The sequence below is a fragment of the Miscanthus floridulus genome, chromosome 3, assembly GCF_019320115.1.
Source record: "Miscanthus floridulus cultivar M001 chromosome 3, ASM1932011v1, whole genome shotgun sequence".
Lineage (NCBI taxonomy): Eukaryota > Viridiplantae > Streptophyta > Magnoliopsida > Poales > Poaceae > Miscanthus > Miscanthus floridulus.
The window spans coordinates 106958240-107030139 of record NC_089582.1 but is presented as its reverse complement, the minus strand read 5'-3'; the positions used below and the strand labels follow the sequence as shown (position 1 = coordinate 107030139).

Sequence of the window (71900 nt, the reverse complement as noted above, 5' to 3'; positions counted from 1 at the left end):
ATATTGTATTTTATAAATTTGTCAAACTTGAAATGGTTTGATTTAGGACAAACCTAAAACATCACTTATTTTGAGACGGAGGGAATAAAATCGTTGTTCTAGTCAAAACCGATGCATCTCCCAATCATCTGATACGGTTTGATATCTCACAATCTAAATTTGAGCGAGGGATCTCTACATATTTCACATTCCTAGTTTTTTTTTTAAAAAAAAAACAAATCACATTACACATTTATATATACACACACCCTACGAACGTATTTTGTAGACACACACTACTCTTATGAGCTTTCTTTGAAATACAAGATTGACAAAAGTGTCACAAACGTTTTATTTGCTTTGATGGCTACGTGAAATAAATTGAGAAAAATACGAGCACCGTATCAAGTCAAGGATTTAGACCAGAGTGGATCGGTTCTACTATATAAAAAAAACTAAACCATCTAAACTAAGCTCAATTCATATTTCTAGTTTTTCCTAACTTAATGCAATCTGAATGTTAATTTTTTACCACAATTACAACTAAAAGATGCAGCGGATGGCAAAGAAGAGAATTGTGCTAGCCTGTCGTTTCAATCCCATTAGGCTACGACTTAGGATCAATTTTTTTTCATAACGGATGAATCAGGGTCACTGCCCTTCCGTCTTCGCTTCCTGCGGTTGATGGCACGTACTTCGCCTTACCGTTCCTCTTGTAGCCACCGTCAGATCAGCCTAAACCACTGAACCTCTTCTAAGCTTGACATTGGAGAACACAAAAACCCTAAACACCATGCCATTAAACTTCCGTGCTCGGAAAACAATTCAGTGAAGACAATCGTTGTGCGCACCTGTCGTTGATTCACGACACGTGTCCATACGTGTCATCCAAACACATGAGAAATGTGTAGTTTTTTCTTTATAATTACTCAAAAATTTATGTAGAAGTGACATACATTGAATGATTCATAGGCAAATGTGTTGTAAATCTGGAGCAAATGACTATAGCTACCTCATGAGACCGACCTTATTTTTTTTTTTCCCCTTGGTCATTCATGCTAACTATCGCCTAAATCCGTCTTCTCATGTTTAGGCTCCTACAGCGTAGGAGAGATGCGTAAACATTAGTGCTTGAGGTTTTACGGTAAAAACACTATTAAAAGGTAAGTACTAGTGACTATTGGTCGTGACAAGGCATGGGGACGAGGGCGAGGGGGCTAGATAAGAGCAAGTATAATAACAGGCTGTAAGTCAACTAAATGCTGATGTGGAGGAGAGAGAGGAGAAGCGGGCTGTAAGCTTACAGTCGGCTTAGGCACAAGAACCAAGAAAGTCTGTGAGAGAGACAGGTGGGCCATGTATTAACTGTAAAGAGCTAACTACTATATGAATAGGCTGAGAAAAGGCTGCAAGGAACCTTACAGTCAACAAGTCGACTGTATTATTAGCCTTGCTCTAAGAGAGAATCAGGCTCGGAGTGTTAAATTAGATGGTTTTATGTGTGACGCTCATCATAACAAAAAGGAAGAAAATCACGACACTAAGGCTTGTTTGTTTTCCTTTCCTAAATTTTAGGTCCTATCACATCGGATGTTTGAACATATATATGAAATATTAAATATAGGCTAAAAATAACTAATTACACAAATTACGACCAATTTATGAGATGATTTTTAAACCTAATTAGTGCATGATTTGACAATGTGATGCTACAGTAACATGTGCTAATGACGTATTAATTAGGCTTAATAAATTAGTATCATAGGTTACTGAGGACTTGTGTAAATTTATTTTATTATTACTATCCGAATACTCTCATGTGACACTTCATATAACACCCGATGTAATACCATAAACTTTAGTCTCTTGATTTAAGCACCTGACAAGACCTTGCTTACGAAAACATCGTCAGCGATAAGGGAAGAAAGGAGCTGTCGTCCATAGAGTTCATCCGTTTCTCTCCTTCGTATGCGCGTGCTTCGATCTTGAAAACTGGTGTACTGCGCCCATACGGCCAGCGTTTGGATGGACTCCCTGCTGGCTGTCAATTACTCCTCCGTACCAAAATATGTGTCGTTTTTATTTTTAAAGAAATAACTTTAATAAAATATAGATTAAAATTATTAATATTTATAATGAAAAGATTTTTAAATCTAATTTTTTAATAAATTTATTTAAATATATAAATATTATACTATATATTTTTTATAAATCGAGTCAAAGCCCGACAATCAAAAGTCACGGCTAATTTGAGACAGAGGAGTACGTTGTACTACCGTGCCTGTCATGTCAGTACGCCACCGTCAAGAAGCAGGGAAACGGGGGAAAGAGAGAACCCCCAAATTTGGGTGCCTGGCTCCGACGCCCCGTAGTCGGTCATGCGTCCTCCCGGAGTCCCGCCCGGTCCAAAAGTTGGCTCGCCTTTTGCCTTTGCCCTGCCGGCCGCGCAAGCCTGCGCTCTGCAGGGCTGCAGCTGCAGACCCAATAAAACCGCGCCCCGCCTGCCTGCAGAAGTGCAGAGGCAGCGCCAAGGTTCAGGGAGGCGCACCGCGCACGGCAGGAACCAGGGGGTCGAAGGCAGACGGGCAGACGGCCGAAGGCCGCGTGGGTATCTTCCTGCTGTACCTGGCTGCGCGTAGCCTGCGCCGCCCCGCCACCCACCATAGACCACGCATATGAACACGGTAGTAGGCAGTCGCGAGCTTTTTTATATTTCTCCTTTTCTGAGCTCTAGCACTAGCTGCTGCGCACTAGCACTGTACTACCAGCAGGCTAGAGGCTAGAAGCAGCTCAGCTAGGCCGTTAGCTGGGCACCGTTGTAGTTTTGTGTTGTGCCCCATGAGAAGCACTGTTGATGCCGCTGTGCTTGACATTGGGCTACCGGCTACCCAAAAGACGGTTTGTTTGGCAGCTTACGCGGCTCTGCCTGCTCCTAGTATAGCAGCACTGTTCATATCAGCCGTTTTTATTCTTCTCACGAAAATAAACGTGGAACCGTGAGTAGCCACGATTTATGGCTCCTCCACGCAATAGCGTGGAGCCAGAGCCCAAAAGAGCTTGGGCAAATGGAGCCTCACATCACGATTTCATGATCTTAAAAATTTTTAATGTGTATGTAAAATGTTCCGGGAAAAAATCTCAGGTTATAATGGTAAGATAAAATTAGTTTCTACTTAATTCACCGATCCGTGCTTTTGCATAGGTTAGACTTTGGTTGAAGATTTAAGTCCCGTTTGGATCCTAAGAGATTTTAAGAATCTAGATAAAAAAAATCTCAACATCTTAGAATCTCATCCAAACATGCTAAATTCTAGTAGACTCTGACATAGAGACACAAAATCTAATAAATAAAACACATCATATTCTTAAAATCCCTTTAGAACCAAATATGACTTATTAGTTTTACTTTATGTTGTTTTTGAGTACACATGCCATACGATGAGTATTCTCCTCAAGGCGCTCAGCATTGCTCAAGGGCGAAATGGTTATAACTTTCCTGATATGTCTCATAAGTATTAATGTATAGTCTTTAATTAGTAATAATAAAATCACTATTTTAATGATTATACTTAGGACTCGTTTGGGTGGACTCTTTGGGGGCTTTGGCGTTGTGCTACAGTACAGCTACAAATCGTGACATCTCATGGCTTCACGTTCATTTTGTCAGGACAGACAAAAATGGTTCCTAGAGCCACACAGTCGCTAGAGCTAGGGAGGCGATGGTTTGAGCAACCGTGTGGCTCGCGCCATGATAGTAGAGAATCGGTTCGGGTTTCGCTAAAAAAATAAGCTAAAATGCTGTTTCGGCTGATTTGTTGTCAGAGAAAAATACTGTTTTAGCTAAAAAAATAAATTGAAAAAGACAAATGATAAGAGAAGAGAACAGGACCTACATGGCAAGGGTATGAGAAGACCGTGGTTGTTACTGTAAAATATGATTAATTTTAGTCTCCGTCCCTAGAATTGGTAAAGATACAGAGACTTTTATCTATGTGTCATTATAAAAGTTAGTAATTACATACAAGCCATTAAAAAATTGAGTTCTCACATGTGCCACTGCTATGAACTCTTTTGTCCTTCACGTCACTTCCGTCAGATTTAGCTCTAACGGTGTCAAACTATGGGTGTAAAAAGTAAAAAATACCCAAGGTCTGAATATGCAGTTAATTTTTTTGAGCATCTTAATGAGCTCAAATGAAAAAACTCAAAACTAGAAAGTTATAGACCTCAACAATATCTACAATTTTGTATAAAAATTATCTTAATTTAATTCGGTACAAAAAAGATATGATTTGATATGATTAATATGCCTTAGAAAAATCATATTTTTTGTTCAGAATCAATTGAAGATAATTTTTATATAAATATTGTAGATCACAACGAGATTTACAACTTTCAAGTTTTAAGTTTTTTAATTTGATATGGTTAAGATGCTCAAAAAAATTAATTGCATATTTAGATCTGAGGATATTTTGACTTTTCACACCTGTAGTTTGACATCGTTAGAGCCAATTGCCAAATCTGACGGAAGTGGCGCGGAAGACAAAAGAGTTTAGAGCAATGACACATATGAGAACTCAATTTTTTTTAATGGCTTATGGTTAATTACCAACTTTTATAATGACACACACAGGTAAAAGCCTCAAAAATATAAGCGATCATGATATGTAATTCTTGAGGGTACGCTATAGCTATCTTCCATAGCAACGCGAAGTACTGGGTACCTTAAAATTATAAGTTATTTTGGTTTTTTATACACAGTTTTTGTTATGTAATTAGATATAATGTTTAAATATATAGAAAAAAATACGAATCTAAAAAAAGTCAGGTAGTATTTGGGAGCGCAGTCCTCCAGTGCTCCTATGCAAACTCATGCAGGTTTAGGTCGGTCCTAGCTCCGCCGGTGAAAACTGAAAACTGAAAAGGCTGCGCTAGCTTTATCTTGATTGGCCTGAACAGAAAAGAATCACCACGGCAGAAAAGAATCACCACGGACAAGTGACGAGGAAGCTTGGGCGCCTTTTAAGTGGGTGTTTGGTATTTCTCTTAAATTTTAGTTGTTGGTAAAAGATTCTAATAGCTAGAGGGGATGAATAGTCTATTAAAAATTTCTATAATAACACTTAATAAATCGGTTAGATAATTATGAGGCGAAGCAAGTATTGTGCTAGCCTACTAAAAAGCAAGTCATCTACCACAATTCTAGTTTCTATAGTTACTTTCTACACAATGGGTATGTCACTACAATAAGTTAGTGTGCTCTTAAAGACTAACTAAAGAGTCACACTAACCAAACTAACAAGCTCTCACAACTAGCTACACTAAACAGCTTGACAACTAGTTTTCGATAATGTAAAGAGAGTGAACAAGATGGTTATACCGCCGAGTCGAGGAGTGAACCAATCAATCATAAGAATGAATACCAATGAAGACCAATCATATCGGAATCAAATGATGTCACGATGATTTTTTACTGAGTTTCACTTGTTTGCCAGCAAGCTAGTCCTCGTTATAGCGATTCACTCACTTGGAGGTTCACGCGCTAATTGGCATCACACGCCAAACCCACAATAGGATGCCGTACAACCAACACAAGATGAGGATCACACAAGCCACGAGTAATTCACTATAATATCTTTTGGCTCTCCATCGGGGAAAGGTCAAGAACCCCTCACATTCACCACGATCGAAGCTGGAGACAATCACCAACCTCCGCTCGACGATCCTCGCTGCTCTAAGCCGTCTAGGTGGCGGCAACCACCAAGAGTAACAAGCGAATCCCGTAGCGAAACACGAACACCAAGTGCCTCTAGATACAAACACTCAAACAATACACTTGGATTCTCTCCCAATCTCACAAAGATGATGAATCAATGATAGAGATGAGTGGAAGGGCTTTGGCTAAGCTCATAAGGTTGCTATGTCAATGCAAATAGTCAAGAGAGAGAGCTTGAGTCGACCACGGGGCTTAAATAAAGAGCCCCCACGAATAGAGCCGTTAGGCTCCTCACTGCAATGAACACGGGGCGACAGGACGCTCCGGTCAGATTGACCGGACGCTGGACCCCAACGTTCGGTCATGCGATGCACGCCACATGTCCCCTCTCTTCAAATACTAAGCGCCCGATCCTAACGGTCAAGAGATGACCGGACGCGCTGTTGTGAAGTGATCGAACGCTGGACCTCAGCGTCCGGTCGTTTCCAATAAGCATCCAGAAATGAGAAATCTCGACCGGACGCGTCCGGTCATGCTCGACCGGACTCACCTAGTGTCTGGTCACTCGGTGTCTCCTCTGTGCACTGCCACGTCAGTGGGACCGGACGTAGCCCTCCAGCGCCCGGTCACTAAGTGACATAGCGTCCGGTCAGAGACCGACGCCAGCGTCTTCGCTGCTTGAACTGACCGGACGCACTGGTCCTACCGAGACCAGCGTCCGGTTACTTACAGTGACCTCCGCTTTTCAGTAAAGGGCGTCGGTGGCACCATCGGACTGTCCGCACTCTATGGGCGGACACTCCACCGATGAAGTTCCTAATCCTTGCTCAAATATGCCAACCACCAAGTGTATCACCTTGTGCACATATGTTAGCATATTTTCATAAACATTTTCAAGGGTGTTAGCACTCCACTATATCCTAAATGCATATGTAATGAGTTTGAGCATCTAGTGGCACTTTGATAACCGCATTTCGATACGAGTTTGAACCCTCTTAATAGTACGGCTATCGAACCTAAATGTGATCACACTCACTAAGTGTCGAGGGCCTAATATCGGGGTACCCAATGAGGTGGAACTAATAAACATCGAACGTTGGCGCTTTCTGTCAGACAAGAGCGCTACTACGCTTCTTGCCCAAATGATGGAAGATTGGCTCTCCCTCGCCCGACCCATGAGGGATGGCTCCGCCTCGTCTGACCCTCGAGGGCGGGCTCCGCCTCGTCCGACATCTAGGGCGGGCTCCGCCTTGCCCGACGTCCGAGGGTGGGCTCCACCTCGCCCGACGGCCGAGGGCAGACTCTGCCTCACCCAACAAGTATGCCCTGTGCCTTCATAAGGATGCACACAGGGTACAACATGACATTCGAGTCAACCGCCATACCGAGGACCATGTCCTGCACGCCTGTAGGAAGGTACCATCGGGATACGATGGGATGGGCGCTTTAGACCATTCCGGCATTGCAGAGTCTGAATAGTGTTGTAGACGCCGCCTTTGGCCCTCAGACACAAAACCCGACACATGCATACGACAACCACTACGGTCCAGGAAGAGACTCGCACCCTCTATAGTAACGGATGTACTATCACCACACCATGGTCCAAAAGGAACGACGCCCGCTCGATGACCCCTTGGGCCCACCACTCCGATTGGAGCACTCTTTCGACCTCTGGCTGTTTCCAAACGCCCTTTCCGATCGGAGGCCTTGCCCAAAGCGCTATTTCCGACTCTGACCCCATGTCTCTTCGACCGGGGCTTGTAGGAACCAGAAGACGTGCGGAGAAGGGCAAGGCAAGGCTCACAAGTTAAAACCACTGCACCAAAGACCATACCCTATGCGGAGCAGTACTCTGCAGCCACCCTGATATTCTATAGTGACATCGACAGTATTGTAGGTGCCTACCATTATCTGGTACCCGTCGGTGTGGACAATAAGGCTCGGTAGACATGGACAACAAGGCTCAGTAGCTTACGCACCCTTTCCCTCTCACTTGTAGAGCCGTCCCCTTCATCTATAAAAGGGGGTGTGCTTCCTCCAACAAGGGGGACCGACTCTTGATGGATAAGTTGAACACGCACGACACGATATACACAGCTGAGCAGTGACCAAGCTCTCGGCAACCTTTTCGATCATTCCATCAAAGACTTGGGACTCGTCCCTCTCTCAACTGTTTTGTACCCCCTACTATGAACCATTTTTGGTACTAATAACACGAGCAGCAGCAAACTATACCCCCTACTACGAACCATTTTCGACGAACGAGGACTCCCCCTTTATCGACTTTTGAAGAAAGCCGACCGCTTTGAGTGGACAGCCGAGGCCTAGGAGGTGCTTGACATGGTCAAGCTACTTCTAACAAAACCCCTGGTCCTAGTCCCTCCAAGCGACGGAGAATCCCTCTTGCTATACATAGCAGCCACCACGCAAGTGGTTAGCGCTGCCCTGGTAGTAGAATGGGAAGAAGAGGGGCACGCCCTCAAGGTCCAGCACCTAGTGTACTTCATCAACGAGGTACTATCCGACTCTAAAATACGCTACTCCCAAATCTAGAAGCTCCTATACGCCGTCTTCATCACCAAAAGAAAGCTACACCATTACTTTGAGTCACACCCTGTGACAGTAGTGACGTTGTTCCCCCTGGGCGAGGTCATCCATAGCCAGGACGCCATAGGAAGAACTACAAAGTGGGCACTCGAGCTGATGGATCCAGGCATCGGGTATGCCCTCTGAACGACGATCAAGTCCCAGGTGCTGGCTGACTTCATCGCAGAGTGGACCAAGGTCCAGATGCCACCAGCGGTCGTTGATCAAGAGTGCTAGACGATGTATTTCGATCGGTCACTGATGAAGAAGGGCGCCGACACGAGGCTGGTCTTCGTATCACCCCTCGGGGTCCGCATGAGGTACATGGTTCAGCTCCATTTTCCCTCATCAAATAATGTGGCCGAATATGAGACACTCGTTAACGGCCTACGCATTGCCATCGAGCTGGGCATCCGACGCCTTGACATTCGGGGTGACTCTCAGCTGGTTGTTAACCAAGTCATGAAGGAGTTCACTGCCATGACGCCAAGATGGTTACATACTGCCAAGAAGTCCGATGGCTAGAGGACAAGTTCGACGGCCTCAAACTTAAGCATGTCCCGAGGCGCCTCAATAAGGCGGCCGATGCACTCATGAAGGCGACGTCCGGTCGAGAGCCAGTGCCAACAGGCGTCTTCGCCAGTGACTAACACAAACCCTCGGTGCGCTACGAAGGGTTGAATCGGGCCGAGGATGGCCCGTCTCATCCAGCACCGAGGGCTAACCCACCGACTGCTCCGTCCGACCCTGAGGTCATGGAGCTTGAAGAGGGTCCAGCTCCAGAGCCCAACCCCCGGACGACTAGAGAACGCCCTACCTCGACTATCTCCTCCGCAACACACTGCCAACAGATAGGACGGAAGCTCGACGGCTCGCATGTCACACCAAGTCCTTCGTCCTTGTAGAGGGCGAACTCTACAGACAGAGCCACACTGGGATCCTGTTGCTTTGCATCCCCGGTGAATAGGGAAGACTTTTGCTGAGCGACATCCACGGTGGGGTCAGCGGTCACCATGTCGCACCAAGGAACTTGGTTGGAAACGTATTCCGATAGGTCTTACACTAGCCCACTGCAGTAACTGACGCCAAGCAAATCATACGCACCTGCGAAGGGTGTCTGTACTATGCTCGGTAAACTCACCTCCAAGCCCAGGCACTCCAGATGATCCCCATCACATGGCCCTTCATGGTCTAGGGTCTCAACCTGGTTGGGCCACTCAAAAAGGTGCCTCGGGGCTTCACCCACCTACTTGTCACCATAGACAAGTTTACGAAATGGATCAAAGCTCGACCGATCTCCACGATCAAATCCGAGCAAGCTGTACTGTTCTTCCTCAACATCATCCATCGCTTTGGAGTACTGAACTCCATCATCACAGACAATGGCACACAGTTCACTGGTAGGAAATTCATTCGATTCTATGATGAACAACACATCTGGATCGATTGGGCGGCCATCGCGCACCCCCAGACGAATGGGCAGGTCGAGCGCGCAAACGGCATGCTCCTGTAGGGCCTTAAGCCTAGGATCTTCAACCGGTTAAACAAGTTTGGCGCGCGCTAGGTCACCGAGCTCTCGGCGGTGCTCTGGAGCCTAAGGACAACTCCCAGCCGGGCCACGAGCTACACACCTTTCTTCATGGTCTATGGTTCCAAGGTCGTTCTCCCAACGGACCTTGACTATGGAGCGCCAAGAATCAGAGCATACGACGAACATGGGGCTGAGGCATCCCACCAAGATGCCATGGACTAGCTAGACGAAGCCCGCGACATCACCCTCCTCCGTTCGGCCAAGTACCAGCAGGCGTTGCGACGGTACCATGGCCGATGGGTGCGGGACCAAGCCTTCAATTTTGGGGACCTTGTCCTACGCCTCGTGCAGAGCAACAAGGACCGCCACAAACTCTCCCCACCCTAGGAGGGGCCATACATCATCGCGGAAGTGCTCCGCCTAGGCGCCTACAAGTTGAAAACCATCAACGGCGAGGTATTCTCCAACGCCTGGAATATCGAGCAGCTACGTCGTTTTTACCCTTAAATAAACACATACTTCTTCTTATCAGTTCTTGTCTTTACAAATCCCCGATCTTTAGTGATTTTCGACCCCCGCAAATTGCGAGGGGGCGGACCTCACTCGAGGGCTGATACAAATGATACAAGTACGTTTATCTTGCAAACACTTCCTGTGTTACCTTTGCAAACATTCTCTAAGTCTTCCACTCTTCCCGTAACAAGTCCTAAGGGCTAGGATTTTGGGAGCAAATTCTGAGTACAACTGGTAGGACTACGGGAAACCCACGCCCTAGTGGCTACAACCTCCTTGCTCACCAGCGTAATCAGAATTAGTTCACCCGTACTCCTAGTTTTTTTACAAATTGAGCCATGGGAAGGGTCGGAGAGCACCAAAACCTCTTCTACAAAAAGAGGAAGCTGAAAAACTGTTTGCCGTAACAAAAGATGAAAATTTGTTCATTCTTTGCACAAATTCGCCACTTACAAGTCTCTTCCTAGCTTTGCTATGAGTACTACTGCGGTCGCCGCGCCACTCTCTCTATCGGCAACGTCTGGCCATGTACACAGGCCAGTTCGTCTACTGCGGCCGCCGCGCCATGCTCTCCATCGGCGACGTCCTACCACTTTGCGGGATCCTCGAAGGCGCCGTCATCTGCAATGTTGAGCACCACACTGGCGACTGCGGCGCCCCTCTGCCGGGGCGCCTAGGGACTATGCCATCATCATCAGCCGCAACCTCGACAGCGGCGCCTCCTCCGAAGTGACCAGGGACTACGCCATCATCATCAGCCGCAACCCCGATAGCGGTGCCTCCGCCAGGGCATCCAGGGACTACGCCATCGTCATTAGCCGCAACCCTAACAATGGCATTAGGGTAGGAGGCGCCTCCTGCCGAAGGAAGGACGCAACGAATGACGGCAAAGTCGACGACGCTCGGCACCCTCCAGTGCTCCTCCTCCTTCGGCAGCGGTGGTCCCTCCACAGCAAGGGCGGCTCGCACCATCTCATCTACGTTGGATGATCTCTAGCTCGACATCACGCTCCAGATTCATGAGCGGATCCGTGAGTTTTTCTCTCCCTGGCATTACCCTCTCTTACTTAGGAACCGATTCATTCAGTGGAAAGGAGGGAGGGGAGGGAGAAGAGGTGGCAACTTAGAGGCTAGCGAGGAGGTGGAACGAGAATTCCTCTTTCCCCCCTATTTAAAGAAGGGGCTCAGCGGCTAAGGAAAGGCAAAAGGTTAGGATGAAAAACTCTCTGCCTTCCCCTATTCAATGCAAATGCGAAATCAATGCTGTCAGAAATATGAGGGGATGTGACGGAGCTGGAGGGACGTGCTCTGGTCGACAAGACATCGTCTGGTCAGACAGAACATCACTTGGGCGTGGCCTGCCACTAATGTGCCTCGAGTACGAGAACCGAGGCATGCTCACATGCAGGCGACCCTCCTCTTCCCCAGGCAGGGCCATGGAATGACCCAACAACAGAACCCCCCTCCAAGGGGAGCCCAACGGGCTGCCTAGGTTGATCGGGCAGCCCAGGCAGAACAATGAACGAACGACCGTTGAAAGATAAGCACCTCTGTTACTTACTTTGAGTGTTAATTTCTTTACCGAGCCTTCGACCCCAGAAATAGCAAAGGCATGAACATCGCTCGAGGCTGCCAAGGGTGTCTATTTGTTTAGACACCCCCTTTGCCCGACCCCTCCTTACGTTTAAAACTAGAAGCGCAGTGTGTGGGTATAAAACTTTGAATACAACTGGACGAACCGCCAGACCCTACGCCTCAACAGCTACGGTGTCTTTTGTTCACCAGCATAAATCGAACTCATAGTCCCTCACACTGCAGCCTTGGCTCTCGCCTTCCCAAGAAGGGTTTGGAGGGGTCTCCCTATAGAGCCTCCTTAAGGGGGAAGCTGTTAGGTCAACTAAAATCAATCGGGCGGCTCGAATTGCCGCCGAGACACAGGAAACAAAAAATAGCGATGCTTGTGTAGGTTACACTGCCTTCATTGCAAACATCTAGCCCAAACCCCGCACGGACACATCTGGTCGAAGCTTCCATCGCTCATATCACCAAGGTAACGTTACCAAACCCCGCTTTCATTTCAATTAAGTGATACATTAAAACCATACATCCAAGCATTGCATATGCAAATCTCTGCATCTCAACGCCTCATGTCGCGTCACAAAGTGGTAGCCGCCTCATTCAATATGAGCGGCGACCGATCGAGGTTCGAAGGCTAGCCCGCAAAGGGCTTGAGGCCGCCTTGCATCAAACAAAGCTAGGGGAGAAAAATAGAGACGAGCCCCAGCGGCCTTGCCCGACCCCGCTCAGAAGCCGACAGGGATGCATCGACCTTTCTTGTTTGATTCTAACCCCAAGCCAAACCCATAGAATCTCCGTCGAGGAGAGGCCAACGGGCCACCTAAGCCTATCAAATAGCTCGAGCTTCTACCGAGAGGCGGGTTAAGAAGTAGTGAAATGCCACATGAGGGCTCTATCGATCCCATCAGCGAATGATGGACCTGGATTTCACACAAACATACCCGATAACGAGCTCATTGAGCGCGACACTCGAGTCATCAAGGCAAGTGTCGTCGACTCAACCCCTCTGATTGTGGAAACTGAGGACGGGGTAACGCATGAAAACACGGCCAACCCGTATTAGACCCTAAAGGGCTTGGGGGCTCGAGCCGGATCGAGAGACCGAGGTTCGAAGGCTAACCCACGAAGGGTCTGGAGCCGCCCCGTGTCGAGCAACAGCTAGGGGAGAAAACCTAGATGAGCCTCGGTGGCCTCTGCCCAACCCGCATTGAGGTGGATAGGGTCACTTCAACCTTCTAGTTCAATCCAACCCCTAGCCGAGCCCATAGAAACCCCATTAAGGGGGAATCTGTTGGAAGGCGGGGCAAGGAGCAACAGAATACCACCCAAGGGCTTTGCCAACTCTATTGCAAAGCAATGGGATCAGATTCCACCCGAGTATCCCCGTTAGCGAGATCATGAAGCACGTCACTCGAGCCATCCAGGTAAGTAACGTCGCCTTAACCCCTTCAGTTGCAAAAAAACACTAACGGGGCGACAGTCACAAAATGAGCCGGTCCTTGACCGAATCCCCACCACGCATGGGGGCTCAGGGAAGGCCGGACCAGCAATAAGACCGAACATATGGTCATGCAGCTAAAGGGACCATGACGCCTAAGAGGGGGGTGAATTAGGCAACTTAAAATTCTAACTCTAAACTATGTCATCTTTTTCTAACCTTAGCAAAACCTATGCAAAAGAAACTATCTAAATGTGCAACTATAATTTTGCTAGTGTGTTGCTATCTCTATCGCAAAAGGAGTAATTCAATCAATGTAAATGCGGAAGCTAAAGAGTAAGGTAGAGATATGCAAACTCTCATCGACGATTTTGGTATTTTTACCGAGGTCTTGAGAAGCGTGCAAGCTTCCCCTAGTCCTCATTGGAGCCCCTCGCAAGGAATCCCTTGCAAGGGCTAAGCTCCTGGTCGGGTAACTCCGTGGATAGCCTCGGGCCTTCCCCACACGCAAGTGGGTCTCCGACGTGGCTTCCGGCAAGCCTCTCTCGGATGCTCCCCACCGTCTTCACTATCAAGCTTCCGGCCGAAATGCCGCGGGCCTTGTTCCCTCTGGTACACGGTGGCGGCCACACCACAAACGCAGTTGGTGTGATCTCACAAGATTAAAAGCCCCTCTAATGTACAACGATGGTGCTCACAAGCACCGAGTGATAAGAGGTATGCAAACCTCACTAAACAATAGGCCTAAACCTAGAGCAAGCGCATAAGTGGTGGTCTAATCAACCTAAGTACTTCGCAAAGCACCTACACTAATCACCTAATGAATCACTAAGCACTATACAAGTGGAGATCACTAAAATGGTGTATCAACACCCTTGGTATGTTTCCTCAGCTCCACACAACTCAAATGGTCGGTTGAGGGGTCTATTTATAAGCCCCACTGAGAAAGTAGCCGTTGGGGATAAAATTTCACTTTTCTGCTACTGACCAGACTCTGACCAGCGTCCGGTCACGAAAACGGCTCTCTGGAACCTTACTGATGTTGATTAGACTCTAGCACTCAGCGTCCTATGCAGCGTCCTGTGCATCGGAGCGTCCGGTGCAGCGTCCTATGCAGCGTCCGGTCACTGCTGCTGACTCTGCGGTTGCCAAGCCTTTTGATCAGAGCATCCGGTGCAGCGTCCTATGTAGCGTCCTATCACCTTTGTAAGCTCGTTTCTTCGTGATCTTGCATCCAGCCTGGTTCCTATCTTCATGCTTAGACTTTGCTTGATATCTTGAGTCTTCTCTTGTGCTTCTAAGGTCTTGCTTATGGTGTTGATCATCGGATCATCACGTTGCCTTCGTCCAAGTCACGTCTTGCATCCTATTGAACTACAAAATAATCACTTGCAAATTCATTAGTCCAATTTGGTTGTGTTGGTCATCAAACACCAAAATCCAAAGTAAATGAGCCTAGGGTCCATTTTCCTTACAACAGTGATCGCCGAAATCCCAAGTAAGGGGAACGTGCGAATACAAAACGTAAGTTCGCTTCCCTCGCTCCGGTCTCCAGTAACATCCGACCCCAGCAACCATAAGGGGTCGGATCTCACTCAGGGGCTGATAAAGGTACAGGTACCTCCTTTCCTTTTTTCAAAAAAGTGTTTACAGCAGACCTCTTCCTCGCACCAATACTGGCGGTAATGTTCGGGGGAACAGATTAGTAAGACTGCAAAAGGCCTATGGCTAGACGGCTATAGTAATTTTGCTCACCAGCACAAATCAAAATTTCCCATAAGCACCTCGGGCCCTATGGTCTTAACAAACAAAAGGATCAATCTCTTTTCATCGCAAAAAGGGAAGAAGGTAAGACCAAACAAACGAAACCAAATTGCGAAACAAAAGCCACGAATCCATTTTCAGACACAAAAGTACCGACACTTGTTCACATATTACAGATAAGTGTTCATCAAACTTATTCAACTAACTACTTCCATGAAGGGAGAACCTCTTCTCTCAGTCGGTTCAACAGGTTCCATGCAAGGGGAGCCACCACCTTCTCCATCTCGTCCAGCTCAGCATCTTCGTAGACTGGCGCAAAGCCTTAGCTCATTACCTCCAGGTGGGAATGGGCGATAGCAAAGGCTTGGGTGATCCCAGCATGAAGGCGTCCTCCTCAAGTTGCCCTACCCGCACTGTGATACCCACAGCATGAGCCACAAGCGAGCTGGTTCCATCTGGCTGCGCCACCCTCAGGTCGTCGATGACCACCCTGATAGCAGCTTGCAGAAGGTCGTGCTCATCACTCTCGGTCTGAAGGATCCCTCGCACCTCGGCAAGCTCCTTGACTAGCCCAGCCGAGACACTCTTGGTGTCCAACCTTCGATTCACCGTGTTGCCAAGATCCGCTTGGAGGGACTCGACCACCCGACGCTCCTTGTCGTGCTCCTGGATGGCCCCGTCGTGATCCTCACGAGCTGTGCCACGCTCCAAATGAAGTCTTTCCTTGGTCTAGCGTAGCTTGTCTCGCTCCTCGCACAACCAGGCGATCACCTCGGCGTCCCGGTCCGCCCTCTACTACAACACCATGGACCTCTCCTCAGCCTTTAGCTTGAGGTCCCGCTCCATCTCTAGCTGCATCCTTCTGTAGCAGCTCGTCCCACTCCTTTTGAAGCCTGGCGGCCGCCTCCTCATCCAGCTTCACCCTCCCCGACAAGTCCTCCAACATCCCATGGATCTCCTCCGTGTCCCGACGCGCCTCAGCCTCCTGTTGCTGGGCGGCAGCCAGCTGCGCTCCCACATCTCCTCATAGCCGGGTCTCCTCGGTAAGGCGGTCCCATTCCACCTTTTGCTCATGGAGGAACCAGGACTTGTTCTGGCTACGAGCAACAATACTCTGAAACGAAGACCAGTATCAAAAAACACGAAAACATAGAAATGCGTGAAGAAAGAAGAAAACAAGGGAGAAGATCAAGCAGATACCTAGCTAGAAGGAATAAGGATTTTGCGCAAGGCACCACTGGCCTCCCTCAAGGCACCCATCACAGCCGAGAACCCGGCGTCAAGATTTTCCCGCTCTAAGCTCTCGGCAGCATCGTCAAGCGAAAAAGAACTGACGCTGGGTCTTGAGCGGCCATCCACTGGAGCGGTGGCTCGCCCCACACGGGGGAGCGGCTACCTCCCGACAACAGGGCCAAAGGCAGCTCCGTTCTGGTCCTCCCCACCACCATCACAACGCCCGAAGACCCTCCGGCCATGTCCTCCTCCATCGGACCCACCTTGGGCACCGTGGCCTAGGCCGCTGGTGGCGTGGATTATGCCACTCCCTCGAGCGCCACCATGGCGACGTCCGGCCCCGTCGGGCTTGCCATGGTCACGGGCACCACCGCCTAGGTCTCCGATGGCACGGACTGTGTTGCTTCCACGAACGCCATCGCGACCGCATCTGGATGCACCTGGCTCGTCGGGGTTGGGGACCGTCCGGCCGCATCCCTCTCCGTCCAGCCTGCGTCAAACGCCGTCGTTTGAGCCATCGGAGGCACAGATTGCGCCGACCCCTTGGACACCACCATGGCTACGTCCGGTGGCTCTTGGCTTGGTGCGGTCACGATCACATCCGCCGGTGATGCTGGACTCTCGGTTGGTGGGGTCACGCCCGCCATGGAAGATGCTGCCTGCTCGACAACCACCGAAGGCGCGGGCATCGCCAGACCGGCCAACGAGGTCACAGCGTCAGCGCCGCTCCTGCCTGAAACAAGGGCGATGTTAGGCAGCGCGGTCCGTCTTGCCTAGAGGGCAAGGCTCTTCTTGGGCGCCAGCCCTAGAGAATGGCCCGTCCACAAGAATCTACACGAAGGTGAAGGGCGTAAGGTCAAAGCGGAAAAATAAAAGGAGGAAAAATAGGGGAATCAGTGGCTTACTCTGGCGCCGTTGGGCGGCGGGAGCGTTTTGGGGACGAACCCCTAGACCCCCCGACTCATCTGGGTGGGCCCGCTTCAAGCCTGCCCCCTGCTCCTAGGTAGGGGAGCTCATCTCCCTTATCTCTGAGGGCGCGGCAACGGAGCCGCACCTCTCTATCAATGCCTCGAGCAGGGCGGCAGCACCACCCGCCTCTGTCATCTTGTGGGGCGCAGCAACATAGCCACCTCCCTCCATCAACACCTCGAGGGCAGCGGCAGGTTTGCCTCCTCCCACCCACCGATCCTCCGCTGGCACCCTGCGCGAAGCAGCGGACTCTCCAGCTCCTGCCGGCCCCGGGGATAGGCTAGAGGTTTGGCCCATCTCGGCCAACCTCACAGACTCGCTTCCCTCTGCATCGAACGGGAAGGGCCCCTGCATGGATGGGTGGGCACTTGTCGGCATGTTCTCGACCTCCAGGACGTCCCAATCCACGTCGGCAGCTACCTCATCATTGTCGTTGTCGTCATCGTCGTCGTCGTCATCACTGCTTACCTCCTCTCCTTGATCTCGTGCCTACTGCTTCCATATCATCTCGTTCTTCTTGAGTTCCCTTGTCCTCTTGTCCCACTCGACTGCGGTACGATTCGCCGCCGCCAGGACCCGATCCTTTGGCACCGAGGTCAGACTCTCCTTGAAGGAAAGTCTCCCTGGCTGGTCCCACCATCCCAAAGTTACCATCAAGGGATCGGAAATTCAAGAGAAAAGAGGAGCACGGGGAAAGAAAGCTTACGAAGTCAAAAAACCCGGTTTTGGCCACATTGGGGGATGCCCCGGCACCGGATACACATGATCAAGGATGACAACGATGGAGTCCTTTGAAGGCTCCATCGCCTCCTTGATGCGCTGTGCCACCTCGGAGGGAGGAAGCGCTTCATCCACGAGCACCATCCCTTCAAATGACACCCCAGGCACCATCTGGTGCAGAGGATATGCGCGTGCCATCAGCGGTGCCACCCTCCTCACATGGTAGGCGCTAATGATCCCCGACCCCTTCATGCCTTAGTCATTCAGAGCGCGAAGGGCGGCAAGAAGGTCGGTGATGTGCTTCTTCTCCTTTGTCAGGACGCCCCACTTCCACGACTCTGGGGCCTCTTCGATGAGGCACCCTAAATACTTCGGCTAGGGGGCATTCACGTCATCCCTGACGTAAAACCACTGCAAATGCCACCCCTTGTTGGAGGTTGATAGACACATCAACGGGTAGCCACTCGCCTGGGTATGGCGTAGATGAATACTGGCACATCCCATCGGCACACTCACCTCCTTCCCCCCAACCCGCCTCTTCGACAGGCTGACGGTGAAGAAGTGCCGCCACAAATCAAAGTGGAGATCGATTCCTAGGAAACCTTCACACAGGGCAACAAATGCCGCCATATGTTGGACCCCATTAGGAGTAAGATGCTGCAACTCCACCTAGTAGTAATCCAATAGCCCCCAAAGAAATCTATGCATAGGTACGGTGAATCCCCGCTCATGGAAGATAGCAAAGGACACAACATACCCTTCGGGCGGCGACGACTCGTCCTCATCACCAGGCTACAGCCACCCCTCAGTAGCGGCCGATGGGCGAAGGAGGCCACGACGGACAAGGCCCTCCAAGCACCGAGGGGTAATGCCAAATCTATCCCACAACTCCATTGAGGTGTTGGAAAAAAAGGTGGGTGCAAGCTCGACGATGGCTACGACGCAGATGCAGGGTTGACAACGGCGGCAGCACGGACGTAGGAAGCTAGGGCGATTGATGGTGGAAGAATCAGACATGAAGGCGAGGAGGCGAAATATGGAACCATGGGGGCAAACCCTGTGGTTTTATAGGGGCGATAGATGCGAGAAGAACAACTGTCCGCCTCGATCTCCAAGCCTACCATGCGCACCGCCACGTCACCTCACGGGATACGCGTCCGCGATCCCTATCCTTTCCCACCAAAACTGCGCTGGATGGTTCGCCTTCCCAAGCGGACTGGACTCCTTTCCCATAGAGGGGATATGGGTCAGAATACATCTTCTCTAGCCCACCTAGGCCTAGAACGTCCACGGAATGGCCCAACGGTCTCGATGACCAAACAGACAATGGGTCCGTAAGCAACCGGGACCCAGGTACACGAGCGTCAGTAGGGCCTCGATCCAAAATTGAGCCTCGGCCAGGCTGACCCTAGACAAAATCCCTGGGAATGGGACACTAGGGTTCCCTTAAAGCTTTCCGGTTGACAAAAAAACCTCATAGCCTTGCCCGCGAAGGGTCCGAAGCACCCCCTGGGCGATTCTGCCTAAATCACCCGGGGGCTCAGAGGCAACACCCTCTGGCAAATCAAAATACCCCTAGGCAATTCTGCTTGAATCGCTCGAGGGCTCGGGGGCTACTGTCGAGGGCCTAATACCAGGGTACCCAATGAGGTGGAACTAATAAACATCAAACGTTGGCGCTTTCGGTCAGATAAGAGCGCTACTACGCTTCTTGCCCAAATGACGGAAGATTGGCTCTGCCTCACCCGACCCTCGAGGGCTGGCTCTGCCTCACCTGACCCCCGAGGGCTGGCTCCACTTGGCCAAGCATCTGGGGGTGGGCTCCACCTTGCTCGATGTCCGAGGGTGGGCTCCGCCTCACCCGACGGCCAAGGGCAGACTCTGCCTCACCCAACAAGTACACCCTATGCCTTCATAAGGATGAGCACAGGGTATGACATGACATTCGAGTCAACCACCATATCGAGGACTATGTCCTGCACGCCTATAGGAAGGTACCGTCAGGATACGATGGGATGGGCGCTTTAGACTATTTCGGCATTGCAGAGTCCGAATAGTGTTGTAGGCACCGCCTTTGGCCCTTAGACATGAAACCCGACACAGGCATACGACAACCACTATGGTCCAAGAAGAGACTTGTGCCCTCTACAGTAACGAATGTACTATCACCACGCCATGGTCCGAAAGGAACGATGCCCGCTCGATGACCCCTTGGGCCCACCACTCCGATCGGAGCACTTGTTTTGGCCTCCGGCCGCTTTTGGACACCCTTTCCGATCGGAAGGCCTTGCCCAAAGCGCTACTTTCGACTCTGACCCCGCGTCTCTTCGACCGAGGCTCGTAGGAACCAGAAGACGTGCGGAGAAGGGCAAGACAAGGCTCACAAGTCAAAACCACTGCACTAGAGACCATACCCTGCACGGAGCAGTACTCTACAGCCACCCTGACATTCTACAGTGACATCGATAGTATTGTAGGCGCCTACCATTATCTAGTACCCGCCGGTGTGGGCAAGAAGGCTCGGTAGATGTGGACAACAAGGCTCGGTAGCTTACGCACCCTTTCCCTCTCACTTGTAAAGTCGTCCTCTTCATCTATAAAAGGGGGTGTGCTTCCTCAAACAAGGGGGACTGACTCTCGATGGATAAGTTGAACACACACGACACGACATACACAGTTGAGCAGCGACCAAACTCTCAGCAACCTTTTTGATCATTCCATTAGAGACTTAGGATTCGTCCCTCTCTCGACTGTTTTGTACCCCCTACTACGAACCATTTTTGGTACTAATAACACGAGCAGCAGCAAACTAGATGTAGGGATGTTCTACTCGAACCAGTATAAATCTCGTGTCCTTTAGTGCACCATCCGGGCCTAATGCACAATAATCACAAATTTACTAGCCGGTGTTTGTTCAAAACACCGACACTAAGTGTCTTGATCATCAAAACAAAATGGCTCTTACCATTTATACCTTTGCCTTGAGGCTTTTGTTTTTCTCTTTCTTCTTTTCAAGTCCAAGCACTTCGTCATCACCATGGCATCACCATCATCATGATCTTCACAATTTTTTCATCACTTGAAGTAGTGCCACCTATCTCATAATCACTTTAATAAACTAGGTTAGCACTTAGGGTTTCATCAATTCACCAAAATCAAACTAGTGCTTTCAATCTCCCCCTTTTTGGTAATTGATGACAACCTTTTTACAAAGATATGAATTGAAATTCAATTAAATTTATGTTGCTTGCCTGAGCATATTTACTATGTGTAAAAGGATATGGACAAGTTTCATGAACTCTAAATGGTAGCAATTGCTCTCCCTACATATGTGCTAAGAGTTTGGATTGAAGCTTGCACATATGCTTAGATGGGAAATATAGGAGACAATGTCTACCAAATGATGCTAAGGTATAAAAGATGGACCTTTGAAGCATGATATCAATCGGAGTGCATCAATATGCCATCCTTAGCACCATGGTTAGCTCGATACCACTTGAAAATACTTGAAAATGAAATCACTAGATAAACTTATGCATGCTAGATTTTTATTTCATCATTCAAACCTACAACTAGCATACACCACATAAGAATGGATATTAAAATTTAAAACTTATGCCATGCAAGCAAACATATGAAATACACATTCAAATGCACCATACAACTTCATGAGCTTGCTCCCTCTACTTGTGTGCTCAAATTTTAATTGATCCTCTTCCTTTGTCATATCTCTCCCCCAATGTCAAGTTCTGATCCTTTGTTGTCTTTTCATTATCTTAGTACACTAATATCTTTGTTTTTCTCCCCGTGTACTAATATCACTAATATCTTTGTTTTTCTGCCCCTTTGTCATCAATGACCACAAACGCTCAAAATGTAGATAGGTTAAGATTATCAATGTCTATCAATGAGGTGAGGATCATATTCCCAAATCTGGTTCAAACTAGAATATTTGCCAAAGATATTTAACTCGGTTTGATCCAAGGACAAGCTTCTTCACACCTCCAAATAAGGGTTATTTTGTACCATATTGAGTTAAACATTTAGAGCTTATTTTCTAGATCAAACACTAGGTTTACAAGCCCACAAATATGTCATATGCTACCACTATATCAAAATAAGCATAGAAGCAATAGTGGTACCATATAATCATCAAATTCATTTGATTTTCATGAATGAGCCTATTAAATGTGAAAGATGTCTAGATGCACTAAACAAGTCCTTAGCAAAGATGTATGCCATGCCAATCAACTTTTACCTTGGATTGCTCGAATGAGAGGCATGTCATATGAGTGGGGGGTGCATAAACATATATTTGAGAAATCCAATATGTTCAACTCATTCTTTAGCTTGTAAAAACTTTTCTCATCCAATTGCTTGGTGAATATATCGGCAAGTTGATCTTCGGTGCCTACACTCTCAATGCAAATATCCCCTTTTTGTTGGTGATCTCTTATGAAATGGTGGCGGACATCAATGTGCTTTGTTCTTGCATGTTGAACCGGATTGTTGGTCAACTTGATTGCACTCTTATTGTTACATAGCAATAGCACTTTCTTGAATTTGATTCCAAAGTCACTCTAAGTGGCCTTGATCCAAAGTATTTGTGCACAACAACTACCGGCGGCTATGTATTCGGCTTCGACAGTTGATAATACAACACTATTTTGCTTCTTTGATAACCATGAAACAAGTGATCTTCCCAACAATTGACATGTGCCCGAGGTGCTCTTTCTTTCAACTTTGCATCCCGCATAATCCGAGTCCGAAAGGTCCTAATATGGCTAGAGGGGGGATGAATAGCCTATTTAAAAATCAACAAATCAACTAGAGCAATTTGATTGGTATGACAAATAGCGAAATGCAAATTTGCTCTAGCTCTACAAGGGTTGCAAGCCACTTATCCAACAATTCTAGTTGCAATGATTACTAGGCACACAACTTACAATGTTACCACTCACTAAGAGCTCTCAATCTTGCTACTCTAAAGAGCTCTACTAGATGAACTTAAAATAACAAAGCAAGCTCTCAATTCTAATTACACTAAAGAGCTTGCCACAACTAGTTTGCAAGAATATAAATGAGTGAGCAGGGTGATTATACCGTCGTGTAGAGGAGTGAACCAATCACAAGGTGAATATTAAATCAATCACCGGGAGAATACCAAATGGCAAGAGACAACCAATTTTCTCCCGAGGTTCACGTGCTTGCCAACATGCTACATCCCCGTTGTGTCGACCAACACTTGGTGGTTCGGTGGCTAAGGGGTGTTGCACAAACCTCATCCACACAATTTGGACACCGCAAGAACCTACCCACAAGTGAGGCAACTCAATGACACGAGCAATCCACTAGAGTTACCTTTCGGCGCTCCGCTAGGGAAGGTACAAATCCCATCACAATCACCGAAGATGGCCACGAACAATCACCAACTCGTGCCAATCCTCCTCCGTTGCACCAAGCCATCTAAGTGGTGGCAACCACCAAGAGCAACAAGTGAATCCCGTAGCAAAACACGAACACCAAGTGCCTCTAGATGCAATCAATCAAGCAATGCACTTGGATTCTCTCCTAATCTCACAATGATGGAGATGAGTGGGAGAGCTTTAGCTAAGCTCACAAGGTTGCTATGTCAATGCAAAATGGCCAAGAGAGTGAGCTTGAGCCGGCCATGGGGCTTAAATAGAAGCCCCCATGAAATAGAGCCATTGTACCCTTTCACTGGGCACAACATAGGGTGACCAGACGCTCCGGTCAGTTCAACCGGACGCAGGACCCTAGCGTCTGGTCGCCTGATACTTGCCATGTGTCATCGGCTTCAAACGCCGATCGCCCGATCTCAACGGTCAAGTGATGACCGGACGCGTTAATTAGAAAGTGACCGGACACAGGACCCCGGTGTCTGATCGTTTCTAGTAAGGTTCCAAACGCGGAATTTCATGACCAAACTCACCCGACGTCCAGTCAAGACCTTCAACTTGTGTATAGCCTTGTGCTACCAATCTTGCTTTGTTCCTTATTACTATCCCATCTTGATCTTGCTTGTTTCTAAAGACCCATTTGGTTCCAATCATATTGTATCTCTTTGGTCTCTCTACCAACTCCCATACTTGATTTCTTGTGAAGTTATTCAATTCTTCATGCATAGCATTCACCCAATCGACATCCTTCAATGCTTCATCTATCTTCTTTGGTTCAATGGATGACACAAATGAGAAGTGCTCATAAAATGAAGCCAATCTTGATCTAGTTTGCACACCTCTTGAAATATCACCAATGATAGTGTCCAATGGATGATCCCTTGTAATATTTGTTGGTTGGAGCATTGAAACTTGATTGCTTGCACTTGCTTGATCATTGGGTTGAGATGATGTACTAGCCACTTGATCTTGTTTATTTTTATGAGAGCCACTTGTACTATCTTGATTAGTATCATCTTGCACATTTGAGTCAGAGAGCACTTGCACTTGATCATCTTCATCATCATTCACTTGTCTAGGCCTCAATTCACCAACATCCATGTTCTTCATAGCATTTGAAAGTTGAATACCTCTAACATCTTCCAAATTCTCATTTTCTACTTGTGAACCATTGGTTTCATCAAATTCAACATCATGAACTTCCTCAAGAGTACCACTATCCAAATTTCAAACTCTATATGCTTTGCTTATAGTGGAATAACCAAGTAGAAATCCTTTATCATATTTCTTGTCAAACTTGCTCAATCTAGTGCCTTTCTTCAAGACATAGCATTTGCAACCAAAGACCCGAAAATATGCAATGTTGGGCTTTCTACCATTCAAGAGGTCATATGGTGTCTTCTCTTTCAATGGGTGACAATAAAGGCAGTTGCTACAATAGCAAGCCATGTTGATAGCTTCGACCCAAAAAGATTGACTCACATTGTACTCACTAAGCATAGACCCTGCCATATCAATGAGTGTTCTATTTTTTCTCTCAACATGGCCATTGATTGTGGAGTGTACTTGGCCAAGAATTGATATCTAATTCCAAATTCATAACATAACTCATCAATTCTAGTGTTCTTAAACTCACTACTGTTGTCAATTCTAACTCTCTTGATGGTTGTTTCAAACTCATTATGAATGCCCTTAACAAATGATTTGAATATTGCAAACACATCACTTTTGTCCACTAGAAAGAATACCCAAGTGTATCTAGTATAATCATCCACTATCATAAAGCCATATTTCTTATCACCAATGCTAGTGTATTGAGTTGGCCCAAACAAATCCATGTACAATAACTCAAATACTTTACTAGTGCTCATCACGCTTTTCTTAGGATGGGTGTTTCCAACTTGTTTGCCGGCTTGACAAGAGCTACAAAGCTTATCCTTTTTTCAAACATAACATCTTTCAAGCCTCTAACCAAGTCATGCTTAACCAATCTATTTAATTGTTTCATTCCAACATGATCAATCCTTCTATGCCATAACCAACCCATGCTAGACTTAGTGAACAAGCATGTAGATAATTTAGCTTCACTAGCATTAAAATCAACCAAGTATAGATTCTCATATCTAAAGTCTTTGAAGATCAAATTAGAGCCATCTACACTTATGATCTCTACATTATCTACCACAAATATGTATTTGAATCCAAGATCACACAATTGAGCCACGGATAGCAAATTGAAGTTCAAGCTCTCTATTAGCAATATATTGGATATGCTCATATCATTGGATATTATAATCTTACCAAGCCCTTTGACCTTGCCTTTGTTATTGTCACCAAATGTGATGCTATCATAACCATCATTGCCATTGGTGTTGATTGAGTTGAATATTCTTGTATCACTAGTCATGTGTTGAGTGCACCCACTATCAAGAACCAAATGTCTTCCTCTGACTTTGTAATTAGCCTACAAAAGAAGATCAATTCTTTTTAGGTACCCAAACTTGCTTGGGTCCTTGAAGGTTAGTGACCAAACTCTTTGGCACCAAAATGGTTTTCTTTTTTATGCCCATCCATGGTTTACCAATGAACTAAGCCTTTATACCATTTGCACCCTTGGTAAGCATATAAAACGAATCAAGCTTAATGGAGGATACATTAGCATTTTTGCTCTTGTTTTTACATTCTTGCTCTTTATGACTAACTTGCGTGCAACTAGTGTAAAACCGACCATTGTTCTTCATAAAACTAGTCTTGTGAGGAGCAAGAGCCACCTTGTCTTTCTTGGGGGGTATAGCCCAATCCCTTTTTGTAGAGAGAAGCTCTTTGGCTATCTAAGCATATAAGCAAGTGGTCATCACCACCATAGGCCTTAGCCAAGGTGTGAGTGAGCTTATTGACCTCCTTCTTGAGGTTCTAATTCTCAACCATTAGTGAGGCATCACAAGTGAAACCATCACTACTAGATGTGGTAGAAGTAGAGGTACTACAAGAAGGGTTAGCGGGAGCAACAATGATAGGCATATAGAATGATTCATCAATTATATCACAAGTTAAGTCTACATCACAAGTCTCAACATGCTTGTTTTTATTTTGTTCATTAAGCAAAGAGGAATGAGCCTTTTCAAGCTTTTTGTGAGCCTTGCCAAGCTTCTCATGGGGTTCTTCTAGTCTCTCATGAGATGCATTGAGCATATCAAAGGCTTGCTTAAGGGCTTTTAGTTTCTTACACAAGCTTTTGCATTCCCTTCTCTTAATGCCAAAGTGTTCTTTAGCGTCTTCTAGCATGTCAAATAGTTCATCCTTAGTAGGTTCATCATCATCACTATCATTATTATTTTCATTTTTATTTTGATTATCATGTTCTTCATCACTTCCATCATCACAAATTTATACCTTAGTGGCCTTAGCCATGAAGCATGATGGAGTGTCAAAGAGAGAAGGCTTCTCATTGATAGAAATGCTTGTAAGTGCCTTCTTCTTGGTGGTCTTGTCATCATCACTATCATTATCATCACTTGAGTAAGCATCACTATCCCAAGTGACCACATATAAACCACCCTTCTTCTTCTTGAAGGTCATCTTATCCTTCTTCTCTTTCTTTTCCTTCTTGTCATCATCTTTGTCGCTATTGTATGGGCATTGAGCAACAAGATGATCTTTGCTTTCACAATTGAAGCACCTTCTTGACTCTTCTTTGTTCTTGGATGAAGACTTCTTTCTTCTAGCACGGTAGCCCTTCTTTATCATGAACTTGCCAAATCTCTTGACAAAGAGAGCCATCTTCTCATCATCATCATCATCCCATGAGCCATCATCTTCACTTGATGTTTGTTGCTTTGCCTTGCCCTTAGATGATGTGGCCTTGAATGCCACACTCTTCTTCTTCTTCTCATATTTCTTCTCCTTTTCTTCCTTCTTATCATCATCTCTATATGTATCATCGGTTATAATATCTCCCAACACTTGGTTTAGTGTCATGGTGTCCAAACCACTCCTCACTATAATAGTGAGCAATATGCCAAATCTTGAAGGCAAACATCTCAAGAACTTGTGGGAGAAGTCCTTGTCCTTCACCTTTTCTCTAAGTGCTTTGAAATCATTGACAAACACTTGAAGCCTATGGAACATCTCCGGTATACTCTCATCCTCCTTCATCTTAAAGCTTGCAAACTTCTCTTTGAGAATGTATGCCATTGCACCATTCACGGCTTGAGTGCCCTCAGATGATTTCTCCAATTTCTTCCATTCCTCATGAGCTCTCTCAATGTTCTTGATTTACTTAAAAGTTCTCTCATCCAAAGCATCATGGATGGCACTAAGAGCAATGCCATTATTTTGGAGTGGCATTTCTTCGGCGACAGTGGGAGTCTCTTCATCTTCAATCTCAATCTTTGTCTCTATCACCTTTCAAACCTTCCTATTAATTGACTTGATATAAGTTGTCATCTTGGCTTTCCAATAGGGATAATTTGAGCCATCAAATTAGGGTAGCTTCTTAGTGTTATTGATTTGAGCTATTTTTACACTGAAGGTTGTTAAGCCTCAAATCACGGTGATCTCGGCTCCGATACCACTTGAAAGGTCCTAATGGCTAGAGGGGGGATGAATAGCCTATTAAAAATTTCTATAACAACATTTAGCAAATCAGTTAGACAACTATGAGGCGAAGCAAGTGTTACGCTAGCCTACTAAAAAGCAAGCCACCTACCATAATTCTAGTTTCTATAGTTACTTTACACATAATGGGTATGTCACTACACTAAGTTAGGCGCTCTCAAAGACTAACTAAAGAGTCACACTAACCAAACTAACAAACTCTCACAACTAGCTACACTAAAGAGCTTGATAACTAATTTACGGTAATATAAAGAGAGTGAGCAAGATGGTTATACCGCCGAGTCGAGGAGTGAACCAATCAATCACAAGAATGAATACCAATGAAGACCAATCACATCAAAATCAAATGATGACACAATGTTTTTTTACCGAGGTTCACTTGCTTACTGGCAAGCTAGTCCTCGTTGTGGCGATTCACTTATTTAAAGGTTCATGCGCTAATTGACATCACACGCCAAACCCTCAATAGAGTGCCGCACAACCAACACAAGATGAGGATCACACAAGCCATGAGCAATTCACTAGAGTACCTTTTGACTCTTCACCGGGAAAGGTCAAGAACCCCTCACATTCACCACGATCAGAGCCAGAGACAATCACCAACCTCCACTCGACGATCCTTGCTGCTCCAAGCTGTATAGGTGGTGGCAACCACCAAGAGTAACAAATGAATCCCGCAGCAAAACACGAACACCAAGTGTCTCTAGATGCAAACACTCAAGCAATGCACTTGGATTCTTTCACAATCTCACAAAAATGATGAATCAATGATGGAGATGAGTGGGAGGGCTTTGGCTAAGCTCGCAAGGTTGCTATGTCAATGCAAATAACCAAGAGAGAGAGCTTGAGCCAGCCATAGGGCTTAAATAGAGAGCCCCCACGAATAGAGCTGTTGGGCTCCTCACTGCACTGAACACGGGGCGATCGGACGCTCCGGCCAGATTGACCGGACGCTGGACCCTAGCGTCCGGTCATGCGATGCACACCACGTGTCCCCTCTCTTCAAATATTGAGCGCCCAATCCCCATGGTCAAGAGATGACCGGACACGCTGCTGTGAAGTGATCGGATGCTGAACCTCAGCGTCCGGTCGTTTCCACTAAGTATCCAGAAACGAGAAATCTCGACCGGACGCGTCCGGTCATGCTCGACCGGACTCACCCAGTGTTCGGTCACTCGGTGTCTCCTCTGTGCACTACCACGTCAGCGGAACCGGATGCAGTCCTCCAGCGTCCGGTCACTAAGTGACCCAGCGTACGGTCAGAGATCGACGCCAGTGTCTTCGCTGCTTCAACTGACCGGACACTGTCGTCTTTTTAGTAAAGGGTGCCGGTGGCACCGTCGGACTATCCGCACTCTACGGGCGGACACTCCGCGCGGTGAAGTTTCTAACCCTTGCTCAAATGAGCCAACCACCAAGTGTATCATCTTGTGCACATGTGTTAGCATATTTTCACAAATATTTTCAAAGGTGTTAGCACTCCACTAGATCCTAAATGCATATATAATGAGTTAGAGCATCTAGTGGTACTTTGGTAACCGCATTTCGATACGAGTTTCGCCCCTCTTAATAGTACGGCTATCGAACCTAAATGTGATCACGCTCACTAAGTATCTTGATCACCAAAACAAAATGACTCGTACCATTTATATCATTGCCTTTAGGCTTTTGTTTTTCTCTTTCTTCTTTTCAAGTCCAAGCACTTGATCATCACCATGGCATCACCATCATCGTGATCTTCACAATTTCTTCATTACTTGGAGTAGTGCCACCTATCTCATAATCGCTTTGATAAACTAGGTTAGTACTTAGGGTTTTATCAATTCACCAAAACCAAACTAGAGCTTTCAGTTGTCCCATCAGATGTTTGGACATATGCATGGAGTATTAAATATAGAATAATTACGAAACTAATTGCATAGTTTACGACTAATTTATGAGACGAATCTTTTAAGCCTAATTAGTCCACGATTTGACAATGTTGTGCTACAGTAAATATGTGCTAATAACAAATTAATTAGGTTTAAAAAATTCGTCTCGTCGAGTACTGACGAATTATGTAATTTATTTTTTTATTAGTATTCAAATATCTTATGCAATATCATTCCGACACATCTCCTAAGGATACAAACACCACCCAAGATTGGAGAGATGCCGTGGATAGTTTCTTTGTTTTCACTCGATCGGCGCCGGCCGCCGGTGTCTGGAGGAGAACCAGAGCTGCCGCGCACACAGAAGGTGCATGCGCTCGGCTTTTGTTGCGTGCGCAGCGCCGGTGCAGCCGTGCTGGCTAGCTCCGATCCGTGCTCGTATGGTCTTTCCTTTCGCGCGTGTTTGGGCTATGGCTTTGCTCGGTGCTTTGTACTTTAGTAGTGCATGCGGCGGCCGGCCGGGCCCTGGATCGTACTTATCTTGCATCTCTGAGGAAAGCTAAAGCTTGAGACTGAGCTTTCGGTGCTGGTGGGCTGGCTCGCTAGGTACAGTACATGGCTTGCCTTTTGTGTCCGCTCCACTCCAACCCTGCTATACACGGACACACTGCCATTCACACTTTGCATGCATTGGTTTCTCTCCTTTTTCTGCCGTTCTCAATTCCTGTGGTGATATCAGTTAGAGCAAGTATAATAGTAGGCTGTAAGTCGACTAAATGCTGAGGTGGAGGAGAGAGGAGAGGAGAGAGAGGAGAAGCGGGATGTAAGCTTACAGCCGGCTTGGACACAAGAACCAAAAAAGTCTGTGAGAGAGACAGGTGGGCCATGTATTAACTGTAAAGAGCTAACTACTATATGAGTGGGCTGAGAGAAGGCTGCAAAGAACCTTACAGCTAGCAAGCCGGCTGTATTATTAGCCTTGCTCTTACTGTAGGACACGTCTTAAGTTTCATCGGAATCCGCTAACCACATTGTCATCGGCGAATGGGCATGTACTCCATAGACGAGGGGTTGTCTCCAAGACCCGCGAATTAGAGGTACAGACGGCTAAAAAGAAGGTCGTTGATAAGGAGTCGTCTGTAAGCTATTTAATGTTGTGTACGTAGTTAAGATCAACCATGAATACCATTTTGTGTACCACTGTGTTGCCAGTCTAAACCAAAAACAAGTTGCCCCAAATCAAACTGAAACGCTTCAGGTGATATTCAAGTAGCAATAATGCATTACAGAGATACAACATACTTGTTAACCGAAATCAATTGCATCAGTGTGTTCTCTTCAATGGCAAGTGAAATTTAGCATTCTAATTTGAAATTTATATGTGAAAGTAGCACTATATATATACAGCTAGGTGCTGGATTATGAATCAGATTGGACCCCATCAACGATATGAGATGCAACATCAGGCAGTAAAGCATCAGCTAGATGCAGAATCTGAATATAGTAGTATCCAACTATCCATGAACTACTACTATCAGCAGGAGCTGTGTTCAAACCCCAAGTAGACTCGCAAGGCAAAGCTAGCAAGAATCAACAGGCAAAGACAGGGGCGGAGATCACCTGCGCGGCTTGCGACAGGCGGGGTTGAGCTCACCCATGCAGCTCGCGGTAGCCGGGGCGGACCTCTCCCGTGCGCAGCCCGCGGCGGAGCTCGCCTACGTCGCTTGCAGCCTGCGGCGTGGCTCGCGACGGCCAGGGCAAAGGTCGTTGGGTGCAGCCTGCAACGCGGCTCGCGGCGGCCGGGGTGGAGGTCCCTGCGCAGCCCACGTCGTGGTGGAGCTTGACCTCGCACGCCAATACTGGATTCCGCATGCGCCCGCACGCGATCTGTGTCCGTCGTCAACGAGTCCTACAGCGCTGCTCGAGCGGGCGGTTGGGCCTCGGAGCACGGGCCCTTGCCGTCGCCTCACGAGACGACGGGGCCATCGTCTCCAAGCCAAACAGGTGTGCTTTTTGGAAAAATAGCTACGTAGAGACGGGGAAGCAGGGGCGAAGCTACAGCTTGCCGTTGGGGTCCGCCGACCCCGATAAATTTCTAAAACTTTAATGGAACATTACTATATACAGTGCTGATTAGTTTCTAATAGCCACACCATCTTTAGAGAAGACACCGATGGTTATCTAGCCTAGATTCGCCCCTGGGGAAAGAGACGCCGTTGTACGTGGGCACGTACAACGGTGTGGTGTGCTGGTCGTCCTCTCGTGGCTAGAAATTTTGCAGAACACAACCCAGTTCCACCCTGTTCGTTTACGTTGAAATTTGACTTACGTTGATACTTATGTTGAAATGTTGTTATATGAAAACACTGTTCTATGGCTGAAAAGTAGCTCAAGCTCAAGTTGACGGCTGGCCACGCGTTGTATGGAGCGTCGTCTCCCGTCGATGCCGCACGGCCACGGATCCAGCTGCTCGCGCTCGATGAAGACTGCACGCCAAATCTCACACCATATATGTTTCGTCTTTGCCATTTTCCCCACCTCGACAGTCTCCGCCGCCCTTGCGCTCCTTTGCTAGGAGCCACCCCTTCTTTCTCCGGCGATGTCTAGCAGGATGGCATCGGTTTCGAAGAGGAAGGCCGCGGTGCCTTCGAAGAACAAGGCGATCGCGACTGCGGCGGCGGCGGCGGCGACGACGACGGCGAGTGCGCTGCGAACAGAGTTTCCCGCGGAAGCGGCTTGCCCCAGCACCCAAACCTCGGTCTCAGCAACGGTGCGACAGCGGCATTCGTCGGTCACAGAAGTAGCTCGTCCCCCGCACCCAACCTCTCTGCAGATTCAATCCATCCTCAATTCATGGCAGATGGCTTCGATTCTTCACCTATCCATGGCAGACGAGGCTACCCCAGTTGGATTTGGCGCTGTTGGCTCTTCACTTGGCAGATGTGGTGGCTCCATCGGTCCAAGTTCCCCTCCATTTGGGTATCAATCCAGTTGCGATCCTGCATGGTAATTCCAAAAATATTTACTAATTTACCGATCCATATGTTTACATGTGTTGCTGCTTGTTGTTTTGCTGAAAGTATCTAATTAGGTATGCACTGTGATACTATTTTTCAGTTACTGATAGTGCTAATATATTCTGGGATAGCAACTGCAAGATCTGTGTGTTCAGTTCAATAGAATTGATAACTGAATGTGTACAATCATTGATCACTGATTTTTTTCTTAGCTACTGAATGTTTTGAGTTCAATAGAATTGATAGCTGAATGTGTTCGGTCATTATCATTGAATGTGTTCAGTCAATCAGGAGGTGGTATTATTTCTACTTATGTTTTTGGTGTAGTATTTTTGCTATCAGTCATGCTCCCGCCTGAAGTGCATACAAGTGATAACCCCCAATCCATGCTTCACAGAGGTGCTCAGAAGGAATTCCGCTATCAAGCACGACCGTCACATAGGCAACTTAGGAATGATCTTGTTGAGCACATATGGCAACGCTACGGAAACAAAGAAAATTAGACATAAATGTTTTAATCATATTTGATTTTTACGGAAGAAGATCATATGCTATATTTGATTTATAAAATATATTATATTACATTGTATATATAAGCTGAACCTAATTGCGTAACCAATGACTTCTCTAAACAAAACCTTTTTAAAATGCACATCTCATGATTTGAAGTTATTTTTACATCCCTCAACAGTAACAGGTTGTTTTTTGAAGATGAAAGATGAAACTCGCTCTTCCTTGCTGTCCAGATACTCATGCCATGAGAACAATGACTTCCATGGAAAATGACTGAGATTTGGTTTCTAAAGCTAGGCTGAAGAGCCGGTAGAACTTGCTGGGCAATATATAACACCCAAACATTGCTTAGAAAAAGGGTAGCGAGTGAAAAGATGTTCTAGAGTTTCACCTTTTGTATCAAGAGATCAAAGAATACAGGAATATATGATGGGAGGTCCAGCCTGCCCGGTCCATACACGTAACTTGACAGACTTGGACAGTGAGAAGCAAGCTTCTGAAATTTTCTGCCAGAATTCCTAAAAAAATAATTCTGCCGGCCTGGGTCAGCCAATTAATTATTTTTCCAACTATAAAAAATCAGTGGCCCACCCTGGCCTGACTTCTCCTATTAGCATGGTACTAAGAGCAACCTTAAGAGACTCTCCATATACTTCGTATTACTAGGTATAGAAATTTTGATGAAAAAATATCCTCTAATAGCTTTTTTATTTAGTTATCCAAATATTGACATCTTCTATTCTAGATTTATCGCTAGACAAAGATAGAAAACGAGAATGACTCTCTATAGTACACATAAAATATAGAAAAATTATTGAGAGTGAAAAGATATAGAAAATGATTCTTATGAAATGATATAGAAAATGATTCTTAATATATTTTATTATGTATCCAGTGATACTAATTTAGTATAATAAATTTTGATGTTGTTCTTTATAAATTTAGTTAAACTTAAAATAGCTTTAAAAGTTGATTTAGTTTGGAGAGAGCGAGAACTTGTTTCCGTTATGGACAAGCTCTTAAGCATTGCAAGACTAACGGGAAACAATGTAAAAAAAAGATTGTGGTAAAAAAATGTAAAAAAAAGACTAACGGCAAACCACTGCAAATCACCAGCCGGCGGACGTTACGCTGGGCCATCTCAAACGTCCACAGTCCACACCGCAGCTAAACCCAGTGGCAACCCGGCACGTACAGCTTCCTCCTATTGGACCGGGCCGAGTCATTTTCCAAACACAAATCAATCCCGGCAACAGTTAGCCCGATCGTTCGGTTTCGGGGAAGGCCCAGCACCAGACATAGCTGCTGCCACAGCCCGCAGACCTTCCGTTGGAAGCGTGGGTGGCGGCTCCTCCCATTTTCTGGGGCGCACGACCAGTAAAACGTGGCCAGCTCATTTCAGCACTACTTCAACTGTACTCACTCCGTCCTATTAAAAATATTATTTTTTATTTTTAAACTTATTGTTTGGCCGCTTGTCTTTTTCAAAATTTTCTATGTAAATAATAAAATAAATAAATAATTATTAAAATATCTTTAATGATAAAATAAGTTATAACAAAATAAATAATATTTATATAAAAATTTTGAATAAGACGAACGGTCAAATAAGAGGCTTAAAAGTAAAAATCGATATTTTTAATAGGACGAAGGGAGTACTCTTTAGTGAACGAATATTATTTTTCTCTTACAATATTTCAGTATAAGTATTAGTATAAGCTAAATTGGCAGCTTCGTCCCGTCGTCCGGACTCTGCCACCCTCTGGATCCCCCGCTCTCGCAGTCACGTGGCCAGATCCTCAGCCGCAGAACCGCCCCCGAGCCATCTGTACTTCTGTAGGGGTCCAGATCAAGTGGACGCCGACGACCCCTACCGATTTTTGCCGCAGCCTGCAGGGAACCGACCAACCGGGGATAATCCCGAGCGCGCTAGACGGCTAGAGCGAGCGCGCATGAGTCCGCACGTCAAGGTTGCCGCGGACGCGGACGTCTTTCCGGTCGCTTTTTTTTTTTTTTGTGTGGCCCCTGTTTCCGGGCTCAGTTCCGTGCCGGAGTCGAAGTGTGTACTGCAGCAGGTGATGAAGATAGGCATGCCACTCATTGCCCGTGTCAGATCCGGAGCGGTTGTCTTCTCTTCTCTATAGAGCCAATCGCAAGCGGCGCTGCCATGGAAGTTGGGAGGGGAGCGCACGTGCCCGTTCAGAATCCACCACAGTCGTCGCCTGTGCCTTTTCCATTTCCAGGTCATGCAGCGCACGGCACTGCTTCGGCTCGCCGCTGCTGCTTCCACGCGCGCGTCCTCAGCTTCCGCGGCGCGGCGGCTGTACCCGTCCTCAGACGGCGGCAGCGAGGAGCACGCGGCGGCCACTCGGGAGGATGATGAGCTTCTCCCGCCGCCGCCCCACAGGCCGGAGCACACCGATGAGCGGCGGCTGCATCCTCGCCGTGGAGTGCATCGGTGAGCATGGATAGTAGATAGTAAAAGCTTGCATTCGAACACTTCTGCTCATGCGAATACCCCGTGTGTGTTTTTTTCCAAACACAAATGAATACCCTTGTTTCTTGTTTTTTTTTTCTCGCCACTGCAATCATCTTCGTTTTCGAGTGCAAGAGCATCGTCGATATGCTCATTGTTCAATGGCGGGTCATGGTGGCCGCACTCTTCTTCTAATCAATCGTAAAACGACGCATGCGTATGGGTATGGGTATGGGCACAAGCAAATCCAATCACTCTACCGTGACGGGTTGCCACTTGCCACAAATAAGGTTTGTAGGCCATTGATTACTGCGGACCCAATTAAGGTCCTGTGGTCCCACCGCAACCGCTCCAGCAACTAGGGAATTCGACGGTCAGGATGCTTCCACCACACCTCCAATCCGACGGCGGAAACGCCATCCGCACGTCCCGCGCGGTCCGTCGGTCGCTCCTAGGGCCCACACTGAACCATTGAAATTTCAGCCCCAGACAATTGGACAGTTCAATCACGTTAATTAATTACTTTCCCGAAAATTAATAATTAGTTAAAAAAAGCACCGCCTCGACCTCGTTTCCTCCGCCCCCATCGCCGTCGTCTCCTCCGCCTTCCTGTCTGTCCGCGCTCCCCACCTCCCCTAAAAAACCCCGGGCAGCGGCGGCCATTGCCGCGCCAAGCTCCCCCGTCCTTGAATGCCACAGACCCGGACACCACGACGCCCACCCCCGTGCTCACATGGCTAGCGGCGTCCTCCACCGCTCCGCCTCCCTATGTCTCCGCCCCGCCGCCGAGCCAGCCGCCGACGGCTCCGGCCGGGGCCACGGCGCGGTGATGGTGAGCTGCTCCCCGCTCGCTTTCCCCATTTCCTGGGGTTTCCGATTCGCTGGGATTCCTTTTTCGTTGATCTCTGGGTTTTCTGGGGTGCCCGCAGATCGGTGATTCCAGGACACAGCGCGGTGCTGCTCTGCGGCTGGGAGGATCTAACCGGTGAGTTGAGTCGACCCCGTCTATAGTTTCTGCTGCTTTTAAGTTTCGATGAGCGATCAGGTCACGCAACCTGTGTGTCTTTCTGCTTCCATTCATTCCATCGTTATCGGCGCAACCTCCACTTGAATCCTTATCTAATCTGTTATCTGAACTTTTGGGTGGAACTCCAATTGCCTGTAGCTTGGTCGGTTTGCTTGATGTACGTTTCTATGGGCTAAGCTAGCCTCCTCGGTGGCTGTAGTCTGTAGCTTAGCTTGGTGAATTGTGCTGCGCAAGAAATGAGATCCGCGAATTGGGAAATTGTATGTCTGGGGTGCGTTTAGCTTAGTCAACTAGTTGGTTCTGTAATTTAGATCAACGTTCCACTTTCTTACGATTTGGATTTGGATTTGAATTTGCAGTAGCCTGCAGTACACTGTTGTCGGATGGAAACGCTAATGGTAGATGGATATATTTGTTTTCCCCTGTGTGGATTGACATATTGTAAGTGATCGTTAAGTTGGTGCTTGGTACAGCTGAACTTGATTTTTGTTGTTGTTATTAATACTGTACTCACGATCGGTTCCAATTTAAGCCTATCCTAAAACATCTCTTTCACATAACTATATATTTAATATTATCAGCTAGTTAGTGGTTTTCTGCTGGTGTCCTGGGATAGTTGGTGAATGGTGAATTAGAACAACAGTGCGGTGACATTCTCCAAGCAGAAACGCTAACACTTTTCTTTCTTGCTTTCTTTTTTTTTTTTTTGGGGGGGGGGGGGGGGGGTTGACATCCAATTACTACCAGAAATTAGATAAATTTACATGGGGTTTTCCAGTCAAGATTTTCCATTTCCTTGTATGCTGAATAAACTTACTACCAGAAAAACAATCCTCCAGAGATCACCCTGGTTTCCAGTCCACCCAGTTCTTAATATATTTGGGCCTAAAATTATTCAATAAGATTTTCTTCTACAGGAGAGAGTTATTATCTGTCACAATGGCCGCCAGAGATCACACTGGCTTGACCCGACAACTTCTGGATTTTCAACATGATACAATGGATGAGGTAGGTGCAGAACACGATCCATTCGTGGATTTGAAAGCGAGATTCATGGACTTCAAACACAGAAACTATGTGTAAGTGGATCATGAAGTACAAAACATATCATTCACCTTAATATTTCACAGTCATTCTTTTTTATTTGTTGACATTGCTATATCTGGAACTATGGACAGGGAAAAATTTTCAACTTACCAAAGTCTTGCCCAGCAGCAAACACCAAAGGTACATGATAATGACTTTGATAGCAAATCATTTTAATATTGGCATTACGAGCCTTATGGGATTACTTTTGGTTTTCTGTTCTTGTGTGCAGTTCATGGTGGTTGCTTGTGCTGACTCCAGGGTCTGCCCTACCGCTGTTTTGGGGTTTCAGCCTGGGGAAGCATTTACAGTTCGTAATGTGGCAAATTTGGTACCACCATATGAGGTATTATCAATTTTGCGCATCTTTACGTTGTGATTGAACGCTTAAAGCAATGCAATTCCTTTGTAGAAGTACTGACAGTAAACAAAATGTTGCAATACCAGCATGGGGGGTCAGAGACTAGTGCAGCACTAGAGTTTGCTGTCAATACACTACTGGTATGAATTTATTGTGTGTTTCATTAATGATTTGTCTCTTTTCTCCTATTTCTCCCTTTTTGCTGAAGGAACATAAGCATTCTTGAGACTGACACATTTACCTTCATTTGCTCAGGTAGAAAATGTACTGGTGGTAGGCCACAGTAGGTGTGGGGGCATCCAGGCACTAATGAGCATGAAAGATGATTCGACCTCCGGGTAAAAGTTATATATAGCCATTTCTTCATTACATGTTCTTTTGGTGTCTGTTTAGACTAGTCTCTGAATTTCTTCTTTTATTTATTTTATCGACACAGAGGCTTCATTAAAAACTGGGTTTCAATTGGGAAGAGCGCAAGGTTAAGCACGAAAGCTGCAGCTGGAAATTTGAGTTTTGACATGCAGTGCAAACATTGTGAAAAGGTGATTCTTGGGTGATGTGTGATCACGAGCCTTATTTTAAAAAAAAAAATATTGCCCAATGTAGTGCACAGGATCAATCAATTCCATGGCTTTTACTAATTCCGATTCATCTCAAGATCTTGCCTGCAGATCCTATTGTTCTTCCCTGTTCGTAGTTTGTATCAATACTAGGATTAGATTTGGATGTCTAGTAGTTATACAATTCAAATTTATCTTGGCAAATATATTGGTTTCTTTTGTTCAAGGTTTATGTAGTCATGGTATGATATTACTAAGCACAGTGAAGAGCAACCACTCACATGTCTGACATGTATCGATTTCTTCTTTTTTGTTACAGGAATCAATAAATAGCTCTCTGTTGAACTTGTTAACATACCCATGGATAGAGAAGAGGGTGAATGAAGGTACTTTGAATCTTCATGGAGGCTACTACAACTTTGTTGATTGCACATTTGAGAAATGGACGTTATTGTACCGTGAAGGGTTGGAAGGTGGAAGCAAGTATGCTATAAAGAATAGGTCCACCTGGTCTTGACCAATGAAGGCCTTGTTTACTTGGGTAAATTTCACTCTGTCCCCTGCAGTTCAGCATGGTTTTGCTTTGCCACTGCGTTGTTCATTTTCATTGCACCTTGCTCCATTGTGGCATTGATGTTCTGCAGAAGCGAGTCCCTGTATCAAATAACTGTTGCAAGGCTGTTGGCATCGTCCATTGCCACGCATGACACTATGCCACTAGCATGTCAGCTTCAACTGTGTATTGTCGTATTGCATAACATGGGCAGGTGCATCAGCATTATAGCAGTTATTTGATACCGGAACTCTCCACTGTAGAGGTACAAACCCACAATGGATTGAGGTGCAACGCAATGAACAATATGGTAGCAGAGTGAAAGTCTGTGGAACTGCCGGGGGCAAAGTGAACTTTATCCAATTATTTGTGTGTTGTTTTCCGGTTGAACATTGAGAAAATACGAATAAGCTGCAGGATCAGTCATAGTGCATGTAATTGTCGCCACATTTGGCGTTACCCTGTTATTGTAACATGTGTACCTTTTGCTGTAACATTATAACTGTGAGATACAAATATCATACGGCCTCGTCAAATTTGCTTGATGTTGTTCGTTCGAAAGAGTCGGCAGTGGAAACTCTGATATTCTACATGTTCCAAACTAAAAAGGTACGAATAGCACTGTAGTAGCCGAAATGACACACAGTCCTTCCCTTTCCCTTCTGTCTCCCATCAGTCACTCACTTGTACAGTGCCACTGTCCTACTAAACCCTGGCGAGGTGCGCCGAGAAGCGCTGCCTCTTGTAGCACTCGGCGCCGAGCATCTCCTCTCGGCCCAGCAGCACGGCCCGGAGCGCCGCCTGCAGCGCCAGACGTGACGACGTCGACGTGCCCTCGCCGTCGTGGTGCCCGCCAACATCCAGCTCCAGGACGCTCCGCGTCCTCCCGCCGACGGTGGCTATCTCGGCGCGCACGGCCCTCGCGCTGACGGATCGCACGGCGCGGCCCAGCTCGGACATGAGCCCCGGGCGGTCGGCGCAGCACACCCACGCCCTGACACGCCTGGTGTTGGCGGTGACCCTCTCCCCGCCGCGGCAGAAGCAGTGTTGGCCCTCCTCGACGCCGACCTCGTCGCCTTCGCCCGGGACGGCCACGGCCGCGCTCGCCGCCGCAGCGTCCGCCTCGCCCCGCAGCTCCCGCACGTGCCGCACTACCTCCCCGAGCAGCGCCGCCTTGTCCATCTGCATGCATGATTCGTGCACACGTACGTAACCGTGTTTGCTACCCGCGGCGCATGCCGCGTGCGTTGCATGAACTGACATGCACGGTGAGCTCTGAAAAGAGCAAGGAGACGTCGGTCTTACCCGCGACGCCGCAGGGAGGAGGGTGCGGAGCGTGGCGAGGTGGGCGTTGATGCGCTGCCGCCGCTTCCGCTCCGCCTCGCTGTGGCTCCTGCTCGTCCCGCTCCGCGTCGTCGCTGCCGGCGGTGAGCACTCCCCGTCCACCGCCAGCTCCGCTGCTTCGTCACTCCCGACAGGCACCATCGTGTTGCTTGAGCCTGAGCTGGTTTACTCCTCTTCTTTTGAAAGGAAAAGAGGCGGGAAGCCGATGGCTCGGGTACGTGCGAACACGGCCGGCAACAAGCTAGCTCTAGCTCACACGTCTGGCTCTCTTTTCCGGGTGCCGGACTGCCGATCGATGGATCGAGCTGTTAAATAAGGGAGGTCCGCCGCGGCTGCCGACACGGCTTGGCTGCGACGACTGCGAGCCGCGGCGCAGGCGCCGGCACACGGCAGCGGCAGCGGCTGTGTTTGCGCATCGGTCTGCGGCGCGGTCGGGTCGGGAGGAGAAAAGGCGCATGCGGTCTCCGTCGGTTTGACGACTTTTCTCGCTAGACGAAAGGCGATCGGCCGGCAGCGGCGACTGCAGCGGCTTCACGTCTGTCGCCGGGGGGAGCAAACGACTAAACTCCCGTGTGTGGGGGTGACCAACCATAGTATACCAGTCCGAGTTTCCGCCATGATCGCTGCTTCGTCTCATGGGCCTCTGAATCTGAAGCGTGGTTTGCCGGAAGCTGCGCAGTGAAAAAAAGCGTCGGCCGACACGGCGCTGCGCCGCGACAGTTGCTCCTTTTGTTTTAAACTGATCGTGTTGAACCATCTGATACGAATGTCGGTCAGTCGGTTCTCGGAGCATACCAGTGTACTTACACTTGCTGCACGATCAGTCCTAGGAGTATGCAAATGCAAGTGGCATTTTCTGCGAGATGTATCTTTGTGATTTGCCGTCTGTCCATCCATTCGTACGGCACAGGGCACTTAACATTTGCCAACTTACGGCTACGAGTTCATTTGTTTCGGCTGTCCCATATGAGCCCTGTTCTGGGCCTGGCTTGCGTGCGTTCTGAAGGCGAAGTACGTACTGGTGCACGAGAACGGGCCCCGTCCAAGAGCACTGCTTGCGCGTAAATCGCCAACAGTGGTCAAAACTCCTCGAGCTTTTGCCGTTCGTTGCTTCCCAAGATCCAGTAAAATGTCGAGGCCCAGCTTTTTCACCCCGGCCGGCAAAACGATGAACAAAAGCGGCGTGGACGACAAGAGATGACCACTCGCTTTCACCGTGTCCTCCATGGCTCCATGGCCCCGACGACGCACTGTAACAACAACGAGCGCCCCCGCTTTAGGTTTACAGAAAGCGAGCGGCCGAGTAACAAAAGCGAGGTGAAAGTTTGCTAGCGCACCACGCCGTTGCCGGTGCAACCACATCATGATGTGCACAGTGTGGCCTCACGTCTCCGGCGGTCTTGCCGGGGTCCGGGCCTTGAGGCCTTGTTGGGGGCATCGTCGGGCGGCATCATACGCGCATCTCGAGACTGACCCGGGCAACCAGCAGGAAGCTGACATCGTGCACGTACGTGAGGGGGACACGGACGCCTGCCCTTCAATCCCTTTTGCTCCGTCTTGGGCTGGCACGCAGTGTAGCCAACAGGGGGTGTGCAGCAGCTCTGCAATCCTGCTGCCGTCCGTCAATGGCGTGCAGTGCAGGGGTCCTCTCCGGAGGAGGCATCGCGTCATTGCTATTGCTTGCCGACAGGCCGGGGCGGTCGCGAGTACGGAGTACGTCGTCGTTGGTTGCAGGCATCGATGGCGTCCGTCGGTCGTCGGAAAACACAGCCTCTGGCGGCGTTGGGTCCGCAAGGACGATCAGCGAGTCGTCGTCCCACGTCGTTGGGGGTCCGGCCGATTGATCCTCGGACATGAACCCGCAGCTGGTGGTGGGAGGTTCTGAGCATCTCGCAGCACCGCGCAGCGGTTCTACGAGTGCCTGATTCTGAGCAATTTGGGTGCGAATTGACCCGCCGAATCGGCATGAAGTTTATCGCCACGAATGCAAGTTACCGTGAGTCCGTGACGGTTTACAGAGTACCTGAAAAACCACCAGTTAAGCTCATAGATTTGGATCCTCAATTCCTCCTGTACAAGGAATTATTAAGAGGTCAATGGACAAATGCCCAGGAAAATGCATCGTGTGATGCTACTGCAATATAATCAAACATTCAAGGCCCGACTGGAACATAGAATATAAGATTTATGAAGGAATTCTATAGGATCATAAACCTATAGTAATATTTCCTACGCAGTCCTTTAGAAAAAAGATTGGTCATCTCAAAATACTAGAAAATTCCTATAGAATTGCTCAATACATAGGAATATTGGAGAAAATCTAACATGAGGCCCAACCTCTAGAGGCCCTAAGCTCTTTCACATCTAATACAACCTCACATGTTCCTCAGTCCATTTGCTTTAATTCCGGCGAGCATCTATACACCCTTTTTGAACAATTCATGCAATATAATTTGACATCCACTAGCCATGCCAACCAATCCTATTGTTCGCCTTATTATTTCCTTAATAAATAAGCACAAATATCATGAACCGCACTGAAACACGGAAGTGAGCACTGTTGACAACACACTTGTTACAGTAGAATCAGTGAATTCAAGCAGGCATAAAACTGCAATGACCTGACTCTGTTCCTGCACCGCTTCAATACAAGCACTATAGCCACTATCAAAGGGGAAATACAGGCACTATAGCATCCGAGTAGCTATGGGCATTCGTCAGCTAGAACTTACCCTCGCTCATTGTTCTTCATCTTCCATAGCACAGGGGCACTTGTAGATCTGTAACTCCGTTCCCTACTTCCCCACCAACTCGCCAATCGGCTGACTATTAGATACAGCACCTGCTATATGTTTGAGCATGCAGGTGCAGTATTTCCTTCATTCTTTGGACCACAAGTTGGGCAACATTTCTTACCCACAAAAACCCAGTAATCGACATCATCACTTCACTCCAAGTAATTGCAGGCAGATCATGTCACTCACAATCTGAATACTACTACACAGGCCTCCAGCCTCCACATATCATGTCACTCACATATCTCTAAATAATTTGTATCACTAGTTGATCCACAAGAATTCAGAATAGAAATGAAAAGTGACTTATATTCAAACAAAATGGAAAGGCCAACCTTGCACAAACAATTTAACAAAGAAACTAAATATTAAAGAAGAAAGCATGAATGATCTGCAGACATACTTGATTCAGAACAGCCTATCTACAAAGCTAAAAGAGAGGGAAAAAAAAGGTTCAACGGAGAAGATACAATCATGATAAGAGCGTGCACATTTAGTCTTTTATAACAGTTCGCTAGGATTTTCTTGAACACGTAAACTAATAAACAGGAGCAGAACAGGTATCACGATGAGTGAAATTAATAACTGCAAAACTTAAAAAAGGAAAAAAATAGATTTTGATCACACCACATTGCGATAAGGACAGCCAAAGTGCAAAATTCTGGTACTGAAAAGTGTCATAAGCAGAATTCGCATTAAAAACAGAGCTTTAAATCATTCCATTTATTGCAGCATTCCTACACAGAGTAGATCTTCCGGTAGCACCAAACTCAAATGTACAATAAACAGTATCTAGACACCTTATCATTTTAGATCAATACAACTGTCTTCAGGGCAGCAGTGAAACTAGACAAATATGCAAATACAATAGCTACAGCTAAAGCATAATGGTAAGTAAGGCGGTGGGGACAAACCAGAGATTAACATTATAATCTGGAATAGAAAGAATTCTTCAATTGAAAAAGAAGTCTTTCAACAATAAAATTGCTTGCTCCACATTAGAGATCCTGGCAACAGCAAGTGAGACTTCAACCTGCAGACGAGTGCTTCAGTTGACTACAATGGAAGTATGATTGAATGCATATCTCAGTTAATCCATCTGATCTATGATGATAACCATCATGTTCATCATTAGCATTCATAATTTCTTCTTGTTCTTGCTACCCTTGGGGCGACCACGCTTCTTCGCACCCACCTTCACTCGCATCGGCTTCGCCGGCGGTGTCACTGCCGGCACCTCTACCGGAACCTCGACTGGTACCTCTACTACTGGGGCACTAACTGGTGGCACCCCATTCTGAGCATTACCTTTCACACCACCTGTGCTTCCAAGCCATGGCGCTTTCAGCTGATCTAGTCCCGATGGCTGTGCATTGACCATTCTTTCAAAGCCAGGACACCCAGGGAACCCAACGGGGAAGAACCCCCAAGTGCAGTAATACATGTCGGTGCCCGACACAATAGGCGGTGGCTCAGCCATTGCCTTGGCCACAAATGGCTGGCGGCAGCTAGGGCACAGCAACTTGCGCGTCTCATATTGGCAGTCGAACTGGTGAATGTGGCAGCAGGCCGAGCACACTGTCCAGAACGTTGATGAAGGTGCCGCACCAGACTTCACTGCTGGGACAGTTGCGGCCACCGGCGTTTGGGGAGTACTCGGCTGCAGCGTACTTGACCGTGTTTGGGGAACAACAGGTGGTGGTGGAGTAGGCCGTGGAGCGGGAGCAGCCGCCGGCGGTGTTGGCCGTGTTTGAGGAGCAACCGGTGGTGGTGGAGTAGACCGTGGAGCAGAAGCAGCCGGCGGCGGTGTTGGCCGTGTTTGGGGGGCAACCGGCCGCTGAGTTTGCCGTGCAGGGGAAGCAACCGGCGGTGATGTTGCCCGCGGAGGGGGAGAAACCAGCGGCGGAGTCGACCGCGGGGAGGGAGCAGCAGGCAGTGGAGTTTGGCGTGGAGAGGGAGCAGCCACCGGCGGAGTTAGCCGTGCAGGCAGAGGTGACTGCGAGTGCGGCTGCGGTAGATTTGGGGGAGAGTGGTACGCGCGAGCTGCGGCGGCGGCATCGAGGTCCGCATCGAGGGCGGATTTATGAACGGGATCAGAGAGGAAAGCCCAGGCATCAGCGACGAGGCGTGCGGCTTCGGCGAAGGCGAACGAGGAGGGGCGGTCGGGGTGGGAGCGATTGAGGAGGAAAGAGAGGCGGCGGTATTGTGAGTGGATGGCATCCGGTCGGCGTGATGCGGGGTTTGCGGGATCCAGACCAAGGACGCCGTAGGGATCAGGCTGACCGTTGGGGAGGCGGCGCCGCTGGGCTGCCAGGAGGGAGGCGGCGGCGGCGTGGAGGTCGTCGGCGCCCGGGGTGTGGGGATCGGCGGCCAGGGCCTGCGAGGCGAACTGCTTGCACCCTTCAAGGTCGCGCGCCACCAGGAGCTTCTCAGCCACGTTCAACCACTGCTCCGCCTTCCGCCGCGAGGCGCCGGCGCCGGCGGCGGACGGATCCATCGGGTGGGTAGAGGATGGTGGACTGGGGTTTCCGGGGGAGCTCGTAGATCGGTGGAAACAACTGAGTGGACGTAGCAATGCTCCAAAGTTTACAGACACTTAACCCCGGGTAATTAAGACATGTTTAAAACTAGCAAATTTGTGTAAGGGACACCATTCATGTATGGTATTCATTGATGCACGTAGCTGACTCTAAAACTTTTTCGATATCATTAGGAAATATCTTTTGCCACTTCACCCCGCAGCTATTAAATTATTTATTTCTATGGTCAGTGAATCATGTTATTAATGTGCTCGTCTTACTCTCCTCACGACTCCACCCTTCTCTCTCTTCGGCTGCGTGCCGCCACCGCCATGGCTCCCCACTGCGTGCCACCACTCCCGCTCCCGCCCACCCTCGCCACTCTGCGCTGCCCCCGCCCTAGCTCCCCACTATGTGTTATTGCTCTCTATCTCAGTCTCGCTCCCGCCACCTGTTCTGGTTCGCCCCTCTAAGCCACTGCCCCCGCTATCCCCCTTTGCCACCGTTGGGAGGGATGCGGGCGCTGGCAGCGATGCTGGGAACTCCTGTGACTCTACATCCTCGCCGATGTCGTTGTCACTACTTTGATATTTTTTTGGTGGGGGGAAGAAAGAACAAAGGTGCCTCTAATTCTACATCCTTATCGGTGCCACTGTCATGTGTTGTTGCCTCCCTTGCACGATGGCTGACTGTAGCCCGACCAAGTATCTACTCGCTTGTAGCTGTGACAGTTGTCAGGAGGTGGGCAGTGGCGATGCGTGAGATTAAGCCTGGCCAGCTGTCGTGTATGGATAGCGCTCACGGTGTCAATGCGATTCCTCGTCGATTGGGGCTGCTTAACATAAATGAGACCAAGGGCAAAAATGTCCACGGAGGCATGGTCCACGGCAGGCGTATCCCTTCCAGCAGAGCGACTGCATGGAAGAACATGCCATATACTCAACCTCTGCCCTAAGCATTTATCCTGGATCTATCTCTGGATGCATCGCTTTTACTATGTATCTAAATATAATGTATATATATGGAGAGAGTAATAATCCGCTAGTTTTTTCTGAGTAGAATCTACACATCTTTATTAATCAGAAGACGTGTAGGAGTTACAAACACCATAAGTTGGACTCAACAGCCATACATGCCGACCTAAGTCATCATAAATAGCACTACGAGCAATAGTATGAGCATCAACATTGAAGTCCATCTTCTCATGCACGAACTCAACGCTAGTGAAGGCTGATCTTCTCGCGTTAATTTCTTGAACAATTTGCCCATAGACTTCCCGACTGCCTTGAAGAATATTCTTCACAACGTTTTGGTTGTCACTCGCAAATCTGAAGTTTGCCACTTGAATATCCAGAGCGAGGGACATACCTTCCCTACCGGCAATAGACTCAATCACCTCCGGATCTGATATCCCCCTTAGCACCAGAGCCGACGTTCCGAGAAAACGACCATTCTCATCTCTAGCAATTGCCGCAGCCGACGCTTGGAGAGTGCAGCATCAACATTTATCTTAACCACCCCGGCAGGGGGAGCAATCCACGCCAGGCCTTGGGGGGGTATACACGAAGGGGACGCCGGCCTTGGCTTGGGCATGTTTGGATGCAACCCTGAGCTATTTGCCTGGGCATTTCACCTGCCTGTGAGCTGCCTGTCACCGGTTATAAAAATGCCTGGTCAGGCAGATGAAGAAACTGTTGTACCGTTTGGTTGAAGTCCTAGATATTTGCCTGAGTGGACAGAAGAACGGGGCAACCATTTGGTTCGTTGGTTGCATGGAGATAAGACAACAGTGTTTTACGGTGACTAAAAAACCAGGCATCTCGGCGTCCTCCCAGGCGATCAATTTCATGCGCCTGGCCACAGGCAACCAGCACAGGCATTCACACCAGGCAAAGAAACTCAGGGCTCCAACCAAATGACATTCAGGCAACGTACAGGCAAGGGGCCTCCCCAGGCAATTTTGGCCAGGGTTGCATCCAAACAGCCCCGGTTCTTGCCCAAGATCAGCTATGAACCTGTCAATAAAACTGTGGGTCGACAATGGGCTTTGGAACTCATTCCGGTGAATTGCTTTCGGACGGACATACCAAATAGCCCGCAGAACCACTGCGACTCTAACTGAATCCGCTTGTGGGAGAATCTTGAATATCGCAGCTAGCCAAGCTTTGGCATCAGTCTCTGTAACTCCGCAAATTGCTTCCACCGTTACCTCGTATAGTATAGACAAAATACCTTCCGAGTTAATTCACTCTTGCTTTCATCTTCTTGGGCCTGACCCGTACTACAGCGGTGCGCTTGGGCCACATGCTGGGCCAAATGAGTGCTTCCACGGCTCATTTTGTTTGCTGAATAACACGTCCTTTTCTGAGCACTAAGCCCCTTCAGCATCCATGTCCATGATCCATCTCGTTTGTAAGTTCACCCTTTTTTTTCTAAAAAAAAAGGAAAAGGGAGCGAAGGTCTAATGAAAATTTAAAGCAGAAAAAGAAAAAAAAATTAAGAGAATCAAAGCATTAATTCAAAGACAAATTATTCATATGGACCTGGACAGATCATTATGGCCCATCATGGACTACTGGTCCATCACGTGCGCCCTCGCGTGCGTTGGTGGTTAGTCGGAAACAGAATCGTGAATCTGAACATGTTCGCATATTTTTTTCAAGATTTTAGCATACACACGATAAATACTTTGCATTGTAATACACACGATAAGTACATTACGCGTGCCTTTGCACACGTCGAACAATTTGCGATTCAATTTGATGGTTAATATGAATAAATTCGCAAGGAAAAGGAAATAGCGGTATTATAAAAGATGCATATCTAATTCATTCAGGAGATCATGAAGGTGGAGGGATATTATACAGGCATATAGCATTAGTTCAAGCCAAACATACTTGATGAGTCTAACATAGTCGATGTTAATGCATGGCTCGATATATATAAATATGGGATCACGTTGCCTTTCCAGTGCTTTAGTTCGTATCAGAGGCGCTTTCTCGTCAATTCCAAGTTTGGTGCATCGGAGCAATCTATGACATAAAGCGAGGTCAATATTTAAGCCAATAGGAATCATGTATCACAGGTATGACATATAAGAAACCGTAGGCATGCCACCTTGAAAAAGGAGATAAAAAACCGTTAAATAAGAATATGGAAAAGAAGTATATACAGAAACAATAAGTTGGGTACAAAATACAGATTGGTCTAAGCACATGACAAGAAAGGTTATGAGCAAACTAAGGGACAATATGTGAACACCAGGCTGGTCTAAGCTGGTAATAAGCACATCAGGGCATAAGACGGAGATATCAAAAGTACAGGCTGGCAAGCAACAAAGAGCACGCTATGGCAGATATAGTTCCCACAAGGCCACACAATTTCACCATGTTAAACAGTGAAACGCAGTGTGCGGAAACCAAATGCAGAATAATGTAGAGTGATAAGGACAAAGCATGGCATATATAGTTCCAATTGAACATTCTAGAATCCAGCATTGTGACCACCCTAATGGAAGCCAACTTGCAGACAACAGGAAGTCATCAGAGAAACATTGCAGGAACATTTCATTGCTGGCATAGCATGTAAAAATATTGCACTACTAATTGCGATTTAATTGGCAAGGCAACATTGCTCCAAACAAATGAATACTTATTTTCATCGGTGGTTTTGGATGTACATTTGGAAGCTCATCCACAATTTATCATAAATGTTGGTTGTCATAATTGTTCCACTCTATGTTAGATTAGCTAGCCTATAAGGAAAAACAATAGGTAGCAAGAAGGTGCAAATTACTGAAAGATGAGGAAAGAAGCTTACAAGTGATTCCTATTGTAGTATGGAAAGGACAAAGATATACCCACACAGAAGATACGAGAATTTGTATTTGTTTTGGATAGAGCAACGACCTTTGGTAAAGTGAGACATGTAACATACACGGACACGCCATGATATCGAGGTAGGATTCAGTAGATCCTCAACTAAACTTGAGAGTTCATCCCTCTATGCCTATGACAAGATATAGAATTAGGGACAACCTGTAGAATTAAGAAAAGTAACAATACAGTGAATTGTAATTGCTATTTTCCATCTATAGGTGAAAATAGATAAGTAGTATTGTTCTACTTGGACAGAGAAGGGGAATCGCTAACAAAACAAAAACATGTAACAAGACAAACTGCCCAATATGAAGTTCCTTCATCTATATTTTTGGAGCAAAAAAAGCAGTAACATATGGTTCATTGGCAATGCAGCAGCTTGTCATAGTAATGCAGCATGTTGCCATAGAAACTGACAGTAATCAACGGAATTAGACAATAACCCGGTAGTTCAATGGGCAACCAGAGGCTCACAAGTCTGCCACCCTTCACTGTTATGACCATACCATTAGACAGAATGACTTTTGGCTGATAAGCCATGACTGAAAGTACTGTTGGCTGATTTATTGTGAGAGAGAAATATTGTTCGTTGACTGAAAAAGTATGGCTTATAAGCCAAGCAAACATGGCGTTTCTTCACGGTACGAGAGGAATCAAGTATAAAAAAATAGATTTTATTGTGAACGTTGAACTAAACTAATCCGGTCGATAAATAATGAGCTGATAAGGTCAGCGTGCAACACAAAAAGCTCTGCATAAAAACACCAGTCGTCATCTACTGCTTATAAGCAACTTTTCAAATAGGCTTTACCTAAAATGATCTAAAATCTTTAGATAAGTAGACCCGAATTAATTTTAAAACCAGAATCTAAACACAGTTAATGGAGTGATGAGAGAAGAACACACCTTTCATTTCCAGATTTTTACTCTACTGCTGGAAAACCCTCCACCACCATCTTGTTTGTAAAAGTTGAAACCCGATTCTGCTTTAGCCCCAAAATACAAAAGTTAGTGACACAATAATAATTATTTTTTATCCAGAATTAGAGGTTTTTCAGCAACCAGCCAAAGAAATTCTACGAAGCATACGGACTGACCAAAGAAAATAGCAATCAACAAAGTTGAATTTTAACTTATCAGAATGGAAAATAATGTGGCCTATAACCATTGAGGCTAAATCTAAACATAAAGTTCAACAGGTGGGCACAAGCACCTTTGTAGTCAGAAAAAGCTCTTGCTTCCTAGAATCAACCATAAACTCTATCGCTTGCCTTCCTAGAATCAGTGGTTCAGCACAAGCTCTTTCACAGTGGATTTCCAAGAAAGTGGAGGGAGATAGATAGAAATAAATACATCAGTGGTTGGGCAATGTATTATAAGGTTGGAGAAAATGGAATCACAACTGCTGAATAGATAGGTAGTATGAGCGTGTAGTAGCTACCTCCGCTGTTTGTGAGATGAACCTACGCTACTGTTGCTCTTTTCTTTCCGCATGTGGTCTTCCGTTGTGGCCCTGTAAATCATACATGCAGCTCTTATAGGAAAGCAAACCTAGCTTTTGTGTTCCTGTTAGTGTGCTTTATGTAATGCATGTTGAGTTCTGTTAGCAAGACCAATGGTCTGTGCTATATTCTCCCACGCATTATAGCATGGAGCCATGTATTTTAAGGCTGCAGGAAATTACCTCCTTGCCCAGTTCTTTGACGCTGAAGGAGCCACCTTTTTTATCCGTTTCGTTATTTTTGTTTGTGTTCTCTTCATCGCTTTCTTTGTCCTATATTTTTGAAATAGATCCAGAGACTTTATGTACCAATAAGATGCATTGGAAGGCTATGATTAAAGGAACGAATACCATGTTCTTTGTACTGATATGGGAAAAAAACAAAAGGGTCATGCAGCTGAGAATAAAGTAGTGGGAAAAGGACAGTGGTAACTCAATATCATTGCACATAACGATGTATAGGTTTCACTGAAAAATTTAAATTTTCAGTTTTAGTATATTGAATCGATCTGTGTAAAGGCGCAACTATTTGCTTTGGTTTCATGGATGTCTTACTTTTGCTGGTAAAACTAGCTTTTTAGATCTGCTCTATTGATTTGATCTGTCAACAAGCGAAAAAATATGTTGTGCAAGCTGTCTATACAAAACAAATCCCTGAAAGCTATATAATCTAGTATGGCAAAACCGTATAGAGCCTACAGGCACCTAAGGGCGTGAGAAGCGGTGTCTTCATAGGCGCTTGAGCTATCTGTCTGAGGATGAATTGTATCTGCTAACCCTTTTCATGAAGTGTGAAGTGGCATCACTATAAAAAGAGCAATGAATGGTGTAAAAATTATGGACCACAAAATAACCACAAAGGCTAATTAACCTGAGAACCTAGATGTCCTATTGTTGGAACAAAAATGGCATTTCCATTCCTAAAGCATCAAAATAGCTTAACTGAGGCCGTATATATAGGTTAAATCTAAAATATTATGTGACTAAATGGGCTGTTGCAGGTACCAAAAGAAAGTTTAGAAACATACATAGAAGAAATTTTAATTCAGTTCCTATATGCAGGATATGTATATACCTAAGAATACACGATGCGTGCATGGGCAACTACAATAAACTAAAATGTTTAAAAACATGAAATGGTGGGTAGAAGTTGTCCGTACATGTATGGCACTATTATTATAGTGCTAACCCTGATTGGTCTGAATCAAAAAGAAGCATCGAAGTATTCCAAATTTGGAAGATGCCAAATAGATAATGTTGTAGATTATCAGATAAGAAGGCTGCGAGCAGTACCAGTGTGAACCCTGTAATCCTCATCAAGATACACATAGGTCATTTCTGCCAACAATAGAGAAGAAGATTGACTACAAGGAAACAATTTGAGCTAAATTGTGTGGCATTTGTGATTATCATAGGTATGGAGAAATACACAAATAGCATGAGCATGGAATAGTATCTAACTGGCATAATCTTGGAACAGTAGCAGATATAGTATACATTAATATGACATTGCACCTCTAAATTTAACGAACCAATGTTCATAGTGCACGCCAAAGTCTTACATTAAAATTGATATTTTCTGTTATTCTGTTCTGGGTGCTATAATATGTAGCTATGTACTATAGTGTTCCAGGAAATCACCTCTTTGCTGGGGATTCTGATGGGGAATGGCTGTTGTTCTTTTTGGTTGGTTCGATGCTCTGGTCTGTGTATGTTTCTCAACCGTTTTCTTTTTTCCTGTATCATTGAAATAGAATCATTATGTAAAGTAACTCCATATAGATACATACACTATATTAACCAACCTACAATGTTATACGCGCGCTTAGCATAAACTTTTTTTAGATTTTTTTTCTATAAGTGCAAACATAGATGTACTAACTTTTAGGTCATTTTTAGTGACTAGCCATCTCAAATCGTTTTAGGTTACGTTTAGTAAGCGCGTAGGCAAAAGCGTCTCTGTTTATGAGGCGCTTACTAAAAATAACCTAAAATGATTTAACTCGATCGAAACGGTTAAGACTGACCTATAAGTTAAGATGGTTGTGTAGAGGTGTGGTGAACTGACATTTCATCAAAGTATAGTGGTTGTTTCTTCAATGTAAGTGTTCTTACATGGTCTGCAGTACGTCCAGATTAGTTAGAATGGCTTCGCCACCTTATCCTACCGTACCTGAAATCACTATTATAACCGAAATAATACAAATTTAAAAATGGACAGACTAAATTATTTCCAAAACATTATTTAGGGAAATATGTTAATATATATGTGAGGATAAACTAAAGATAAAAAAATAATAGGTAACAGGAGGTAATAGTTTAATTGAAAAGTGAGAAGCAGGTGAATGGACCTTCAAGTTTCTTATCAAAACCGAAAAGAAAAGCTTCAAGACTATTTTATACTACATAGGCCAAACCGTGTCTGAAGCCACCGTACAGAGTTACGTAGGAGTAAATTTATTCCAAAAGAAAAAGGACCAAGCAATTGATATGTAACTTAAATGACATTTGTATATCAAGGTTGTATGAGCAGACACCGTTTCCGCTGTGAAGATCAGACAACTAATGAGATGGCTGGGCCTCTAAAGACCGTGTATTTTTTTCCATTTGCTATTGAGGTCTACTCTAGAGGCCCATTCATGTGGTACAATATAAGCTCAAAATATGGGGGAATTCCCTGTGTGCCATTAAAAAAGATCACAATACCCTGTGTGTCTTTAGAAAAGTTCAGTGGTCTTTAACGCCATGCTCCAACTTTTTTGTGCTCTCCATGCCACTGTCGTCAATTTGGGCTCTAACGCCGTCAAAATGCAGGTGTGAAAAGTCAAAAATACCCTTAAGTCTAAATATGTCATTAATTTTTTAGCATCTTAACGACTTCAAATGAAAAAACTAAAAACTAGAAAGTTGTAGATCTCGTCGAGATCTATAATTTTCATATAAAAATTATCTTCATTTAATTCCGCAAAAAATATGATTTGATATGATTAATATATCTTAGAAAAATCATATTTTTTTGCGGAATTAAATGAAGATAATTTTTATATGAAAATTATAGATCTCGACGAGATCTACAACTTTCTAGTTTTGAGTTTTTTTCATTTGAAGTCGTTAAGATGCTCAAAAAAATTAATGAAATATTTAGACTTAAGGGTCTTTTCGACTTTTCACACCTACAGTTTGACGGCGTTAGAGCCTAAACTGACGGTAGTGGCATAGAGGGCACAAAAAAGTTGGAGCAGTGGCGCTGAAGACCGCTGAACTTTTCTAGGGGCACATAAGCATTGTGATCTTTTTTAATGGCACACAAGGAATTCCTCCAAAAAATATAGGATAGTCACAAACATACTACAGCTACAGGGAAAAGAATGCAATCCATATATGCGCAGCAAGAACAAACCTTTTTGGTTCCTAGCAATTTGCGATACGACAATGTGCTGAATCTTGTTTTTTACATGGTCAACCTGGCATGCTTCTGCCCTACCTGCAGGATCAATGCGTTCACAAACAAGACTACATAAGACAGGTGTATGTATATTGTAAAGGTTGATTTGGCTTGAATTCGCCAATGAAGTATGTGATGCCTGAAACAAACCTTTTGAGCTCCATGAGTATAGAATGGACCGATGAAAGAGTTTTGTCAAACTAAAATACAAAACAAAGGAATCAACGTGGAATAATTTGATTCTTCATCAAATTTCATGCTGATAACAGTCTACAAACTGGCTGAGCAGTTGAGGAAACATGCCGCAAAGGATCTCAAGTGAGGTACTCATCTTTCTCTCGCACGCCAAAATGAATTATTGGTAGCTTATAAACACAATCTCACCAAAAAGAAGATATATGGTCAAACAAGACTAGTTGCTATGAATGGAGAAAAAGATTAAAAGATTAGACAGTATAAGATACATGGTATCCCTGACATGGCAGCCTGTTGGGAAACAACAGCGACAGAAATAGAAACAACGATGGAAAGGATGATGCCTCTGTACATGGCAACCTGCTAGAAAAATACAGGGCAGAAATAGCAGCGGCGATGGAAAGGATGGCTCTGCACATTTTTCGACAACAAATGCAGAGCAACAACAAAGGAAATAGAAATAGCTGAAGGCCAACCATTAGGTCCATAAGAATAAGAGGTGAAAATAAATCAAACAAAGAAGGAAATAAACAGCTGACCAAAAAACTGAATATAGTCACCAAACTGTTATGATACTAATCAAATATCTGGTATGCATATTCGCAACAGGCACAGCTAAACAATCTGCTAGAATAGGTACCTCATATTTTTTTTCATCAAAACGAAAGGGCATCAATGGTACATAATTAGAAGGCCTTTTTATCACCATACAATCTTGTACGCACATGTGTAAGAAATTTATGTGTAAGCAGAACCAAAATTTTCATGTAATAGTTTTAGTGAAGCACAAACCAAAGTGTACTTAGAACAAAAAGAAACAGGAGAACCAAAAAAGTGATCACCAACAACCAAAGCATGTAACAATGTAATCTCCGGGAATAGGGCATGTGCTCAGAACCAACAGTGTATAATCTGTGGAGACAAGCGATGTTCACAGACAATGATCACAGGCATACAATGAAGAGGAATATCTCTGACTTCCCAGGCAAACATCACAGACAATGATCATAAGCAAGCATGACTGCAAAACTAAAGGCAATGATTACATTAGACAAAAGGAGAAAGCATCAGAGGCAATGACATCACAAGCTGTGCATTTCAGCAGGGTCCTGTCAAGGAGACGACATCCACATCAGGCAGCCACCTCAGTTATCGCTTAACAGACAGAAAAGAGATGGAAAAAGCAAAATCAATACCGCTCATGATCATTGCCTCAGTTATCAACATAGTAGGTAGATGTAAAGGAAGAATCATCATAGCTCCTGAACATTGCCTGAGTTACCAGGGAAAAAGAAAGAGATATAAACTGTGTAACGACAGCCTACGATCACTGCAAATCAGACATTAAACATGGATTATGATGCAATCATCACAGCAGCAGCCCATTCCCTCAAACTAAACTGTAACAAGAAAAAAGTTAGTCATCATCGTAGGTGACCAAGATGCATACAATAGACCCAAAATCATCAGGGATGCACCCAAATAAATATCATTGACATGGCCACGTGCTCAGCTGTATGGCACAACAATGCCTGTTGTCAAGATCCAATAGAACCAAGGAGGCCACACCCTACAGAGTGCAAAACAAAAGTAGTAGTAAGCTAGGGTTTCCTCCATTAGAGGCCAACAGGTCGCTCGCACATAGATCGGCGTCCACAGCGAAGGGGAGCGAGCCTCCGCGAGCGCTGGGAGAGGAAGATCCCATAGGGAGAGGTACGAAGAGAGGGGGAGGAGGGACCAAACCAAAGAGAGGACAAGGCAAGGAACACCAGAGCTGTTGGGGCCACGAACGTTTCGAGGAAGAGCAGACCTGCGTCGACTATCTGCAGGAGCTCGCGCGGAGGGGAGCGGCTTTGGCTGCCCACGCCGCGCCGCCGCGTGAGGCCCACACCACCCGCGGCGCGCTGTGCCGCGGGGGCCTGCCCGTGCGGGGAGGTGGGGGGAAGGGAGGGGGCGGCCGAGCTCTGCCCGCGCCGGCGTGCCATTGCACGACAGAGATGGAGGGAGGGAGCGAGGGAGAAAGGGGAGAGAAGATGGAGTAGACGAGGATACGCTTGCAGAAGGCAGATATTTTTATACGGAATAGTGAATAGGGGCTACTAACAGATCTGAACACTAGACACCCCTACGCATAGGTTGCCCATTTTGACCGAGAGACGAAGCAGCCCCACTGAGAATAAGAATCAACTTAGTGTTTGGATCCGGTGACTAAATTTAGGAGGTGTCACGTGAGGGTGTCATATGGGGTGTTCAGATACTAATAAAAAAAATTACAAAATATGTCGGTACTTCACGAGACGAATTTATTAAGCCTAATTAATCCGTTATTAGCACATGTTTACTGTAGCACTACATTGTCAAATCATGAACTAATTAGGTTTAAAAGATTCGTCTCGTAAATTAGTCGCAAGCTATGCAATTAGTTTCATAATTACTCTATATTTAATACTCTATATATGCATCTAAACATTCCATGCGATAACGACTAAAATTTAGGAGGAGAAACCACACACTCGCTTAATTTTCCAGGACCAGATCCTGCCCAAGGGGCGTGCATCCGCCATGCTGTGTTGATGCAGCAGCTGATCGATCGACAGCTCTTCCATCACTGCTCATATGGATTCTGCCATCTTCTTGGATGATAGGCACCATTTTCTTCCAAAAGAAAAATCCAAATATATAACTATAAAAGGATGATGGCTACCCGCTGAACAAGAGCGTCAGACATCATCACGCATTCACAGGTACTCCCTCCGTCTCTAAATATCTGTCGTTTTTATTTTTTAAGAAATAATTTTGACTAAATATATATTAAAAAATATTAATATTTATTATACATAATTAGTATCATTATATAAATATTTGAATCTAGTTTTTTAATAAATTTATTTAGGGATAGAAATATTGCACGTATTTTTTTTAAATCGAATCAAAGTTATCGGCACGTAAATCGTGACGACTAAAGATGGAGTAATCCCGACATACAGACATACAGTAGATTGCGAAAGTTCGTTTGATCTTTTCACAGTGAAGTCTTCACAAGTGTCGGAGATTTTTTGTTTTGCAGTTTTTAAGCAAGAGTTCATGGACCAGCTTTACTCTTTATCCAGTGGTCAAAGAAAAGTAAGAACGATAATACAGATTAGTTGAGAGATTGTACTCCAACTCCAAGTAGACCTATCCGTTTCAGATTCAGAAGTTTTTTCACACGACAGCACTGTTCCGATGAGGATTGTCCCCAGACCCCACCCAATTTGTTTTATTTCCTCTGATGAGATGAGACCTTTCATTTTTGTAAACGTACAGTACCTGAAGCTACTCTGGAAACTGTAAACCGTTCATGCATGCATGGTATACTTGCCTACATGGGGAAGCTGTTGGCAATTCTTGGTATTCACATAATTAAGCAGGCAAGCACTGTTAACGCACTGACTATATCTTTTTTTACGAAGAGAAGGGAGAATTGATATAAAACTTGGCACATAACATCCCAAGTTATACACATGAAAAAAAATCTGAAATAAAAAAGATACAATATTCTATCTAGATTTTTTTGATCGTCTTCTTCACTAGTGATTTTTCTGGATGCAGAATAGAGCTTTAAAGAACATCGAAGCGAAAGTGCAATCTTTAGGCTGAATCCCACGATCAACCCCAAAATATTAGACATATCGTAAGATCCAACGTTCCGAAACCAATCCAACATAGATCAGAAATGATGAAAAAACATCGACAATTGCATCGTCGGGTACAACATTGGCTGCAGATTTCATCACCTCTCACCCTTAACCCATCATGTGTGCATGATTTCCTCTCCATCGACCATCGGTGATGAGATCAATGACCTGAAGTTGTTGTCCTCATGGGAGTGGCGGAGTGCCGAGAAGCACCCCTCGCATTACAGATAATGACTACGAATTAGCCTCTTGCCGATAAAACATACACCTACACCATTGACCTCGTTATGGCAATCACCGAAGTCATCATCATAAAAAAAATCATCTAATTTCATCGGTTTATTTGGGCTAAACCTTAAGAGCCAGTTTGGCAACGCTCTCAACCCGCTTCCACTCCTGCTCCCCGCTGCTTCAGCTCCCTCCGGCTTGCCACTGCTTTCGGCGTTGTTCGGTAGAGCTCCCTTAATGGCTCCCGTCCCAACCCGCTAGAGGAAGGGGAAGGCAAGCGTGGCAGCGCAAGGAGGAGGCAAGCTCAGCGGCCTCAGGCTCGGCAAGTCCGGCGGTCTCGATCTCGGTGACGGCGGGCTGGATCTCGGCGAAATCGACAATGGCAGGGTCGATCTCGCGTGAGCTCGGTGATGGCGGGCTGGATCTGGGCGACCTGCTGGCAGAGACGAGATGCCGACGAAGTCGCGCGATGAACGCGAGAGAGACGGAGGCAGAGAGTGGCGCGATGGACGCGAGATAGACGGAGGCAGAGAGTGGCGCGATGGACGCGAGATAGACCATGCAAGAGAGACGAGGGAGCGGTGGGGAGCGGGTTTTTTCCGCTCCCCACCTACAGTGCAAAAACGAGGGAGCTGTGGGAGCGACTTTTTGATGAGTTAGTGGCTTAATGCCACTAAGCAACCCACCGGTCGCAATTTGTGAAATTCAAAGTCCACAACCTTTATGCTCATGTGACACCATGCAGAATTGTTGATAGTAGTAGCGTAACCTTTTCTTTTAAATATTCTGAAAAATAATTATCAGAAACGGTCCACGTAAGTTATGACCCATGGGCCCCCTTATCTGCGGCCGCTAAGGACTGCCAAAAAAAAGTAAGGGTCGTGTTCGAAAATCTTGGTTTTTATTGCCACAATGTCTGGTCTATTGTTTCTCAAATGAATTTTACAGTGTGCATCTATAAATTTAATTATCTCTTCTATTACATATGGCTCCGAGAATACTGGCATTTTGTCACATAGTTTTGTGAATGGATGAAGATAAAGATTTTCAAGAACATATGAGGGAAGAGAATATGAAGCTTTTTTTGAAGGGTCCGTAAAAGCTTTGCTGAATTATATTCGCAGGTGAAAGTAAAAAAAAGTATACACAAAATTTACAAGCCTCGGGAAACCAACAACCAAAGAACACATGAAGCTTGAGCATTCTTTTTTTTTTCTTTGAACATAGAAATCAACCGTGTATCCAATGAAGCATCACTCTCTTTCATATATATACTACAGGTTTTATTCGTATGAAATTGTTTGCCAAAGGCTGCCTAGCCTTTGTGCCAAACTTAAAAGGTGGAGAAGGAAAGAGCTAGCTGATTAGCTATTCCAAACTTATGACCACTGCGCCTAGCTACCAGATTCCACATGCATCACTTAAAAGAGAATTATTATGGTACACACACATGATACATGACAAGGCACACCCTAACACTTCTGTTTCTCATCACATTTATAGCGCGAAAATCTCGCACAACTATGCTATGCTTGTGAATAAGAGTTTTGCTCCCATGGCCCCTTCCATGAAAACTGCACAAATCTTAAAGCATCCAAATAACTAGTTTAATTAATTTCGTCCTAATAATTATCTGGCCCAGCCCTACCCTTCCTTAAGATCGTGCCCAGCCCATGCCCACAGGCCCAGCGGACATGTTCGTGCATGTGAGCTGTTCCGGCCTCGCCGTCGGTGAGCTTTACGTACACGCGGAGGGAGGCAGCTTCGCCTGCAGTACGAGACGTCGAGACCTCAATGTCTTTCCTGCTCGCAACCTACGCCAAGTGCCTAAGGGCCTCAAAACAGGTACAATCGGTGCGCCGGCATGGCCGTGACTCCATGGTCCTTTGCGAGACCTCTTCCAGGATCAGGTCGACTACACCCCGGAGGAGCAACGGACCAACGGCGAGTGGTGCCTTATTACATGAACGGGTTGATCCCGAGCGTCTACATATGCTTGGCACGAATGCAGCCACCTGCAAAGGCGGCTTTCAGTTTCAGTACCACCACGTCGGGGGTCCAAACTGAACATGGTCACCGGCGTCGTCGTTGGTGCGTTGCTGGGGAGTCGCAACAGTCTCATTGCCATCCATGCCGGTGATCGACCTACGGAGACCTACATCAACGTGCTGCTCGTCGGCATGCTGGCCATACTGTCATCTCTCATATGCGTGGACTACGTGAGTCAAAACGAAAATTTGCCGATCCGTGTCGATCGGATCAGAGGATGAGATCCAAAACAATTGGTGGGTTTGGTTTGGTCTGGGTCGGATTCACAAAATCAATTATCTAACATGGAGATATACATCAGTTAGATTACAAACTATACACACCCTCGATCTATTGACAGTTTCATTCATACAACACATCTGTGCAACAGGAGTGTGTATATGCATGTTCAGATTCACAAAGTGAAAACAATATACGTAGTACCCTATTATATTTATATATATGTATGTTGTAGCAGTAGTAATATGCATGATGGTTTACTCATTTCATCCTTACTAGGAAAATGCTCAGCTCCGGTGCGCCGCCTCCTCCACCACCCCCATTATTGTCGCCGCCGTTTCCACCCTCCTCGGGGTTGATCATGTAGAAGGCCTCCGAGTCCTTGGAGCCGACGACGCGCTCGACGCGGGCGCGCACGTAGGTGAGCTCCCCGTCGGGCCCCGCCCCCGCGGGCACGCCGCCGCCGCTGCCCTCCTTCTCGGGGGGGCCTGCCGCCGGCGGCGGGAGCACGCCGGCGCCCATGGACACGCCGCGCAGCAGGCGCAGCACGTGGCGCTCGTCGTCGGAGGCCTCCTTCCTGCGGATGGCGTACCCGGCCTTGCGGCCGTTGCAGTAGACGGCCCAGACGTACTCCTCCACGAGCCGGCGGCGCGCGCTGCGGGTGTCGCTCTCGAGCGCCAGCTTGACGGTCCCCGACGAGATCTCCCGGTGCAGCGTGCTCGACAGCATGGGCAGCTCGATGAGGAACAGCGGCGGCGCGCGCGTGTCCTCGTGGATGGCCAGGCTCACGCGGCCCCGGCGGTGGCCGAACAGCGTCACCGTCGTGGCGTGGTCGGCCAGCAGCGCCCGGTTGTTGTGCTTGCCGAGCAGCGCCACCATCTTGCAGCCGGACGAGAGCATGGGCATGAGCTTGAACATCTTGAAGATGCCGCCTCCGCCGCCGCTGTCGGAGATCTTGGTCGTCCGGCGCCCATTGGTGGACGGCCGGAGCAGCGCCCGGAAAGTGGGGCCGTCGATGAAAGACGGCATTGGAGAGGGAGATTATTGATCGAGTTGGTACTGGCCGGTGCTGCGCAAGACAGTTTTCTGTGAAGCAAAGGGGCCTCTGGTGGGGATATATAGAGACATACTACGTCACGGGAACGACGAGCCGGGGAAAGAAGTTGGATGGATGGTCGTTGTTTGGGACTTGCTTGGTACACCGTTACCCACAATCATTTGCCTGCTTCTGTGCTTTGCTTTGGATTGTTGTACGATGGATCATGTGAGTGTCACCTGACAATAGACTTCCACAGTTTCGTCCGTGCTGTCTATAACTGCCTTCGCTAAAAAGTACGGTATTCCCTCCATTCCAAAACGTACTAAGTCATATTCTTTCTTTAACTAAGCTTCTACACAAAAATGTATTACTACAATACCAATGAATTGCATTGTCAAGAAATATTTCATTGTGAATCTAACAAAACTAATTTGATGCTACAGATATTGGTGTATTTTTTTCTGTAAATTTGATCCAAAGTTAAAAGAGTTTGACTTGGAACCAAATTGAAATGACCTATATATATATATATATATATATATATATATATATATATATATATATATATATATATATATATATATATATATATATATATATATATATATATGTTGGAATATGGAGATAAATGTCAGTGCTGATGGTGTAGGCCAAATAAAAAGAAATTGTTCGGAAATTAAGTACAGTTATCCTCGTCCCATGATATATGATGATGTCAAACCCAAGCCGCTTCAATTTGACGAATCTCACTCTATCTTATCACTGAAGCCAAGGTTGATGGTGGCCAAACTGAAATCTCAAAATGGGAGAAAAAAATGAACTGGCTCACCCCTTGCCCCCACCCACAACCACACTGAAAATTTTGGATTAACTCATGTAAAGCATGGAAACACGTCATGTTAAAGAAACTGTGAGTGGTACTGTGGTAGGAGTATCTATATAGTGCTTGGCTACATGTTGGACTACTACACACTTCCATGGAGATCTGTTATCAACAAGGACATTCAAGTTGATGCCAGGGCGATAGCCGATAGGATCGATGGTGATACGCGCGAAGAGAGCAGAAGGGCCACTTGGGGTGCTGCTGGCAGGATAGATGAACATGGTTGCTTTTCTCGTTCGGCAAGTGTCCCTCCATTCATACTACATTGCCTCTGAATGTTGCCGTCATGGGCTCTGTTCGGTTCACCTCATCTCAAGCAGCCTATAGTAGTTACTGTGTTTTATAGATTATTATTAGTCAATAGAGTACTTTAAAAGATGTTCATATTTTCACTTAAACTATATATGAAGTACTCTATTTGCAACTTAAATATATCCATACATTTGAAATCAAGTATGATCTGTAAAACTAAAGAAAATAGCTTATTGTCTCCCCTAATAATTAAATCACGCACGGAATGTACACAGAAACTAAATCATGCATGCATAATTCCCTTCACGTACTACAATAATTTGATGATGATCTGTTGCTTTGTTAGCGAGGCATCACGTTGCGTAGTGATTTAGCATGCTCGGGCCTCGGGGTGATGCGGATCTCACGCACAGGCCGCGGATATATGGCTTCGCCGATCCGTGGCGGCGCGCTGTCCGCCGCGGGACAAGTCTTTTCTCCCGTACAGTGAGCAGGCAAATTTATTGGGGTTGGGGGAGTGCCGGCGCGGCTGTGGGTTTGGGTGTGCATGCCGCATGCACATGGCGTGCTCTGTTCTCCATGGATGGATACGGATCGATAGCTCTGCCTGTGCGAGGATGCGCACGTTGTTTCGGGCTGTCAGTTTGTTAAGCTTGGTGTTCGGTCGTCCTGCAGTTGGGTAGGATAGATCCATTCATCCATGCATGCATGGTGAGACTGAGACCGATCGAGCGGGCGAGAACAGCTGGGTGTGTCTTCTGTATCGCCAGCTTATTATACGTACTCTGCACTGTTCAACAAATACCCAGCGTCCCAGCCTGATCATATGGAATAATAATGAAGAGAAAATTCCTTCGTTGCCACTGAAAACTATAATAATCTCTTTATTGCCATTCAAAATTATATGTTCTCTTCGTTGCCATCGGTTTTAAATTTTTCGTTTTCTCGTTGCCACTGCTGTTACAGAGGAGTCATGGCGTGACTTCGCTCCCATTCCTGACGTCCGGACACCGTCCGATGGTTCAAAAAAGTAATTCTCTGTTCTCGACATCTAGCATCTGGCCACGCGCCATCACCGCCCTCCCGCTCCGCTCCACACCGCACGTCACGCCGTCTCTCTCTCTCTCCACGGCGTCCTTGCACGGTCGTGCATTCGGGCGGCGGCGCTGACCGGCCGGCGGCCTGCGTCCGGTGCGCGCGTCGCGTGCGCAGTGCGGTTGCAGCGGCGGCGCGGCTCTGCACCGGCCGGCAGCGGCGGCCCGGGCGAGGCCACGGCGGCGGCGGCGGCGGCGCGGTGCGTTCTAGCGAGGGGACCGCGGGCGCGGCCAACCAGGGGGGAGTTCTAGGTGCTCAGCTAGCGTCGACCGGCGTGGTTGGTTGGCGCAGAGAAGATGCGAAGGCGGCTGTCCACGTGCGCTGCGAGGCTGCCAGCACGCGGCGACGGTGATGATGGCGTTCCCGGTCGTGGCCACTGTGGAGCCCACGACGGCGAAGTGGCTGCGCGCCGAGGAGATCCAGCGGATGGGCCGCCTCAACAACTCGGCGCTCGAGGAGCGGGTGAAGAGCCTCTACGTCGAGGCGCAGGTGTGGCGCGACCTGGCGTAGTCCAACGAGGCCGCGGCCAACGCGCTCCACGGCGAGCTGCAGCAGGCGCTCGATGCCCAGCAGGCGAACTCGCAGGCGCCGCTGGCGCTGGCACCGGCAGCACCGACGACGACGAGTCGTGCTGCTGCGGGGAGAACGACGTTGCCGCCGGAGCCGGAGCAGCAGGCGCGGGGGAGCACGGGGAGGAGGCCGGGACATCGTCGCTGCCCGCGTATGGGAGGACGTGCGCGGTGCGCGGTGTGCGGCGAGGGCACGGCCAAGGTGCTGCACTGCCGCTGCCGTACCGCCACCTGTGCGCGTGCGCGGCAAGGGCGTGGGTGCTCGGGCGTTTTTCCGATGAGATGGCAGAAGCAGCCGGGAGGACGAGGTGGCGTTGCAGGCGGCGACGTCGAGGAAATGGGCGGCCTGGGAGATGTAGAGCATGATGGGGACGTCGTGGCCGTCGAGGAGCTCGTCCACGTCCCGGCGCAGCGGTGCCTCCGAGGGATCGGCGGCGGCCAGGCAGAGCAGCGTGCCGTTGAGGCGCGCCGGGTCGAGCGGCAGCGGCGCCGGGGGCTCCCACGCGAGCGCGGGCGCCACGGCGTGACGGAGCGCGGTGGAGAAGGAGGCCGCGCCGACAAGCACGACGAAGATGAGCACCGTGAAGGAGCACCGCAGCGGCCGCTTCATCGCCGCTGCGGGCGCAGCAGCCCCAGCCTAGGTCTAGCTGGGTCGAAGCCGCCGCATCCGCATGGGGGCACGTGCATGAGGCATTCCAAGGAGTGTCCGTGCGACCGAGCCGGGCCGAGCACTGTCCGAGTGGCGGAGCGGGCGCGGGCGCGGCCGCGTGGGGGCAGCGAGTTCTTTATCGGTCGCCGTGCTTGCGTGCGAGGTGGGGTTGATTGGACTTGGGGTTGGGCAAACGGGGGATCCAATGTGCCCTGCTCCGGTTCGTGCATCAGGCGGAGTAATCTTTTTGCGTGGGTGGCCGGCGGCCAGCGTGGGTGGGGCCCGCCAACATGCCCGCACGATGTGACAGGTGGGCCCGTCGTACTGTATGTTTTTCCCTCCTTCCCATAGTTCAGACCTTCACCAAGCTGCCATTGTTGGGCACTCGCCATTCGGCAGGCGAGGCGGGAGGAAGAGACGACGTCGGGTAATGGAGCGAAGTCACGCCGTGACTCTCTATAACAGCAGTGGCAACGAGGGAATTGAAAAACTAAAACTGATGGCAACAAAGAAAACATACAATTTTGAATGGCAACAAAGGGATGGTTATAGTTTTCAATGCCAATGTAGGAATTTTCTCAATAATGAATAATGAAAAAAGGAGGAAACATCTATATACACTCGATCACTCTTGGCACCTCAGCTCAACTTGCCTGTATAATGGTGTGCCTACAGACCTAGCTGGGTCCCCACCAAGATACATACTATAGCTTAGCTTTAGTAATAAAGACTCATAAGCTACCTCATTGGCTATTCATTCATTCCTTCGATCGAACCGTGCCTCGCAACCACATATCCTGCGTCTCGAAGTGAATAGCAGTGCCTCGTAGCGTGTATAAGCAGGGTCAACTTGATACGACTCAGCTTCACCGATAAAGTAGTTTTTTTTTCTTTAACCAAAAAGCGGCTCTCTCCACAGAGCTAAAACTGTTTGTCAACCATTTGGTAAAAACAGGTTCTCCGGGTTGATGAAAAAAATGAAATGATCATTACAAGCTTCTCCATTTTCTCTCTTTTTTTCTTTCCCTCCTCTCCTCTTTCTTCCCCACGTCGGCCTTTCTTCTCCTCTCTCTCTCTCGACGTCTGTAGCACCCGGTTTTAAGAACAAAATCAGATACGCACTATATGTGAGTCCAGGAAGTCAAATCTCACATATAGCTACAAATAAGGGTAATATCAATAGACAATGCTCAATATATAACATACTTAGTATAAAGAATATAACCTTAGATAGCAAACAACGGAAAGACAACTCCAATCTTCGGGTGAAGACTCCAATTTTACAAGGACAACTGATTGGTTGATCACAAGCATAATTCCTCCAAACTCTAGCCTTTTCACTTTCTTGGTCAGAAAGAGAATCTACCACCAATCTTCAAAACTCTAATGATTCTGGCTAAGTTGCTTGGAATATAGTTTTTTAGTCCTTTGTGTCACCCGAACCTTCTTAGCACAATTCTCCGTTGCTAAGGGCATCGGCCATGACTCTGCTTCTCGAAGTGATAGCACTTTTCCAAGTCGTAAAACATTGATTGCTTCAATCCAACAATGATGTCACAAGCTCATAATCAACTTAGTGAAAATGTCCATTAGATTCTTGTGACCCACCTAGATGTCACTTTTACATCCAAGAAGATAGTACTTTCATGCTTTACAATGGATAACCCCACATCTTGACAAGGTGCGTCATAGTAGACATAAAGCTCTTGTCCAGATCGGGCAAAGCTAGGTTTTACTTCAACCCCTTTTTTCCACTACTTCAAATACTTAGCTGAGGTTTCTTGATCCGAACTTAAACCTTCTCCAGTAACATTATCAATATCTTGATGATCTTGGTTAAACCTCCCTTGAACCTCTAATCAAATCTCATTATTGAAAACTCTGAGTTTCTCTCATATTTTTTAGTGGATTCCAATTAACTCTCTAACTTTCTTGAATCCAAACCTCCTTGTCATGCTTAGTATATCATTGGGATTTCCTGAGACTCCGTAGAACCAACTGTAGTCATCAGATATCTCATTCACATGTCAACAACGCCTACTTGTCCTAGGTATGTTGAAGATTAGACTCCCAGCTAAGGATAGCTCGAATTGTAGAGCCATATTGATGAATGCACCCATTCCTCATAGATGATCCAATAACTTATCAACCGAGCAAAGCATACTTAATCTAGATGATGAAGCCCTTAAGTGGTATACATCCTCTGAGTACCACCTTTCTTATCAGATTAACCGATTCTTCCAAGTGAGAGCTAGAGAGTATGACTTGAACTTCATATGGCACCTTGAGCATTCGAACCCTTCTTAGTTGGATAGTTTGCATAGGCGTGATCATCTATCTTATTGATCTTCCACATATTTCCTAGAGATTAATGAATGTGAAGCACTGGGGTCAAATAACACCATAGCAGTGGCTGACTTTACTGCAATCGAACCATAAATGACCTCCTTAGCTCCACGAGTGGTAATCATATCCACATTGTTTAGACTTCCAAGGATGTAGTTTCGCTTTAATTTCTTTCCTTGCACCTGCTCCTTATGGATATTTTGTTCTGGCTCCTGCTTCTATTGACTCTAGCTTTGATTACTCTCAGCAAACTTCTTAAGAGAGTCGTTATCGTAATGTTCAATCTCACCACAATCATAACCTTCCTCACTGATAGGAATATTGGTCTTCATCAAGGTACTAATAGGAGGTGACAAACATGGCTCTTGAGAACTAAAACGCTGCACTTCATCATTGGGTTGCTGATACTGATCCTGATCTGTACTCCCAAGTAGATTCATAGGGCGCGACTGACATTCCGGTTGTGTAGCAAAACGGAGACGAGTGTTTCTTAACTGGTGCTGAAGGTCATGCTTTCTCTTCTTCTCTTCCATCTCTCGACACCAATGTTTTGAAATTAGGATACACAACAGGCATCAACTACAATTGAACTCCATCATTCAGTCCTTTCAAAAAGCATTTCTGTTTCTTAGCATCATTATCCACTTCTTCTGGAGCATAGCACGACAACTAAGTGAACACCTCACGATACTCACACATAGTTATAGATCCTTGCTTGAGAGCCCGAAACTCATCTGGCTTGAGTTCTACCACACCTGTGGGAATGTGGTACGACCTGAAGCTCTCGCTAAACTCCTTCTAGGTGATCTGTCCAACATTATTGGGATGTTCATACTAGTAAGACTCCCACCAGTCTTGTGCTATGCCCTGGAGTCAGCCAGACGCAAAAAGCACCTTCTCATGGTAGCAACCATCTGTTTTCAACATGCATGAATTAGAACTCTATCGCTCATAACATCCTTAATTGTAGCTTCAAGAGATGACAAGATAGGATTGATGGCAATAGAGACAAGAAAAGACCAAACCCCAGAGATAACTAATACTTCCAAACGAAGCGCTAGAATGTAAGAAACTTTATCTTACAAATCCTTCAACTTGGCTACCCCCTTAAGAAAAGATCAACTAGGAGACACAAAAAGGGTACCTTGCACCTTCTTCTAGATGAGCTAACTAGTATCAAGACGTTCTAGCATTCCAATGATACTCTCGTGTATGGGCAAGAACAAGAAATCTGAAATTCCTCACGAGCAGAAAAACAACAGTGCAATAAAACACCTATAACTCTCATTCTATTAATCCAATGAAGTTGTAGCTTATACCGTTGTAAAGATTATGAAATCCTCCACAACTTCCTTATATAATACTTTTCCAAATTCTGCAGTTCAGGTAGTCGAAAACAGTGCATAACAGAAACTACTCTAGATTTTAGACAGCGCGATTGCATCATCTTGTGATTTTCATAACTCCATAACCAAAATAGTTATCAAGGTGATTCTTGTGGTCACAGAAACATATCGAAGTCTACTGTTGTTTAGAATTTTCTCATGATTTATGATCGTCCAAACTCATAGATATAAGCCAAAGAGGACAGACTGCTCCGAAAAGCAGGATAGAGAAAACAGAAGAAAATCATAACCTAACTATTTATTCCATTAATCCTTATACCTTAGGCCTATAAACTAAATGAAATTGTGGGAATACCCAATAAGATCATTGTAATCATTACAAAGATTCAAAACAAGTATAAGCATAATGACAAATCAACAAAGCAATAAAGGTGCACAACTCAATCATTGATTCAACTTACGATACTATCATTTTTATTACATAAACTGGCACAAACTCCTATTCCTTAACCAAGGTGTGGATGTGAGGGCATCTAGGGTAGCATCTCTTGCATGACTGTGAGGGCGACACATCATCCACTTCGTTGATCTTGGATAGTCCGTCATGACTCCTTCATTCGTCATCGTCATCAAATGCTTCTTTCGGGTTGGGCATCACTAACACTTACTGGTGGCAACCCTGTAGTGACCCGACTCTGGCCACTTGCATGGTATAATTGTTGATTCTTCTGTGGGCAAAATTTAACATAATGTCCTTCATGTTGGCAATGATAACACTTTCTCTTAGCTGGATCTTTTGTGATGTCATACTCCACAGAATTGTTGTTTAGTGTGTTGTCAGCTTGCTGACTCTGAAGGTTCATCTTTGTTTGACTGGACCGCTTTCTAACTCGCTTGATCTGTTGGAGTTAAAACTCCTTATAGGTGATTGTCCACCCATCTATGCATACCTCATGTGGAGTAGTCTTAGCTTGAGAAGCCTCTAACTCTTTAAAGTCTGAATTTATCCGACCAAGGATTAGAGCTGGACGTGACAATGTAGTTGAACTCAAATGTTGGTCACTTCCCAATACTGGCTCTAGTGAGTTTGCCTTCCTCTTCTTATCCACATTGGCCTCACAACTCGGGTTCACCTTGACTTCCTTCTTAGTTGGCTTGTTTCGAAGACAATGAAAACCATAATGTTCACAACAATGACATTGATACTGACTTCCAAGCATATTACTACCAGCACCTTCATTGGGCTTCATTTTCTTCCAAGCTTCTGCCACTTGTCTCTTGACTGGTCCCTTTGGTATGTTGGTTTGACCCTGTGGCAAAGCACTGTTGAGAACTCTCATGTTGAGTCATTCCTTCTAATACTTGTTGTTGCATAGCTAAAAGCTTCTCCTTGTCGAATGCAATCAAGGACAACATAGCCTGGTCCTCTTGACCTTTGATGCTGGTAGTCTCCTCATTACGACCCATCTATTTAGACGAAGAGAAAGGATTCAAAATAGAGATAAGGTTTTCATAACAGAACAGAGACCGAAATGAGCATAACTTTTAGCAAATAACAAGGTTGGAGAGAAAGCAAGAGCTAAGCAGAGATGAAAGCATGCTAAAATGTCCAGTTCTAACTAGGCTTGTGTCCTACAGTAAACATTACTCTGATACCACTTTGTAGCACCTGATTTTAAGAATAAAACCATATACGCACCATATGTGAGCCTAGAAAGTCAAATCTCACATATAGCTACAAATAAGGGTAATATCAATAGACAATGCTCAATATATAACATACTTAGTATAAAGAATATAACCTTAGATAGCAAATAGCGGAAAGACAACTCTGATCTTCGGGTGAAGACTCCAATTCCACATGGACAACTGACTGGTTGATCACAAGCCTAATTCCTTTAAACTCTAGCAATCTGGTACCCATCCAGGTTTTTTATCCAAATAATTAAAAAATAAAGTAAGCGTAAGTACATGTCGTACTCAACAAATATAATATGGGGTTCATGAGGCTCAGAAGGCTGACACTGATTTAACTGCGATTAGCTTTTAATGAGTCATCTTTTAGCAATTGGGTGGCAACAAGTTTATTCACAAGACCATATAAACACATGATAAGGTAAACATGAATAATGAATAGCGTAAACAGTAATCATTAGTGAGCATCTTCATCGTTAGTATCATTCATGTTCATCATCTATTCCGTAAGGGTCCAAGGCCGCTCGTGACCGTAAGCACGGTTGATATACCAGTTTTACACTCTGTAGAGGTTGTACACTTTCATCGTGAGTCGTGATTTACCCTCTCGCCCGAGGTAGCTAGCCTCTTGACCCACAACCTAGGAAG

At 46.4% G+C, this 71900-nt stretch overlaps 4 protein-coding genes across 5 annotated transcripts; 1 reads left to right on the top strand and 3 right to left on the bottom strand.

Moving 5' to 3' along the window:
- Positions 1-35539: 35539 nt before the first annotated feature.
- LOC136542030 (beta carbonic anhydrase 5, chloroplastic-like) lies at positions 35540-40073 on the top strand. Of its 2 annotated transcripts, XM_066534266.1 has the most exons (9): positions 36008-36773; positions 36871-36926; positions 37886-38047; positions 38147-38195; positions 38287-38400; positions 38502-38555; positions 38671-38753; positions 38852-38957; positions 39295-40073. In XM_066534266.1, the coding sequence occupies exons 1-9, from the start codon at positions 36675-36677 to the stop codon at positions 39490-39492; spliced, it is 921 nt and encodes a 306-aa protein (XP_066390363.1). In that variant the 5' UTR covers positions 36008-36674; the 3' UTR covers positions 39493-40073. The 2 variants fall into 2 exon arrangements, with proteins under 2 accessions (XP_066390362.1, XP_066390363.1); XM_066534265.1 differs by lacking the exons at positions 36008-36773; positions 36871-36926 and adding an exon at positions 35540-35923.
- A 143-nt stretch (positions 40074-40216) lies between these two features.
- On the bottom strand, positions 40217-42982 carry LOC136542031 (transcription factor bHLH30-like). Its single transcript, XM_066534267.1, has 2 exons — positions 40834-42982; positions 40217-40710 (listed from the first exon to the last, which is right to left on the bottom strand). The coding sequence occupies exons 1-2, from the start codon at positions 41011-41013 to the stop codon at positions 40234-40236; spliced, it is 657 nt and encodes a 218-aa protein (XP_066390364.1). The 5' UTR covers positions 41014-42982; the 3' UTR covers positions 40217-40233.
- A 1388-nt stretch (positions 42983-44370) lies between these two features.
- On the bottom strand, positions 44371-46230 carry LOC136542029 (uncharacterized). The gene has a single exon (XM_066534263.1). The coding sequence runs from the start codon at positions 46162-46164 to the stop codon at positions 44806-44808; it is 1359 nt and encodes a 452-aa protein (XP_066390360.1). The 5' UTR covers positions 46165-46230; the 3' UTR covers positions 44371-44805.
- Positions 46231-61504: 15274 nt separating this feature from the next.
- LOC136546380 (protein MIZU-KUSSEI 1-like) lies at positions 61505-62447 on the bottom strand. Its single transcript, XM_066538363.1, has one exon. The coding sequence runs from the start codon at positions 62405-62407 to the stop codon at positions 61640-61642; it is 768 nt and encodes a 255-aa protein (XP_066394460.1). The 5' UTR covers positions 62408-62447; the 3' UTR covers positions 61505-61639.
- Between the last annotated feature and the right edge of the window lie 9453 nt (positions 62448-71900).

Bases quoted from the DNA above. Each gene is read 5' to 3' on its own strand.
- LOC136542030 (XM_066534265.1), top strand. From the start codon at position 35,712: ATGCAGCGCACGGCACTGCTTCGGCTCGCCGCTGCTGCTTCCACGCGC. The intron at 38,556-38,670 runs GTATGAATTTAT...TCATTTGCTCAG, and splicing joins TTGCTGTCAATACACTACTG to GTAGAAAATGTACTGGTGGT. The intron at 38,958-39,294 runs GTGATTCTTGGG...TTTTTGTTACAG, and splicing joins AGTGCAAACATTGTGAAAAG to GAATCAATAAATAGCTCTCT.
- LOC136542029 (XM_066534263.1), bottom strand. From the start codon at position 46,164: ATGGATCCGTCCGCCGCCGGCGCCGGCGCCTCGCGGCGGAAGGCGGAG.
- LOC136546380 (XM_066538363.1), bottom strand. From the start codon at position 62,407: ATGCCGTCTTTCATCGACGGCCCCACTTTCCGGGCGCTGCTCCGGCCG.
- LOC136542031 (XM_066534267.1), bottom strand. From the start codon at position 41,013: ATGGTGCCTGTCGGGAGTGACGAAGCAGCGGAGCTGGCGGTGGACGGG. The intron at 40,711-40,833 runs GTAAGACCGACG...TCATGCATGCAG, and splicing joins TCCTCCCTGCGGCGTCGCGG to ATGGACAAGGCGGCGCTGCT.